Source organism: Phytophthora cinnamomi, assembly GCF_018691715.1.
Source record: "Phytophthora cinnamomi strain GKB4 chromosome Unknown Contig0, whole genome shotgun sequence".
In the NCBI taxonomy this organism is placed as follows: domain Eukaryota; phylum Oomycota; class Peronosporomycetes; order Peronosporales; family Peronosporaceae; genus Phytophthora; species Phytophthora cinnamomi.
Window position 1 is genome coordinate 2,910,032 of NW_027150933.1, and position 60,948 is coordinate 2,970,979.

The 60,948-nt window shown below is 53.3% G+C and overlaps 8 protein-coding genes across 8 annotated transcripts; 5 read left to right on the forward strand and 3 right to left on the reverse strand.

Moving 5' to 3' along the window:
• Positions 1-19,032: 19,032 nt before the first annotated feature.
• Positions 19,033-19,239, forward strand: IUM83_02072 (uncharacterized protein; the record flags this gene model as incomplete). The annotated part of the gene is made up of 1 exon (XM_067925968.1): positions 19,033-19,239. The coding sequence occupies one exon, from the start codon at positions 19,033-19,035 to the stop codon at positions 19,237-19,239; it is 207 nt and encodes a 68-aa protein (XP_067800675.1).
• A 3,625-nt stretch (positions 19,240-22,864) lies between these two features.
• Positions 22,865-23,329, forward strand: IUM83_02073 (putative secreted RxLR effector protein; the record flags this gene model as incomplete). The annotated part of the gene is made up of 1 exon (XM_067925969.1): positions 22,865-23,329. The coding sequence occupies one exon, from the start codon at positions 22,865-22,867 to the stop codon at positions 23,327-23,329; it is 465 nt and encodes a 154-aa protein (XP_067800674.1).
• A 3,870-nt stretch (positions 23,330-27,199) lies between these two features.
• IUM83_02074 (reverse transcriptase) lies at positions 27,200-27,997 on the reverse strand (the record flags this gene model as incomplete). The annotated part of the gene is made up of 1 exon (XM_067925970.1): positions 27,200-27,997. One exon carries the CDS (start codon positions 27,995-27,997, stop codon positions 27,200-27,202), a length of 798 nt encoding a protein of 265 aa, XP_067800677.1.
• Positions 27,998-28,299: 302 nt separating this feature from the next.
• On the reverse strand, positions 28,300-30,651 carry IUM83_02075 (reverse transcriptase; the record flags this gene model as incomplete). The annotated part of the gene is made up of 2 exons (XM_067925971.1): positions 28,300-29,978; positions 30,033-30,651. The coding sequence occupies 2 exons, from the start codon at positions 30,649-30,651 to the stop codon at positions 28,300-28,302; spliced, it is 2,298 nt and encodes a 765-aa protein (XP_067800676.1).
• Positions 30,652-32,285: 1,634 nt separating this feature from the next.
• IUM83_02076 (Eukaryotic/viral aspartic protease) lies at positions 32,286-32,777 on the forward strand (the record flags this gene model as incomplete). Its single annotated transcript, XM_067925972.1, has 1 exon — positions 32,286-32,777. The coding sequence occupies one exon, from the start codon at positions 32,286-32,288 to the stop codon at positions 32,775-32,777; it is 492 nt and encodes a 163-aa protein (XP_067800733.1).
• Positions 32,778-33,152: 375 nt separating this feature from the next.
• On the forward strand, positions 33,153-34,478 carry IUM83_02077 (uncharacterized protein; the record flags this gene model as incomplete). The annotated part of the gene is made up of 2 exons (XM_067925973.1): positions 33,153-33,356; positions 33,426-34,478. 2 exons carry the CDS (start codon positions 33,153-33,155, stop codon positions 34,476-34,478), a joined length of 1,257 nt encoding a protein of 418 aa, XP_067801029.1.
• Positions 34,479-35,178: 700 nt separating this feature from the next.
• Positions 35,179-36,382, forward strand: IUM83_02078 (uncharacterized protein; the record flags this gene model as incomplete). Its single annotated transcript, XM_067925974.1, has 2 exons — positions 35,179-35,409; positions 35,486-36,382. 2 exons carry the CDS (start codon positions 35,179-35,181, stop codon positions 36,380-36,382), a joined length of 1,128 nt encoding a protein of 375 aa, XP_067800728.1.
• Positions 36,383-54,922: 18,540 nt separating this feature from the next.
• IUM83_02079 (uncharacterized protein) lies at positions 54,923-56,240 on the reverse strand (the record flags this gene model as incomplete). The annotated part of the gene is made up of 2 exons (XM_067925975.1): positions 54,923-55,152; positions 55,229-56,240. The coding sequence occupies 2 exons, from the start codon at positions 56,238-56,240 to the stop codon at positions 54,923-54,925; spliced, it is 1,242 nt and encodes a 413-aa protein (XP_067800977.1).
• Positions 56,241-60,948: the final 4,708 nt, after the last annotated feature.

Sequence of the window (60,948 nt, forward strand, 5' to 3'; positions counted from 1 at the left end):
GCACGGAGCTCTTTGAGACTCTCGGGCACACGGAACGACGTGTACCCGTTCAGGTCGCGGTCGCTCAAGCGGACCGCGCCCGGAAAGCACTTCGTGCACTGAAAGCCCTCGGGCACAGCGCACGGCACATTTGCCTCCTCAGCAGCAACATGAAGTTGCTCCAGCTTTCCACGCTTCGAGTACGTCTCGAAGCGATCACGCGCTTGCTTAATCCGATCACGGTAAGCACTCGGCCGCTTGTTGAAGTTTTCAACAAAGGCGTTCCAACTTTGACAAAGTGCCTGCCACTCGGGCACTTTGCTGCGAGAAGAGGTCTTCTTGCTTTGAAACCATCGGAGCTCATGAAAGAGTCCGATGTAGTAATCGCGCCTTTGATGCGTTTCCGCATCAAAGTGCAGCTCGGCAGCCACAGCGTCATCTTTGATGGCGCTGCATACGTACAGCGGCACCTCATTCGGAGGTACCGAGTTCCCAAACCGGTCCGCAATCTCGGATGCGGACGGCATCCACGGATCGCGCGCTGCAGGCGCAGCGCGCGGAGAACCTTGAGCATTGACATCACGCGCTGCAGCAGCAGCGCGCGGAGTACTGAGAGCCCCAGCGGAAGCGAGTGGGGTATCGCTCTCAGTACGCGAACGCTTCGAACTCGAAGCGTCCGATTCGTCCCCTTCACGCGGACGAACGTTCTTGGCGTGAGGGTCGAGCGATTCGCTCGACACTGAGTCTTTACGCTTTGAGGGCGAGTCCTCCTCGCCCTCCATGTCTTCATCGTCGTCGTCGAAGTCGACGACGTCACCATACTTCGCCTTCTGGCGTTCGAAGTAGTCGTCGATGGAGAGATGACTCCCCATCGACTTTGCGGACTTCTTCTGAGGCGCGCTCATCGTTGAATGAGCGCGGATTTTCTTCTCCTTACGCGGAGAATTGACGAATGGTCAATTCCAAAAGATTGACGTGCGGGGACCCCGCGCGTCTAACCTTAAGGGGGGGATGGTGTAACGGGGTTACACGCACAAGTGGCTGCAAGCCACTTGTGAATTTAACAGATAGGTTATCTGTTAAAAGTTTTGGATACTTCCTCACCTTGGTGTAAGACACACCAATGGATACATTGAAGTGGACCACCACAGTGAGTGGTCCACACATACCCAAAAGATCCTATTGGTAGAAAGCAGCATCTTTCTACCAATCAGAGACATGCATATTAGCGGGGCTCTGACAGCCAGCCGCTGCCAACCCTTTCATAGATGATAAACAGTTTTAGCAGATTTTAGAGGAAGATCAATTTACAAACAATACAGTTCTCATTTTACCTTAAACTAGCTACTTGGAGTCTTGTCTAAGTTAACTTATATTTGTGTATTCAAATATAATTAACCTAAGTAATTACTAAGTACTTACGCTTCCTCATACACGTTGCGCAGCGTGTAAGCTAAAGTAGTGAGTCAAGTTAGACCCACTACAGAGGTGCTTGAAGGTCCGGGTCGCCCCTGTCCAGCGCACGTCTTGTATTTCGCGCGCTGTATCGCGAAATGTGTGTGGCACCCCGAATAGCAATATATTCTAACAGAGAGGGTTTCGGCCAATCACAGTGCAGTAATAATATATTATGTATTTATCCAGTCAACGCTTAGGCCCAGAAATTCGTCCACTTTTGTCTTTGGGACGCATACACAGGTAGCTATGCCCTTTACGCAGCGCAACGTCGTCGCTGTTCGGCGCTCGCGTCCTGTGGGGCTCGCTGCAGCGCCCGACGTCCGAGCACTTCCTCGCTCCGCCGCGCGCGAAATTAAAAAAAGGAATTGTGAGAGCTGAGGCAAAATCGGCCAATCACAGAGCATTATAATTATCACGCATGGCTATGTTGTAATATCGGGCAAAGACAAGCCAGTCGAGATGATGGTGAGATGCCATAGGGCAGGTTACTAATGTGCTAATGCAGGCGGTAGGACGATGCTCTATGGCAGGCTGATGCCCCAAGGGCGGGATACGACGGACAGGGGACAGACAGACTGGAGACTCGCTTACTTGGGGGTTAAGACTAGCCGATCGCCCCCGCTTCGCGGCGGTGGGTGTGTGGTTAGTCGCGGGCGGTAACGCTCGCGGTTCCAGCTCGCTCCACTATTTGCCATAGCCCCCCTCCGCTTCGCTCCGGTGGAAGTACAGTACATCCAAATCCGTTACGCTCGCTGTGCCAGCTCGCTCCACCGCTTGCCATACCGTTTCGTCACAACCCGTTACGCTCGCTGTTCCAGCTCGTTCCAGTACTTGACGTACCTTTCGTTCCTACCCGTCACGCTCGCTGTGCCAGCTCGCTCCACCGCTTGCCATACCGTTTCGTCACAACCCGTTACGCTCGCTGTTCCAGCTCGCTCCACTACTACGCGATCGTGCTCGGTGCTTGAAGGTCCGACGTGCTTGAAAGGCCTATGTGCTTCAAGGTCGAACGTGCTGGTAGGTCGAGCGTGCTGGTAGGTCGAGCGTGCTTGAAGGTACGGCATGCTTGAAGGTTCGGCGTGCTTGAAGGTCCTGCGGGAGGTGCTTGAAGGTCCGGGTTCACCCCTGTAGAAGAAGTTCACCCCTGTCCAGCGCACGTCTTGTATTTCGCGCGTTGTATCGCAAAATGTGTGTGGCACCCCGAATAGCAATATATTCTAACGTAGATGGTTTTGGCCAATGACAGTGCAGTAATAATATATTATGTATTTATCCAGTCAACGCTTAGGCCCAGAAATTCGTCCACTTTTGTCTTTGGGACGCATACACAGGTAGCTATGCCCTTTACGCAGCGCAACGTCGTCGCTGTTCGGCGCTCGCGTCCTGTGGGGCTCGCTGCAGCGCCCGACGTCCGAGCGCTGCGTCGCTTCGCCGCGCCCGAAGTCGAATTCAAATGGCAATATGAGCGGGGAGGTAATATCAGCCAATCACAGGGCATTATAAATATAACGCAAAAATAAGCCAGTCCGGAAGATGGTGAAATGCCATAGGGTAGGTTACTAATGCATTAATGCAGGGCGGTAGGGCGATGATCTACGACAGGCTAAGGCCCCAAGACATAGAACGGACGGACTGACGGACAAACACACAGGATACTCTGTGAGTTGTAGTAGATAACCCCCAACTAGCCGAGCGCCGCCGGTTCGCGGCGCTGGTTGTGGGTTTGGTCACAGTAGTGTGGGCCGCCCGCCTCCGCTTCGCTCCGGCGGGCTGATTGGTTCGCTTAAGCACCGCTTTGTCGTTGGGGGATGGGTATGCCCGCCTCCTCTTCGCTCCGGCGGGCGATGGTTTCGGCAAAGGAATACATTGCTAAACTGAATCGCACTTCCAAAACAGACATGACATTATGTACTTATGAAGTGTGTACTGCTGAATACCTACTCCGCCTAAGCATCTTCGAATATCTGCCTGTACACAATGTTGTCAGTGTATGCACCGTCGCCTTCTTCCAGCTCTGGATACTCGATCAAAGCCTTGAACTTGGACCTGGATGTAACCCGCGACAGCGCCACATAGAGCTGTCCGTGGGAGAAACAGGGTGTCGCCAGATACAAACCCAGGTTCTTGGACAGTTAGGCCTTGGGCTTTGTTGATGATCATGGCGAACGCTGGTACAACTGGAAACTGCTTACGTCGCAAGCGGAAGGGGAACTCGCGCGCGTCCCCATCGCTGACGAAGACGATCCTTGGAATTAGAACATTTTGGCCTAGGCGCTCGCCAGTCATGATGGTAGCATGAATAACGTGAGGCTTGAGCTGGACAACCCGTAGTCGCGTTCCGTTGCAGAGGCCCAAGTCGGGGTTCACGTTTCTCATCATCATAATTGGGGCGCCTTCCTTCAATGTAAGCTTGTGTGGAGGAATACCGTTGATAGTCACCGAATGCAAATTTTCGGCTGGAAGAAGTTTCCTTCGTTGTCGTCATCCACTGAATCCACCGATAGATACTCGTGGGCCTCCCCGGAGAGTCGTTCAGAGACGGCTTGGTTGATGCGGTGCACCACGGCGTTGGTAGTCGTCAAGGTGGTCCTGTTGGCGAAGTACTCGTCCATCGCAACCTCGGGATCGTTGATGTTGGCGTACATCTTATCAATAATGTTCTTCAAACCCCGTGGAACAGCTCCAGGTGTGATTTCTTCGTCTTCAATGTCGTCTCCTTCTTCGTAGATGTTGTCGATCAGCATATCGCGCGGAATCTTCACAAAGTCCCTGCCCAGTGACCTGTTGACCTCGTGTCTACCCTCTCCCACTTGTAGGAGAAATTCCGAGAAAGCCGCGAGCTCTGCGGCGGTGCTTTCGTTACTTGCCGATTGTACACGCATGTTTTCCGTGAGATGCAGCTGCCTGAAGTGTCGCCAGAGCGTAGATGACTTAAGACACGCGTCGATGGTCTCCGCTGGTGTGCCGCGCACTACCACCGGCAAAATCTGGCGAAAGTCACCGGAAAGTACAAATACTTTCCCTCCAAAAGGTTCCTGGTCGTTACCCATGATGTCACGCAAAGACCTGTCTACCGCTTCGAAGGCGTGCCTGTGAGTCATTGGAGCTTCGTCCCAGATAACCAAACTGACCCTCTCGATCAACATCTTGAGGCGCGATTGTTTATAAATCGCACACGTCGAGTTGTTGTTCAGCTTGAGAGGTATCTTGAACGTTGAATGCGCTGTGCGCCCACCCATGAGCAACAGCGAAGCAATCCCACTCGAAGCCACAGCAATCGCGATCTTCCCGGACAGTCGCACCTTCGCCAGGATATGCTGCAGCCGAGTTGACTTTCCTGTACCTCCCGGGCCGTCAATAAAGAATAGCTTTTTGCCTTGAACTGGTACTTCGGCCGCCTGGATGATTTCGTCGTAAATAGCTCGTTGGCCGTCGTTCAGCTGGCTTTCTTGGTCCACAATGGCTTGAAGCGTAGAGTGCTGGTACCCCTCCAGTTCGCGTCGAATGAGGTTGTTCCGCAGCAGCGAATCCAGCACCAGCCGCGGGTATTCATCCAGCTGAGGGAGGTCAAAGTCCGCCACTACGTAGCCACTGATCTGGACCAGGTCGTTAAGGTCCTTGTGTGTGTGGAACCTGATCGTGTCTTCCTTCTCCTGTCCTTCCAAGCCCCGGTATGTGTACGCGAAGTCTTCAGAAAGAACATCGTAGAATCGATTCCACCGTACGCGAACCTCCGAAACTTGAGAATAAACAATGATAGTCGCGAAGAGCTGGCGGAGTTGGTACGTCATCTTGAAGGCAGCGGCTTCTTCCATACACGCAATCCATTCTGCGTCGTCTACAAGGTAGCCCAGTTTGAGTGCGGCCTGGCGGTACGACGCATACGTAACACCATCCACTGTCCGAAGCTTGGCAAAAGACTGTGGTCCCTTGCGGTGACATAGCAGTACACGCATGTAGAACCTCTCCATGTCCCGAGGGGTCACATGTACCATCCGCCCAAGCGCCGCTTGGTATTGTTTGCGACGAACCCATCTCTTTGCCTTGTCATCCCATCGGAATAGCTTCGGAATGTCTTGGTACACCACGGTCTTTGCCACTTGGTTTTCCGGGGCCTCACTCGCGCACAGTTCGAAGAAGCGGGTCAACATCGTGTGGCGACCGCGAGTGAGAACTCGATCCGGGTTGTCGCTCGAACGGAAGGTCACGAATTGCTCGTTCTCCAGGTGGATAGTCAGCTGTACGATGGAGTGCGTCTTGCCTTGAATGGAGTAGTCGAGAAGCCGCATACATGCCTCTATCGGAGATATATACCTTGCGTTCAGAAACCGAAGAATTTCGTTGGTCTCCATCATTGCCCCATTCGACTCCCCACCCACCGTTTACACAGTGATTACAGCCTTGTCGGACCCCTTGTAGACGTACTTGTACAGGTATTTGACTGCCGTGAGGGCTGTACAGACCTCCACATTGATATGGCAGTTGTACTTCTGCGAAAGGTAGGGGTTGTACGGACCACCCACTGGTTAATGGTTAATGGTGGCGTTGTCGTACTCCCTTCCCTTGAACTTGAGTACTCCTGGAGGCCGGCGGCGACGTCTGCAGACAGGAAAACCGTTCACGTTTCCTTGGGTACCTCTACCAACGGCTTCGGGTATCCCTTCGTACACTTTCCGTCCTTCATGCAGGGGCTGCAGGGGTTCGCCGCGCCACACGGTCCATGCATCATGCAAATGAGGATGGTCTCGTACAGCTGGGGGTTGATCTCGGCGTCCGGGAGCTCCGAAGAGCACAACTTGTCGATAATTTGCCTTGTACGCGGTTAGTCTTCGTCGGCAAGAATGATAAGAATGTGTCCGAGTGGGAAGCCCCGCTTCTGGAACTCCACTACGTAGATCCTCGCCAGAACACGTCCCAGTACGCCTTCATCCAAGTCTTTCAGCATAGCCGCCAGTTTCTACTGCCAAACGCGGGCTACAATGTCCGGGCGGTCTTGTGCGCTTTGGTTTGGCTCCGGTATATTTTCCTCGATCTCCTCCCACGTAGGGTTGCACGTCATAGTAACGAAGACGTCCAGTTTCCGGTACTCCCGCACGATAGCCGTGGAATCCTGGTAAGACTTGTACATGGCCCGCGGACTCCCCGAATGCGTAGCTGGTAGAACGATGCGCTTGCCAATTTGGTCCAGGAAGTGTCCCGAGCGACGCTGTGGTTTATCTGGGTGCTGTAACGCCCCTGTTTCGCGGTTGTACTCCGTCAATAGAGCTTCCCCCTCGCGTATAACCGCCGTGTTTTCACTTAGAAGCGCGTCTTGAACCCCGCCGTACTGATCGGCCCGTAGTTCGGCTTGATGGGATGCTACCCAACGCAGTTGCTCTTGTTCGCACTTGGCTCGTTGATCTACGCAGTACTGCTGGAATAATCGTCCACCTTGGTGCAGTACCGACTCGTCACCGACTTTCTGGAATAACCGGTAGGCTACATGCTCGCGGAGGGACATTTCACGCTTCTTTCTGCGCACCACGTTGTTCGCATACACATCTGTGTAGGTCCAACCCAGTTCTCCATGCGGAAGAAGTAGTGGGTACTGCAACGGGTCATACACAGAGTGTGTTTCGAAGAGGCGCAGCAGCGAGTGATCTTTAGTACGCAGAAGGATGTCCCGCGGACTGTCCAAGTTGCCGTCCTCGATAAGAGTCGCTCCAACTTCCGAGACCGTGGGGAGGTTGTGAGTTCGCGGGTTCGACCTCTTTTCGTGTAGCCGGAACACCATATCAACCACCTCCTTTCCCACCGCCTGGTTGGCGCGCAGCTTCTCCGCCAAGTTGAGATATTGTTGCGCGAACGGATTGCACTCCTCCATCATTTGCTCGATCTCCAGCAGCGTCCCGGCGTGGAGGTCAGCGAAAATACCTCGGCGTCGCTCCGCACGTTGTTGCATGTCTGGATCGACGATGTAGATCTGGGGAAACTTGGGAGGCATGGGCTCGTTTGTGAACGTATCGATACGCGGAAGTATAGAGCCCAGGTATAGTCCCATGGCTCCTTGAATGCGATACGTGTATACGCCTCGTTGTCCCGCAATGCTCTCGTCTTGGTTCACGTCCCTGAAGTTGTACCGGCTGCTACAGGAAGCCCCAATCGACGTGAAGGCAAACACTTGGTTGTAGGCATGAATGCGGCGCCGAAACTCGGCGTCCGTGTACAACTGGTGCAATCGCGGAGGCGCAGCTGGTAGTGAAGGTAGCTGCACCGCTCCCTCTAAACAACAGCCTTTCTTGAACTCTGCAGGCCATTTCCACGCGTTGCAATGAGGGCAGACCGTAGTCGGAAGCAGTCTGTGGCGCCCATTGACGATATTGTCGCAGCTGAGCATAGAGACTCTGAAATCCTCCTGGTTCGCCAGGGCGTGACCTCTGCGAAGCGTGCTACGCCGTATACGCTCTTGCCGCCCCTGTTCCTCCCTCGCCTCCTCCTCTTGAGCATCACGAACCGTGGCTTGATACTCCCGAAGAGCTACTCGCCCTGCTTCCGCTTCTTCTTGCGTCAGATTAGCCCGACGTTCTTCCTGGCGAACGCGTTCGCGTTCCTGGCGTTCTTCACGTTCATCAGGCGTTTCCTGCTGTCGTTATTGTGCATGTTGTAGACGATCGGTCTCCTGCATGATCTCCCGTTGTTGCTCCGTTTGGTTAGATCTTCTATTGGCCCGTCCTAAACGGTTTTTTTTCGCGCACTGAGCTCCGTTCGGCCTCGGGGACTGACGCTCGACGTGCACGTTGGAGTTCTGCAGCTCTACGTCTCTGACGCTCGCGCTGGGATCCCGTCATGTTAGCCCTTCTAACTCGGGATTTCTCTCTGTCGCGGGCTCGCGTGCATTCTTTTTGAGAAGCCGACATTGCTGCGCGCCGCCTACGCGCTGCCTCCGCCGAGGTAAGGGTGGGTACTTGCTCCCTTGTGGTGGCAACCGCTGCTGCAACTGTAGGAACAACAGGCGCCACTGCCGGGACCACAGGCCGTTCTTGGAGGACTAGTGGAGGCGCAGCAGGCCTGTTTCCGACTGCGACGTGACTTTCGACTGCCGTGACGGTAGCGTTTGTACCTGTCACGTTAAGCGCTTGAAATTCCTTGGTTAAGTTGTTGCGCGATGCCCTCCGACGCGCTTGGCGGCACTTCTTAGCGGCAGGCTCCTCTGGGGCAGCGGGAGTTGCGTTGATGCGTTCGTTGTCTCGCAAGGCCTGTTCGATCTCCTCGCGCGTCATTTTCCTTTTGACTCGACCCATTTTGACCTACGCACACGCAACAGAGTCACATGGCGAGTTAGACATAAAGTCTAAGAACACCGTCGCCATTTCCAGGGTCCTATACACGCGCCCCGCCGCGGACACAGAAGCGCAAATAGGTGCGTTCACATAAAGCGCCGGTCCTATACACGACCACTTGCCCGGAGATGAGGCAGGTCACCCGGCTTCGCCGAGATCTGCCCCATTTACCCCGGATTGGTATGAGATTTCCCACGCCGCTGGCGGGCGGACGTGAGCACCTCAGGGTCGCGGCTCCCAAGAGCGGTCGCTGCTGCAAGGGCACGCGCAATCCTACGTCGGCGGCGGGTGCCAGCTGCAGTCTTTCTTATCATCTTAAAATGGGTATTGCTACCCACTTTAGAGAAGGTAACGGTCAGTATAGTGGAGAGCTGCAGTACCCAAATGCCATTCTCCAAGGTAATTAAACCCGGGGTGCAGGTAAGTGAGCAATGTTGCAGATTCGGGACGGCCTGCCTGGCATCTGTGCACCAACGGGGGAGTCTCGACTACATGGCCGTGTCGTGGAACCCACTGCAACTCCCCCGTGGCCCCACCGAAGTAGGCACCAGGCCGCCCTTAATCCCACACTATAATACCTTGACTGCCCTGAACGTACCGGTTATCCCAACAAACGGAACTCCCGAAACCGACAGTTAGGAAACTATGTAGCTAAGCGTACCTTAGTCCCTGTGCGGCGCTCGCGTCCTGTGGGCCTCGCAGCGGCGCCCGACGTTCGAGCGCTCCCTCGCTCCGCCGCGCGCGGAATTCAAAAAAGGTAATGTGAAAGCTGAGGCAAAATCGGCCAATCACAGCACGAATAGAAATCGCGCAGAGAATAAGCCAGTCCGGAAGATAGTGAGATGCCATAGGGCAGGTTACTAATGCGTTAATGCAGGGCGGTAGGACGATGCGCTTCGACAGCCTAAGGCCCGAAGACAGAGAACGGACTTACGGACAGACAAACAGCCTGGAGACTCTGTTAGTTGTAGGGGACTAGAAGGCCTTTCAGCATTATCCACGGCGCAAATAAAAGCTTCACGCAATCCATGCAAACAAGCTTAAACGTTTGTAATAACATCAGCTAAATAAAATAAGTTGTCTGTAACCTGGCACATTGGTGGTGTTTTTTCTCAATTTGTGTATAATATCGCTTATAGCGATGCTCTCGCGTTTGGGGTATGAATTTTTACTTTTATGACATAACCTTGAGTTTTGCATTGTTTTTCATTGTTGTCACATAGCTAATACGATCGCTAACGTCATCTAAAGACCGGGGCCCGCCTAGCTCAAAAAACGTCACTCGGGAACTGGTTCTCTTTAGCTTGGCGCAAGATGGCGTCGGCTGCCGACGTGTTCGAGGGTAACATGGTACTTCTGCGTAACGGTGAGCCACTTGCCCTTGTTGCTACACGCAGCAGTGGTCATGGTGTGAAGACAGAGGTGTTACTGAGGTGGCTTAAATTCGGAAGTGGCTTGTTACGACATACATTCCGGAATTCAGCGATGCCCCAAGGATGGCAAGTTGTCGATGGCTAGATTGTCATTGTCACTCCAGATGACTCCAAAATTTGTGAGTCTGATACTATCGACTAAACCCTTTAGGGTGATACATGATGGCCTACCTGCCGGGCGTGCGTACACTTGTGAGCAGGGATTTACAGTAATTCGTTTAAAACTACTATTTATTGATACTTATATTAAAATGATGCTCAAAATGATGTAATAACTAGTAATCTGGGACGAGGTACCAAATTATACTACGACAGTAGCTAGTAACTCAATTCGACCCCGTGTATTACTATCAACTACTGTCGCGCACATGAAGAAATCCAGAGGCGTGTGGAAATCTCCCGCTTCCACAAAGCAGGAATTCTGGTTCAGCCCCACGGAAGCTCATGTGAATCACTGCTTGATTGGAGACGGATAGGGCGACGTGTGGGGTCTCTGGGTCCGGGCAGCGTTCGCAAGAGCTCATATCGTCACATGAGCAAGCCGGTCGTCGTGCTGGTGACACCAGCCATACAGATCCAGACTTCTCAGCCCTCATTCCGCAGGTTTCCAGCTACACCAGAACCGCCAGCAACGACCAAGAACACTCTCGACCTGCCACCCTTCATCCCCATGAATTGTGCTAATCCCGAGTGTCGTTCGCTGTCGCGTTGGGCCCGAAGAGTGTTTGTCGTTGAAGTGGGTGCGAGTGTTGGTCCTGTCGAGAAGCGCGGTAGTTGTGGTCGATGTGCGGGGTAGACGGTTTATTTAATACTGAATTGCTACTGCTAGCCTAACATGCATGCCTCGCTGCGCTCCTACGCGAGCACAGGGCTCTCTTTGCGTATTTCTGGGTTTTTCCTTGACTATGTGCTACCCTGCGTCTTTTTGTTTTCTTTTCATTTCTTTTTTACTAAATGCATGTTCCATGTTTCTTTTTCATGTTTTTCCTACAAAATGCATGTTCACTGTGACGGCTGACCCTCTCGGGTAGCTGCCACAGGAACTTCAAGCCTCTGGCCGCGAGCAAGCAAGCCAGAGCCTTTGCGCCGCATCGCTCTGGCTTGCTTGCTCAGCAGGCCAGAGGTGGGCCTGACATCTCCCCCTGGTTGACTTCGCGTTGGCGGAGTCGATACTCATCCAGGAGTTGACGCCAATGCGAAACGTGCTTGATCTGCGCTTCGCTTTCCCAGGTTGCCTCATGCTCCGGCAACCCATGCCACTTCAAGAGCCATTGACGTTTGCGACGTCTAGTTCGTCTCTTGAGCAGTTTCTCCACAATGTAGAGTTCTTCTCCAGTGTCTTCGTCCAAGATTAGAGGTACAGCCTTCGGAATCGGTCGATTCGGAAAATCCTCACGATTAGTTTGGTAATGGGTCAGTAACTCCACGTTGAATGTCGGATTAAGACGTTTCATCGTGCGCGGAAGTATCAACTTCGCCACGTTGTCGTTCACCATACGTTCAATCACGAACGGTCCAACCTTCTTAGCCGCTAATTTCGCTTTCTTCAATTCCGTGTTCTTGTTTACGGTTTTCAGCGGTAAGTTCTTCGTGTCGAGCAGCACTAAGTCACCTCTTTTAAAGACAACTTGTCTGCGCTTGCGATCGTAGTACTCCTTTTGTCTTGCTTGAGCTTCTTCCAAATTCTTCTGAGCACGTTCTGCGATCTCCTGTCGCTCCTTCGCAAAGTTCTTCGCGAACTCCGCGAGCGTCACATCATTCTCCGATTGCAGCAGGTCTTTCATCTCCTCTGCCACAATGTTTGACACCTTACGTCCTGTGTCAAGTTGGAATGGCGCGAACTTCGTAGACGCGTTGACGAGGGTCGAATGGGCATATTCGGTAGTCCCTAGGTGCTTAACCCAATCGTCACCGTGATACGAGATCATGCATCTCAATGCATCTTCCAGCACGAGGTTCTGGCGCTCTGTCTGGCCATCTGCCTGACCTCGGTGCGCAGTTGTCATGCTGAGTTTGATACCCATCAACTTCATCAATGACTTCCAAAAGTCCGAGATGAACTTCGAGTCGTGATCACTGATGATGACCTTCGGCAATCCGTGATGCCGAACAACTGCATCAAAGAACACTGTAGCCGTATCCTTCGCGTCAGCTGTCGAATACGTTGGTGCATACTTCGCTCGCTTGGACAACTTGTCCACTGCAACTAGTATTGCATCAAACCCTTCCGACACTGGCAAACCCGTGATGAAATCCATTGACACCACCTCCCAGCATTCCTTTGGCACTGGTATCGGCATCAGTAGTCCTTTTTTCTTTTGGCTACTGGACTTCCATCGTGCACAAGTCTCACATGTGCGAACGTATTCCCTTACGCCGCGGTCCATAGTCGGCCAGTAGTACCATTGCGCTGCTTTCAGGTACGTACGTCGACTTCCAGGATGCGCGGACGTCTTTCCATCATGAAATTCGATCATGACATTTGTGCGAAGCTCTTTTACCTTCGGCACACAAAGTCGGTAGACAGTTTCGCCTTTCGTCTGTTTGAAAAACAGAAGCCCATTGTGCTTGACGAACTTCTCCTTTCCTGCTCCATTAGACCACTGTTGCTTGAAAGCAGGGTTTGATTCGTATCCTTCCTGAAACGCTCTTTTCGTCTCAGGTGCCAAGTGCGGACTTACAAAATGATAGTCGACGCTGTTGACTTGCTGCTGTGCTACGCCAATCGGGCGACCCTCCCCCCGTAAGTCGACATCGTCGAGTAACAGGTGAGTATCATCCGATGACAAGTTGCGCTACACTGCAGACTTAATACGGTGGTCATGAACTGGTGCGGCATTCTTCGCGCATTCGTCGTCGCAGTCATGAACCGTATACGTCACATCCGGAAGAGGTGCTTCTTTCTCCTCTTCGTCTTCCAGTCCATCCGGTGGAGGCCGTGACAGCGCATCCACTACAACGTTCATCTTACCTCGCACATGATGCAAAGTAAACGTGTATTGCGAAAAGTGCGTCAATAAAGCGAGCCATCTTTGGTGACACTCGTGGGTGATGCAACATCCACGAACACGCTGCGTTATCCGTGTAGACGTCGAATGGGCGTCCATGCAGATAGTGTCTCCACTTCTCCGTAGCCACTTTTATAGCTAGTAGCTCCATCTCATGCGTAGGCCATCCACGCTCATGTTTATCCAACTTCTTCGAATAGAAGGCAATCGGATGATCTGCTCTGTCATACTTCTGTGACAGAACTCCACCAATACAATGTCCTGACGCGTCCGTCGTCACGATAACCGGTCGCTCAAAGTCCGGCGACTTCAGCGTAGGCGCTTGCTGAAGTGCGAGCTTGAGATGCAAATACGCGTCCTCCACAGGCTTCGTCCAATTCCATGGGACATCTCCCTTCGTCAAATCCCTCAACGGACGAGCAATCTCGGCAAAATCACAGATAAATCTGCGATAATATCCTGCCAAACCCAAGAAACGCAGCTACTCCTTTCGATTCGTCGGAGTCAGATACTTGGCTATCGCTTCCATTTTACGCGGATCAACGCTTACTCCTGCCTGCGAGACAACATGTCCTAGGAAAGCCACTTCGGACTGACCAAATGAACACTTTGCCATGTGCGCAAAAAGCTTCTCGTGACGCAGTACCATACAAACTGCACGCAGATGCTCCACATGCTCCTCCATACCCTTCGAGAAGACGCAGATGTCATCGAGATACACGACGACAAATTCGAACTTGTCGAACAGCTTGTTCATGAGCCTGGACCATGTTCGTGGCATTCCAGCAACTCCCATGGGCGCTACACACCACTGATACGTTTCCTTGTGTGTTCGAAACGCAGTGTACGGACGACTTGACTTCACCACCAGCATTTGATGATATCCCTGCGCAAGGTCGATCAACGTATAGATGACACAACCTACCATCTTATCGAACAACTTCTCAATTAATGGCAACGGGATCTTGGCAATGACAGTCACGCTTTTGAGATAGCAGTAGTCGAACAACCAACGCAACGGAATCTTCAAATTACCGCTACGCAACCATTCAGCCCTTTTCGGCATTTGATCTGTGACTGGGTCCTTCTTCGGGATAGCGAAGATGTTCGAAACCCACGGCGAGTTCGACACTTCTATCCATCGTTTCTTCAACTTGTCTTTGACAAATTCTTCGAAAGCATCCTGTTCCATCTTCGATATGCGGAACGGTGCACGAGAGCCTGGTTGAGCCCCCTTCTTCAACGTCACTTCAAAGTTGACTTCACGCATCGGAGGCAATCCGTCTGGTAATTGCTCCGGAAACACATCCTTGAACTCCTTACCGACTACGTTGAAGATCGGTACTGGAATTCCTTCCACTTCGGCCACAAGTTGTATCTTCACCCGAAACACCTACTCATACTCGCCTTCCTTCAAATTGTGCGAGAACGACGGTGCATCGACGTCGATGAATTGCATCCGGTCAGGTATGACAACCTCCTCCTTTTGCCAATCCACTTGAGCGTTGTAGTCCTTAAACCACTGTTTCCCCAAAATGACGTCGTGCGACTCCGGCAACTTCCATTCCACGAACTCGATCGCTGGAAAGAAGTACCCATCCATGCTCACTGGCGCTTCCACGTGTTTGACATCCGTCGCCGGTGTTAACGTGCCATCAAAGCGCTGAGCTTGAAGTCGTCTTGACAGAAGCATATTACTAGCCAAATCTGGCATAATCATGTTCGTGCTTGCACCCGTGTCCAACAGAATTCGGACATCTCTGCCATTGATGCGACCCTTCCTGATGAAAAGGTTACTCGTACGTTCGGACTTCACTGCGTTCACCTTCAAGGTCTCCGTTGTACTTGTTGGTTGCGATCCTTGCTGAACCAACTTCACTGGCTGCTTCTCATGCAACTCAGCTTCCTGCTCTGGCGGCGATCCGCACACACCACACTTCAATTCCGGTTGCATCGCATGCAAACACCGTTCTTCAACTGGCTGTAGTCCACACGAGCCAGCATCGTCCGTCATTTCTGACGCTGCAGTGACAGTCTCTTCCATTTGTACACGTGCCTTGTCCATGAATGCCTGTAACTCATCCGATTGTTCCTGGAGGTCAGCCACACTCATAGTCACGCGATCCATGACGACAGTATCCACCTGTTCGTCATCCTCGAGGACCATGTTCATCCTCGGCTTACGCCCTTGATTACTGCCCGAGTTGTTGTACTTCGGCGCACTCCGCTTAGCCATTTGCGTCTGCTGCGGCTGTATCGGACATTGGCGAGCCCGATGGGCGCTACTCCCGCACCGGAAACACAGGTTTCGGCGCATACATTCCTCCTTCGACGGTACCCTTACGTTGTCGATCTCCATCGGCACTGGTCCACCGTTGTTGCTCTTCGATCGTCTGTTGTCGTACGATCGGTACCCGGTCTGTCGTGCTCCTTCCGAGCGTCCACGATGCGCGTGAGACCGGTCATAGTCGAGCGCTACGGTAATAGCGTCGGTCAACGTTGCACTCCTGCGATACTGGACTTCCTCCCAAATACTTGACGGCAGGCCACGCAAGAAATACATGATCTTGTCCAGTTCGCTCATTTCCTTGACTTGAGTAATCAAGTGCCTGGACTTGCTGATATAATCGGGCAAGTCTCGCCACTGACGCTCCTTTAAGTTATTCACCTGGTCCCGAAGACGTTCTTGCAGATCCGGAGGCACGAACTCTTCCTCCAGCTTCAAAAAGAAGTCTTCCACACTCTTCACATCGTCCTTCTTGACGATGTACCACTGCGCGGCTCCATACTTCAGCGATCCCGCTAACACAGCCAAAATGCGTCCACTCAACTTACTATCCTTCCAGTCTATGCCCTTAGCTAAAAAGTACTGCTCCACCTGCTCCCGGTATAGTTGGAACGATTCCTTGAGCGTCCCCCCGTAGCTGGGCATTTTTATCCCATCTAGCTTTAGTTGCGACAGCTGCCTTGATTTGTGCAGCTCGTCGATCAATTCTGTCTGCTTCTCCATGGCCGCCAACATACTATGCATTAGTTGGGCCGGATCCGCCATCTTGAACACGCGAAAACTGCGTACTTTGTGTGTTCACCCTTGAAACTTGATACCGGTGGGAGCAATCTACTTTTAGGGGCACTGACTAAAAGAAAGTAAAAGAGAAAACCTGTTAAAGAAAATAGCCTACGCTACTTCCTAAAATTGGCCGAGTTATGCGCTGTGGGAGGTCTTGGACTTCTTCGATGCCTTTGAAGAGGTCGATGACACGTGAGAGGTCGATGACGCGTGAGAGGTTGAGCGGTGACGGTTGTCGTCCTGGTCTTCGCTTCGCCAAAATTTTGCTGTACCGGGCTACCAAGAACAAAAACTGACTAACCGGCTTCGAGACTTATAGTGCTCGACTTAGGTGCGGTGCAGTCTTTTGAGAACAGTAGCTACTTGGGCAAATGGGCTGTCACCGGGGCCAGATGCAAAAGAAATTTGCACCACGGCTGCCCTCCAGTTATTTCCCACGGTCAGCGTACAATAATAGGTTGCCCTATTAATGTACCAAAGTCTCCCCAACAGCTGGGTTGGTCACGCTGACGTGGCACTTACACCTCAAGCTGAAAAAGCCTCCCCTTGTGTGCCGTGCAGCAGCGAGCCTTCCCCCCGCAAGTGCTACCAGATGTCGCGTTGGGCCCGAAGAGTGTTTGTCGTTGAAGTGGGTGCGAGTGTTGGTCCTGTCGAGAAGCGCGGTAGTTGTGGTCGATGTGCGGGGTAGACGGTTTATTTAATACTGAATTGCTACTGCTAGCCTAACATGCATGCCTCGCTGCGCTCCTACGCGAGCACAGGGCTCTCTTTGCGTATTTCTGGGTTTTTCCTTGACTATGTGCTACCCTGCGTCTTTTTGTTTTCTTTTCATTTCTTTTCTACTAAATGCATGTTCCATGTTTCTTTTTCATGTTTTTCCTACAAAATGCATGTTCACTGTGACGGCTGACCCTCTCGGGTAGCTGCCACAGGAACTTCAAGCCTCTGGCCGCGAGCAAGCAAGCCAGAGCCTTTGCGCCGCATCGCTCTGGCTTGCTTGCTCAGCAGGCCAGAGGTGGGCCTGACATTCGCCGAGTTGACGACGACCGATCCGTGTGTCGTCTGGAAAAGTGGAGTTCTCACCTGTGCAGTGAGCCGACAGTGTTCTGCAAAAGTGGCTTGAGTACTCGATGAGCTGGACCGCCGTGGCACTGCATCAATCAGCGAAGGAAAGGGTGAGCACGAACGACTTTACTCCGTTGCTGAAGGTTCGTCGAAATGGAGTAGTTTGCTGGCTTGTGGAGGCCCTCTGCGAGCACGTGGGCATTCGACATTCTCCGTTGGTTTCGCGATGTCGGTCGCGTGAAGTTTCTATCTGTCGCGGCGTTAGCACGCGTTTGGCTAGAACGCAGCCCTTCCAACGCGTTTCAAGGGCGTGTCTTCTCCTACAGGGGAATTTGTGATGAACAGCCTTCGAACGAGATCCGACAGCGGTGCGCGGAGATGCAGGTCCTTCTCAAGCATAATCGAGCGGAAATCCGTCGTGTGGATCTTGACAGCGATGGATACAAAGGTCTGACGATGCAGGAGGTCGACAACTGAAATTACTGGATAATACTATAGTAGTATTACTACAGTATCGGAGATCCCCTGAAATGATAGTAATGTTACTACATTAAGTCGCTAACCACAGCTACCCTATTAATACAGTAGTTTAGGGAAAATTCGTGTTACTGTCAATCCCTACTTGTGAGCCCAGGCTTGCTCCCGCGCAGTCTTCATCCACTCTCCCGGTCCCATCTAGGCCGCTGCTGAGAGAGCCATCAGCTTGGACAGCAGTGTACTGATGGCACCAACGCCTTAAAAATCTGGGGCGGGGGGGGGATAAGCTCCAAGTTTGATTGTAGCGCAATAAAAAATGAGCAATTTCAAAGTTGGATAGTAGTTAACTAAAATCAAATATTGACCGCCAAAAATCTTGGGGGAGGAGGGGGGGGGGGGGGGGGGGGGGGGGGGGCAGATGCCCCCCCCCCTCTTTGGGCTTGCGTTCGCTCGAGCATGGGCCAGGATAGCGGTGCTGAGTTAGCCGATCAAACGCTCTTTGGTGCCGCGTCGACGAGCACTTTGGCGACAGTGCTTCGAAAGGCGATCTCTTTGCCTGGAGTGACGCTTCGGAAGAAGAGTTCCTGCTACATGTAGGCGTCAAATGATGGCGGTACTGGGATCTGCATCGAGAGAAGTCAACGATAAAATTCCGGCCTTGCCTCCATGGTACCTTGTGATACTGTGAACCCCGCAAAGGTTTACGAGGTTCATATGATACCTTTTGTGATACCTCGTGATCAGGGTTTTGCAGTAATCCGACTGGGCAGTACAAACAGTAAAACAGTAGCAGTGCCATTACTACTGTAACCGCTAGTTTGCGCAGTTTCGTGCCATCTGCTACGGTAGTACTTAGTAGTTCACCCCGCCGAATGTGCAGTACTATTTGTACAGCCGAGAATCACGGGGATTGGAAGTACGGGTGCCATGGATGAATGGACGCCTGCATTGGCCGCTTGGGCCGTGATCTGCGCATGTGAGGCTCACTCGCTCATTCTCCAATCTTCTTCGCAACCGCCAGACAGCCATATTACGTTCTCAACTCCCCTGTCTTCTGTCTGAGGTTGCGCAGTCACGTGCTTACCAGCGTTGATATGGGTACGCTCAGTCGTTCGAGTTGTTTCTGAGTTCACGGCTAATTATTTATTGTATAGTATCTTGCAGCTTGACGTATAGTTGCTTCCGCTGCATCGATATCATTGGCATTTCCGCGCCAGCTACTCATGAGCCAGTGCTGCTGGACAGCGACGATCTCGTTCTTCCCGTGCTCGAGGGCTTCGCGGCAACACGGCGCCATGGAGGCCAGCGGCCGCGTGTCAGTAGACAGCTTGCTGCTGGCCGTGAACGAGCACGACTTCGCGACGCAGGACCTGGGCTTCCAGGAGGTGGGGCAGGTGCTGCGTGACACGCTTTTCAGAGATACAGTATAGGTTCACGACAAGTGGGAGTTTCGTCAGCCGACCAGCAGTAGCTCGGTAGTACTATAGTACTACTACTGTAGTAGTTTTTCCTCCATGATTGAAACTACAAAGTGCTATAGTAGTTGACAAAATAGCCCCTGCGGACTACTTACAGCAATAAGGAAAAGTGCCGTGTATACCAAAATCTATCAAACTACCTGTGTTAAGAACGGCCCTGAGCAAACGGTTTAACTTGATCGTGATCGATGTAGGTCACTGCAGCACAATCTGTCACAAGGGACAAAGCAGAAAGTAGGGTGCAGTACCTCGGTCCAAGTTGTTCGCTTGCGGCTTGTGCTCGATGCTGATGCTGATGCTCGGCATGTTCGGCAAAGCCAGATGCGGCGTAAACAGCAAAAAATAATAGCACGCAGTACTGAGCTCAAGCGTTACGGGAATGGAAGACGAGAGCAAAGGTCGTTTGCAGAGCGACAGAGAGATCAGTCTCGAGCGCTGAACGTCGTGGAGACGACATCGTCCCATCGATGCCGCTCCACGCCGCCATGGATTGGACCGATCAAGTTCATGGATAGGTGTAGGTGTAAGTACTTGGGTTTATCCACACATACGGGCCTGTAGAATGCAGCGACCGGGTGGGTAGGTTTTCCCCACGTTTGTTAGTGAGCGGGTATTAATAGCAGCCATTTTATCTTCGGCGGCGTGGCCAACATACACAAGAACCTACAGGCATACCCCCGACCCCTTCCGGGGCGTGCGAAATCAATGACTTACAGAATGAAACTAGCAAATGATACAAGTACGTTCAGATTATAGGTTACGTTTTGTCTCTTCCGGTACCGGCAAAAATTGTCGGCAAGGCGCGAGGTTTACGTCCTATAATGGTGTTACTTACCTTATTATTATTTTAAATACTAGAAAATATAGACAAACGACCACTAGATAAATTATTTTACAGTACCGAATAACCTGCGTTATCACCTTCTATAATATAGAGGTGATCTCCTTGATATTACTATATTAGTATGTTACTACTCCGTCTCAAAATTGATGTCCCATCCCACTCTTTTCTTAGTAAAAATAGTTTTCATTTCGAAAATGATGTCCTCAAACTGTATTTGATTTAACTATGGTAAGTAGTCTGCTCCCTGTAATGCTGCGACACAATTACGGCTGTTTTGGGGGAGCACTGAAGGCTCAGAGGCAGTCTTCCCTCCCGCTGAAGCTTCGCTTTGGCCATGTGAGGAGGCTTGAACGTGTTGCCTCATGTATCCTGAATGCACAAGTCCATCGACCCCTGCAGGCTTAAGAACGCGGCATTATTGTCGATGGCGGCAGGTCCCAGTACGCTGCTGTAACGGCATCAATGAGCTCGATCAAAGTGAGCTCCTGCCTTCGCGGCGTGCTTGAAACCTTCATTGGACTGGGAAAGTAGGAGAATGGGCGGAGCTGGATGCTTGGTTTGAGGAGGAAGGGCGACATCTGCGATCTGCCGCCCTGTCCCAGCTCTTAAATCATCTCCGTGGCCATTCATTTCGTCACTCTGCTGTCAAAACTAACCGTGCTCAGTAAATAAGCACACGGTTCAAACCGTGAGAACACGCCGCGTCGTATTTGCCAAACCGCGCTGCAAAAGACAAAATATTGACAAAGCGCGCATGTGTTCAACAACAATGGGACATCAATTTTGAGACGGAGTGGTATGGTGACAGCTGTTCGCACTCAATAGCGTTCCAATAGGGAAAATGGACGTATGCCACTTCTACAAATGCAGACAACCTATAGCTGACAATAATACTCGAAAGCTCGCCCGCCAAAAGCGCCTAGAGTGCATTTCACCGTTGGTATCGCTCTTCGTTCATGCCTGGAATCAACAGCTGGTGTGCTGTGATTACTGTAGTGGGTACTCACGCGTCCCCCACCCTAGCCGTGCGGCAACTTCGCAGCATGCGACTCATGAGCGCCTATTTTTGCTCCCAGGCGCGTGCCGCACGAGCCGGTTGGCAATGAACCTAAGGTATATTAATAGCATACTGGCCTCGAACTGTATGTTTCGGAGCTCATTTTGCCATCTGGTGGCTCTCACGCAGCGCCGACGCCCAAAAGGACCGCCTCGTAAGGCGAAGACGCACACTGTTTCATCCTTCCCTGCGTCAAACAAGATAAAGGTCTTCGACCATTTTGCTGCGTACAATGATATCGAGAAGACGATCAACCACTTCTGTCCTGGCCTGCCAGCGGCTAAATTGGGCGAAGTGCTCAGTCCAGATAAGACTGTAGGTGCTTTCAGCCTGGACGATAATTTTGGCGTTATGTTCCGAGATGTAGCAGAGCTTAACATTCAATAGATTCCAGTTGATCCCTCCCTGCATATATCTGCTTTATGTTGGTCCACTAAAGGATGTGATACCACAGGTTCTTCGGTAATACACATCTGAGGCCTCAAATTTGGAGCATTAGCAAATCCCAGTGTTCTTCAGATTTCGGACTTGTAGCCCCGTGCATGTATTGTATGTATTCATGTGGTGTGTCGTGCCATTCTGGGGTTGACAGCAGCATATGTGTGTTGGTGAATTGCGCGTACAGACGAGGGCGTGAATAAGGAACGGGTGTCATCCTATAACTTCCAAAACCTAATGTTATGCAATTCTAGAGGGAAGAGATTGAAGCACTGACATTGGCCTTCGCCATTTGCCAGCTGGGTCTCTGGGTTTTGAATCTGGGCGGGAAATTCGATTTGTCACGAACAAGATGGAGCGGCAAGCACGGAGAATGCGCCTCACCAAGCAGCCCTCTGTGCAATGCGCACCCACGAGCCAACGTGGAGCCTCGCGACGCTAGGAGAATGGGCTCGGGAGAAGTGTGCGCTGGACAAGGCGCCGGGCAAATCGTCCGTCAAGAGGATCCTGGACAACGAGAGCTCGCTCAAGCGCATTGCGGTCGACTTTCGCTACCGCAAGGTGCCGCGGGCGTCTATGGTGGCCCTGGACTCCTGCGATCCAACCCATGGACCAAGGTGTGATCGCGTGGATCAAGCGGCGTGTACTGCAAGACTGCGGCGAAGAGGCAGTCTGGAGACTGTGCTGCGAGCTGGACCCCTTTGTAATCGAGACATCGGACGCAGTCACGTGGTGCAGCAACGCGTGGAATGCGCTGGACGCCGACACCATCAAATCTTGTTGGCGCCTCGCCGGATTATACGTGGACCAGACACAGATTAGTGACATAATTAACTAAATCAAGTATTTTGTCCACATCAATGGCAATTTATGCCCTCTAATTGGCTCATACCACTTGAAAGTTGTTATATATCAGGCGTTCCTTATTCACGCCCTCGTCTGTATTACACTCAGACAATAAACGCCCCAGCCAGTGTGGAAATCTAGCAAACGTATCATCAATTCTGCGTTCGTGCGCGCCATGCGCGCCATGCACGCTCTGTACATCATTCAAAGATAGCATTGATGATTTGCTTGTAGGAAGAAAACGTGCTGTGGCTACTGTACCGGTACTGGAACACGTATGACGTCGGTAGAAATTGCGGCTTGCCCACGAAGGCCATTCAGCAATCTAGTTCGCCACGTCAACAACATCCAACCCAGTTCCTACCCCAGCGAAGTTTCCCAGAATACAAACCATGCGTGTGTGCATCACCCTACTTGTCGCCATGACCATGCTTCTTGCTGACACGGAGACCGTATCGGCAGCGACGAGCTCGGGCCCAACCAAGCTGGCCCAGGTGGGTTCGTTTAAAGCGTTCAGTAACGTTCAGAGTAACGACGCGCGGTTCCTGAGGAAGAGAGATGCTGACAAGACCAACGACCTGGACACCGAAGTGAGGGGATTTACTTTGAATGATGTCTGGAAGAAAGTGGCTCCGTACCTCAGCTCGGAGCAGAAAGCAAAGAAATTGCTCGCGAAAACTGAGGAGCAACTGATCAACCACGGGCATGGCCCCGACGATCTCAAAAACGCTGTGAAGGTGCTGGAAAAAAAAAAGCGCTATACGGCTGAACAGCTTGCGATACTCCGCAGTAAGGCGGATGAGTGGTCGAAGCTCTGGTACAGGAAAGCTGGAAATCTGGATCCCCTCCGTGGGTAGTTAGTCGTTGCTCGAAAGCGTTCGTGTTTTTCGTTTGCTTTCGCATTCAGAGCATTGATGTCGACACAGTCAGAATTGCTGTAAGCATTAAGCGCTTTTGCGTTTTAGAAGGACATGATTTTCTCTCTCTCTCTCTCTTTCGTTCTCTGTTTGTCAGAAATCCCTTTCAGACTGTTTTTTTTCCTGAAATTTACTCGTTTCTCAGGGTTAAGGAGCGTTGGATCCCTGGTCTGATTATTAGGCCTGCACAGGATGGCGGCGCCATGAACATGTTATGGGGGATTTAATTACTATGTCGCCTTAGAAACCGACAAATATTTCAGAATACCCACCCCTCGTAAGTCGATGCTGGATCTCTCCTTGTCTCTATAAAACTGATAAGAAAACGTGGCACGACGACTCTCGATAGCTCTAGTAATATCGGGCCCTCTTCTGAATTTACTTCCTTGACCTCTGGTTAAACTTCCAGAAGATCAAATTGAATCCAAGGAAAAGCTTATCAATGCAATACGTGGCGATAGATCGACGGTTTATGGTCCGGGTACTTGAAAAGGTAAGCTTTTTCACTACCCGTATACCACCCTTATCAGAACGTTTACCCGGACAAATTTTGGCATATTTCGGCGATGTTTTTTTGACCGGAGCAGTACCCGGATGTTATACATATATCAAGTACAACACGGATATCATCTTCATTATCGCAAAACTATTTTTGTAAAGATATTCTTGCCCATGAGACAGTCTCATGGCGTCGCCTGGCCGCAGTACGAACCCGCCATAACTCACACACCAATTTCCTTCATCCTCCCCAAGCACACGATTCCCCCCACCTTCGTTGCTGGCCAGGGCGACCTCAAGCCACCCTTTGCTGCTAAGGATGACTCGGCAGAGAACTCGTATGCAGACAAAGAAGAAGCGCACCGAGCGCCGCAAGGCGGTGGACGACACGCATGAGACTGCTGTCCAACTTGAGTTTCTGGTGCTTCCAGATCGTGCGAGCAACCTCAAAGTTACCAGTGACAGCGCAATGACATCTCATATCGTCCAACCTCCATACCTTGAGTTGCAAAGGCTATGTACTGCTGGTCATAGTCCTCATCAAGAACATTGTCTATCGCAGCAGTACTTCCACGTCTACTAAGTGTAAAGCTACGCTCAAGATAAGCCTAAGTGCTGAATGCGTATATAGACTAAGCCCAGTGCCCGTCGAGGTCTGCTTGTTAATGGCCATTTGACCGACGAGGCCGACGCGATGAAATGAACCTCCGATCGGCTAGCTACAGAGCTCCCTGCTGTACCGGAGAGTGAAATCGAGGAGATAGTGTGTGTGTGTGTGTGTGTGTGTGTGTGTGTGTGTGTGTTGATTTTTATGGCGGAAAGCGATAAGTTGGTGTATGGATTAACATAGGAGTAGTCAGGTGTGTCCGTTGTGTCCGGCGCCAATATTATGGCGCTCGATGATCCAGCCCACAACCAATTCACGCCGGTGTAATTCGTGCTGTAGGCATCTCAGAATGAGGGAATGTATGACGATGTACTGCACACTAGCTGTAGTGGGTCTACCTTGACTCACTACTTTAGCTTACACGTTGCGCAACGTGTATGAGGAAGCGTAAGTACTTAGTAATTACTTAGGTTAATTATATTGGAATACACAAATATAAGTTAAGTAAGAAAATAATTCCAAGTGACTTAGATTAGGTAAAATGAGAACTGTATTGTTTGTAAATTGATATTCCTCCTAAATTTGCTAAAAACTGTTTATCATCTATGAAAGGGTTGGCAGCGGCTGGCTGTCAGAGCCCCGCTAATATGCATGTCTCTGATTGGTAGAAAGATGCTGCTTTCTACCAATAGGATCTTTGGGTATGTGTGGACCACTCACTGTGGTGGTCCACTTCAATGTATCCATTGGTGTGTCTTACACCAATGTGAGGAAGTATCTAAAACCTTTAACAGATATTTATCTGTTAAACCATAAGCGGCAATTGCCATGCACTAGTGACAGTTGTCACTTGTGACCGTTGTCATGCACAAGTGACTGTTGTCACTTGTGTGTGTAACCCCGTTACATCATCCCCCCGTTAAGCTTAGACGTGTCGGTATCGACACGTCAATTAATATTGACTGCTTGTCAATTGTTTGTGCTGGGGATTTCCGTGCTCATCTGCAATGAGCACGATCGAGTTGAAGACCACCATTGCAACAGAGTGTAAACTCTCTGTTGCTGAGTACAATGCGCGGTAGCGCGAGGTGCGCCGCTACCACGGGGACAGACAACACAGTGTCTGTGTATGATTCTTCGATGTCGACTACGTCTATGCGTCGACATCTCTAAGCGAATTTCTGTTGCTTACCGTGATCGGGTAAGCAAGCGCCAAAGCACTTCGAGTCCTTCTCGAAGTGAGGCAAGTATTAACAACTCCACGCTGTTGCGGTGGAGGCTGGTGTCCGTCCAGGCGGCGGTGCGTTTTGGCAACCGCGACCACAACAGGTATACTATATGTATACCTGAGAGCTTCAATGATCTCCGTGCTAATTATCTAGCACGCGAGTCGTTAGGCGTTGTAGATTACTACAGCGCTCGCACTACCTTCTTGCTGGTAGTGCGTGTTGGGTTTCGTACTCCTTCACCATGTCCGGAACATCTTCCATCAGGACGTTCCGTGGTTCCCACGTGTCGTGTTGGGGAGGGAAACCTCTCCAGCGAATGCGAAAACAATCCGGACCTCGGATTGTTTTCCTATGATCAACAATTCGCTGGACGATCCAGCGAATTTCTCCGCGTGCGTCTCGCAGCGGTGGCGGAGGTGGTGGAAACACGCCCCGATGGTCAACGCCGTGTTGACCTTCATCTCGTGTTGCTCCACGACCAAGTGACGGTCGTGGAGTACTTTCAGAGCGCGGCGGTTGCCGCTCTGTTCCTTCGTGTCCCGGCTCTGGCGGTCTCCCAGACCGCCTTGAACGTGCCGGTCGGGCTGTAGGCCCGACTGTATTAACTGCTCCAGCACGTAGTCGCGCTGGAGAGGAGGGTTTCCCCTGCCGAGTCTGTCTCTTCGGGTCAGACGAGCCACTTGGCTCGTGCCGGAGGTATGGCTTTAACCGCCCGACATAAAATGTCGGGTGGAGCCGCATGCTAGACGGTATGTCTAGCGTGTACGCGTTACCGTGGCGTGCCATCACCGTGAATGGCCCGATGAAACGCGGAGCAAGCTTGCTTGCTCCGAAATCCGAAACCGCATGTTTAGGCAGGTTTTGAGTAGATAACAAAACCAATGAATCCACGTTGAATTCATTTGTGTTACCCCTGCCAATATTATCGGCGTTCAGCTTCTGTTTATCCACAGAAGCTGCAATCGTGTCCTGGACAAACCGAATTACGGCTTCCCTTTTATTGATAAAGTCAATCGCATCCGAGCTGAACTCGTTCAGCTCGCTCTCCGCTAGAGGCCCGGCCTCTGCGTGGTTCTTCGCGGTGTCTGCGCCCTGCGCAGACCCGTGGTCCTTGTTCCTTGTGGAGTCTGTGTTCTGCACAGACTCGTTTTCCTTGTTCTGGGGGTCAGCGCACTGCGCTGACCCTTGGTTCTTCCTGCCAAGGTCTGCCCGCGCAGACCCGGTTATCTTGTTCCTTGTTGTCGCGGCTGACACTGTGCAGGTGTCAGCGGCTTTTTGCGACTGCTGTGTTGCAGTCGTAGATCCTCCCCCACTTCAAGTGGGAGCCACCACTCCGAGTAAACTCGGCAGACGGGGATGCCGCATGGCATTCACATAGAACGGTGTATGCCCGGTCGAGGCATGCACCGAGTTGTTGATGGCAAACTCTGCCATCGACAAGCACTCGCTCCAGTATTGGAACGAGTGAGCGTAGCTCTACAACATATCGACGAGCACGCGATTCACGCGCTCGGTTTGACCGTCCGTCTGCGGGTGATCCGCAGTCGACATTGAAAGTTGGCTCCCAAGAAGTGTAAACACTTCTTGCCACAGGTGCGCTGTGAAGCGCGGGTCTCTGTCCGACACGATGTCGGACGGCATGCCATGGTGTTTGAACACCATGTCGACGAACAGACGGGCCGTCTGCTTCGCGGTCACCTCTGCTGGCACCGCAGCAAGATGTACCATCTTGCTGAAGCGGTCTACGAAGACCACAACACCGGTATTCCCTCCGCTGTCCGGGGGAAGACCAAAGATGAAGTCCAATGACATGGACTTCCAACACTCCGACGGAGTCGGTAGTGATTGCAGTGGAGCCTGCGCAAACGGCGCAGGCTTTACGCGTTGGCACACCTCGCAAGCACGGACGTACTTGCGCACCCACTTGTACTGGTGGTGCCAGTAGAAGTCACGCGTGAGAAGGACGTACGTCTTCTCACGTCCGAGATGTCCCGCAGATGGGGCATCATGATACTCGTACATGATCCTGAGTCGCAGGTCATGGTCATTTGGCACGACAACGCGGTCCGCGTTGTCGTCGACTGCATTATAAAGAAGCAGTCCGTCGTGCACCCGATATCGGTGTGCACGCGCACGAAGGTGCTTGGGCAACTTCTGACGAGCCTTGTCAGAAGGTGCTGTGCCATAGGCCAGCAAGAGTTTCGCGTCCGCGTCGTGCGCGTACGCGGCCTTCACGTCGTCCAACAGAGACGACGTGGGTGTGCTCGTTCGCATGGCGTCAATGATATTGACGTCAGCAGCTTCTGCGTAGTCCGGCCGACGTGATAACGCGTCGGCCACTACATTTAATCTTCCGGGTTTGTATTCGACCCGGAAGTTATATTCCGCAAAGAATGAGAGCCATCTCGCCATTCTTTGTGATATGTGTGGCGACTTCACTGCGGTGCGCAGTGAAGCATGGTCGGTGTAGACCACAAATGGTCTACTTCCAAGCAAATACACTCGGAACTTTGCGAGTGCGTACTTCATGGCGAGGAGTTCCTTGTCATGTACCGGATAATTACGCTCAGCTGCTTTCAGCTGACGCGACTGGTAATAGACGACACGATCACGGCCCCGTGATCGTGCTGCATCAACGCGCATCCGATCGCGAAATCGGACGCGTCACATACGACGTGAAATGGACGATCTTGGTCAGCCACTGCCAAGATCGGCGCCTCAGTCAAGCCCCGCTTGACTGCATCTAATGCCTTTTGGCAATCGGCTGTCCAATTCCACACAGCATCCTTCTTAAGAAGCTGTGACAGCGGGCGGATTTTGCCCGCATAGTCCTCCACGTACTTGCACAAGTACGTGGCCAAGCCAAGGAACTGCCTCAGTTCCTTGACACTTGAAGGCGTTGGCCATTCATTGATCACTCTGACCTTTTCCGGGTCAGGGCGAACACCATTCTTCCCTACGAGACACCCGAGAACGGGTATCTCGCTCGCCCCGAAGATACACTTCTTCAGGTTCGCGTAGAGCTTATGCTTTCGCATAAGCTCAAGTAGCTTCCGGAGATGCACCCTGTGCATTTCTACGTCGGTATTCCCGTCCACAGCCCGGCTGTGGATGAATACATCATCGAAGTAGCTCGGCGCGAAGTCGCGCACCGAGCGCAACAAGTGCGTCACGCACCTGTTGAAAGTCGCAGGGGCGTTCTTAAGCCCCTGTGGCATTACTAGCCATTCCCAGAGCATGCCGCTTGGCGTGCTCACTGCCGTGAGAGGGATGTCGCTCTCACGCATTAGGATTTGATAAAATCCATCTCGCAAATCGAGAGCACTGTAAATGGTGCTCCCGGCCATCGAATCGATGATAACATCTTTTCGCGGTATCGGCGTCTGCGCCGGTACCGTCGCATCGTTCAGCTTGTTGTAAGCATGAACGATACGCCATCCGCCCTGTGGCTTTTTGACACAGAACGTAGGAGCACTGTGCGGGGACTTCGATTCCCGCACTTGTCCAGCTTTGCGACGACTTTCAAAGAAGTCGTCGATTGCTTGTACTTGCTCTCGCGGCAGTGGCCACTGCCGCGTGACACAGTACTTCGTGCCCGGCATGAGATCAATCTCGTGCTGAATGCCCTTATCCTGCGGAAGCTCCGCAGGAATCTCTTCCGGGAGTACGTCTTTGTACTCCCTCAGTAATTCGTAATAGGGACTCGACTTCAGCGAGTCCCAACCTTGTTCCTCGAAGCGCTCTCGCTTCGTCTTCGCACTGAGAGTGGCTTCACTCTCAGTGGTACTTCCCATGAAGAGCTGCCTCAGCTCTTCGTTCTCGCTCTCCGTTCTTTCGCTGTCCGAAAGAACGCAGACTTGCTCGATGCGTCCATCGTGCAAGTCGCGCGTGAAGCGCTTCCAGCTCATGGCTGGAAGCGAAGTCAACTCCGACGCCGTCGTCGAAGGACTAGCGAGTTCCATGTCACGATACTGGAATCCAGTATCGGTGCGCGTCAAGACGCTTAGCGTCTTGACATTCGGCGTCACCGCCGCAGTCTGCCCAGCAGACTGCTCTTGTTGCGTCTCGGTCCCGGACCGAGACTTGCGCAGCGTTTTCCGCTTGCACTGTCTTCTTGTTGTGCGGAGCCCGGCCCCGCACAGTTGTTCTTCTGGTCCAGGCCCGGCCGTGGACAGTTGTTCGCCGGCGGACCCTGTCCGCGGGCGCGCGGTATCAAGCCCGGCTTGATCGCATGGCGCTTCGTCGTGCAGCCCGGCTGCACGACAGCATGCAAATTGCGTCAGTGCGATACGTTTGCAACTGTCCGCACCGTTTGCAGCGTCAACTCCCGGAGTTGACACGCCTTCGTCACTTCGACGCCATTCATTGGCGGAGCCCCTCATGACCGAGGGTGCGTCGGCTCCCGGAGCCGACGCGTCGTTGTCGACCTGACCTCTTCGGGTCAGGGACTGTCCCTTACACGCTTGAACGTGGGTGTTGGTTCCCGGAACCAGCACATCCTTTTCTTCCGACGTCGGCAGCATTGCCGACGTGGGTCTCACTTGTGCGCGCCCTCGCGCACTTCTTGGGCACTCCGGGACAGCAGCATTAAGCGCTGTCTCGACTGGTGAGTCGCGCGCACCTGCTGGTGCGCGCGCTGCGGTAACAGGGCCATCGCTCTCTGTTCCGCTGTCGCGTCCGAAGCGCACGAGCGTGCGCTTCTTCCAGTCTATCACCGGATCATGCCGTGCAAGCCACGGCATGCCCATTACCACGTCGAACTTATCGTCCAGGTCCAGGACGATAAAGTGTTCGACAAACACTCGTTGTTTGTACGAGAAGCGCACGTTCACGACGCACTTCTCGGTCTTCACGATGGCACCTGTTGCCAGTCGTACCTCCAGAAGACTTCGAGGTGTATCTGCCTCCTCGAAGTCAAGTCTCGACAGGCTTCGTAGTCGAACAAAGTTGTTCGACGCGCCTGCATCCACCAAAGCTCGAAGAGAGTCACTCGCTCTCTTCGAGTAAACCTTCAAGATGACTAGGTTTGGCCTGTCATCTTGTTTCTTGCAGTGAGAGCTGGTCTCACTGGGGGCTGCAGTCCTCAGTGTCGCGTGCCCGATATCGGCACGCGCGACTGCATTACCAGTAGGGCGCCCCGCGCCTACTGGATGTTCACGTTTTTTGTTTGTTCGCGGCGATGCCCAGCATCGCCACGACGGCCACTATTGTAGTGCACGGGAGCCGTGCACTCTATGGCAAAGTGACCGATCCTTCCGCAACGGAAGCATCGCACATTATTTCCGTGCTGCTGGTAACCAGCAGTTGTTGCGTTCGAGAGGTCCATTGGCTCCGGACCTCCCGGGCTCACTACCGGGCGCGGTTGCGACCTCGGCACGCTCGCATGCAGTTTAGCCTGCCGCAGGCTAAACTCTTCTTGCATTGCGAGAGTAATCGCAGCTTCGAGAGTACTCGGGTACTCTCGGAAGAGATAGGTCTTCACAGGCCCATCTCTCAGTCCCTTCATGAACGTGACGACTTTAGTCGCCTCGTCTATCGGGTTGGTCACGATGTTCGAGACCAAGTACCGTGCACGCTGCGCGTAAGCATGGACGTCATGCTTACCCTGCTGCAGATCGAGGAATTCCGCCCTCGACCGGAACTCGTTTTGCGGGGGCTCAAACGCTTCTTTGAGCTCCTCTTTGAATATCTCGTACGTGCTAAAGCACGTAGGATCTGAGAGTCGGCGTCCGTACGCCCAACTCCTCGCTCGTCCGCCAAGACATGACATGGCGAACGCAACCTTTGACAACGGGTCGACGATACGTCGAGCCGCAATGGCTGTGTCGAGTTCGACAAGCCATCGGAGGAGAGGCTCGCCCTCTCTTCCTACATAATTGCTCACGCTCAATTTTAATGGTTGAGCACGCGGTGTCGTCCCTGACGACGCCGTCACTGAGGAAGCAGCATCACGCTGCTCCTTCATGATGAACCCCAGAGCAACACCATGTTGTTCCGTCGGCGATAGCGTACGCAGCATCGTAGCTATCACCGCTTCTCCAATGACTGTTGACAGTCGTTGGAGGGCTTCCCACTCTGGGTCAGACAGGTGGGGGCAGTCAGCGCGTGCAACATGCGTTGCAGGCGTGTTGGAGTTCTCCATGGACACCTCCGTGCTCATGGGGTTCTCGGCTCCGCGTTCGTACACCGCGTACGAACGTCAAGCGGTCGGTCGTTGGACGGACTACAAAGTGCTACCAGGTGTAGTGGGTCTAACTTGACTCACTACTTTAGCTTACACGTTGCGCAACGTGTATGAGGAAGCGTAAGTACTTAGTAATTACTTAGGTTAATTATATTTGAATACACAAATATAAGTTAAGTAAGAAAATAATTCCAAGTGACTTAGATTAGGTAAAATGAGAACGGTATTTGTTTGTAAATTGATCTTCCTCCTAAATCTGCTAAAAACTGTTTATCATCTGTGAAAGGTGTTGGCAGCGGCTGGCTGTCAGAGCGCCGCTAATATGCATGCCTCTGATTGGTAGAAAGATGCTGCTTTCTACCAATAGGATCTTTGGGTATGTGTGGACCACTCACTGTGGTGGCCCACTTCAATGTATCCATTGGTGTGTCTTACACCAAGGTGAGGAAGTATCTAAAACTTTTAACAGATATGGATGAAGACTACAACGATTACCTGGAGGAGAAGGCGCCTGCGCCAGCGGTGGTGACACCCGAGACTCCGGAAGATGCAGTGCTGTCTGCGGGACGCAGCGCGGGCACGCGTTCGTTGTCGCGAAACCTCGCGGTTGAGCTTGACGATGACGCGCGCTCCGTGACCCGCAACCTCGCGGACGAACTGGACGACTTTGAGGACGCTGCCGACGACGCAAGGTCACCGGTCCTGACGACACAAGTGACCGAGCAAACCTCCGGCAACCGGCCGCCACTCAACGGTGACACGCCGGCGGCCAACAAGACGCTCGGTCGCCTCTACGAAGAAATGAAGAAGAGCGACTGGGGTGAGCTATTCGAGCCAACGATGACTCGCCAAGCGGTTTGGGCCGATTAGTGTCACGAGTTGGCTCGCCCAGTGAGTTCCGTAACAATCGAAAAAGTGGTGAAGGAAACCGAACGATTTGTGAAAGCATTGGGGCTTCGACCTCAGGAGCACCCTTCGCCGTCGACTCTGGAGTGCTGGGTGCCGGCCGAAGCGGGCGCGGAGCTCTGGAAATGGAAGAAGCGACTCTGCACAACCTTTAGTATGAACTCGTTCACTCTGGACGACTCGCGGAAGACTCGTGCGGCTCGCAAAGTGGTCGACCCGGCTAGCGTACCGCTGCCGACGATTCCGAAGAGGGCAATTCGCGAAACCCACAGCCGGAAACTCACCGAAGGGTTGTTTAGCGCGTCAGGGGAGTGATCCCCGTACTTTCAAGACTCCTACATGGTGACTCCACCACCTACGTGCAACTCAGACCGCGCTGGACGCACCACCGATGACTCAAAATCGGCCAGGAGCACGAAAAGCGGTTCAGGACGGAGCAAGAGCCGCCGCTACCAGTCCACCGACGACTTGTCGGACGAAGAAGCGGACTTTACCGGTGATGAAGGGGCGCAGATGGGTGAATACCTGCGTCAAATCCGTGAGGTGACCGAATCATAGCTGCTTAACGCGACTCCGGGGATCGAGGTGGCAACTCATCACCCACTGAGACAGATCAGCGCGTTCTCGGGCTCCATGAACAAGAGCGAGAACTCGATGCAATGGCTTCGCGCCTTTGTCTACGAGATGAAAGGGACGCGAGCATCGCCCAACGAATGGTGCATGCTTTTCGAGCTGAGCCTTCGGGACGGCGCTCTACATTGGTACCGACAACTGCCCAAGAAGACCAAGCGAACGTGGTGCCTCCTAAGCGAAGCCTTCATCAAATACTATTGCTCCCAGTTCAGCCAGTCAGAGGAGACTCGCTACTACTCAGCCGAGCGCGAAGACAAGGAACATGTTTGCGACTACCTATACCGGCTCAATGGCTATGCCAGGAACGCCGGAATTCGTTTTGAGAGCAACGGCCGCAAAGCACACGACCACGTCAAGCGGTTCCTCGAGACTTGCGGGGACCGAGGACTCGAACAGCGCCTGTGCCACCTGCGCATCTCAGATATACATGAGTTGAAAGAGGTGATCCGAGCGACATTGAAGATTGACGAACGCAATTCGTCCCGCGAGTCGCCGCTGCATCACGCTCGAGCTCGGGATGCCTCCCGACGACGTGATGACAAGCATCGCGATGACTCGCGCCGCCACGAGCGCTCGGAAGACACTCCCCGACGTGAGGACCTCCGCCGCGACCGACGCGAACGAGATTCTGAGCGTCGTCGCGAAGACTATCGCAACATGCCTCGCGTGAGCCTAGCCGAAGCATCTGTTGCCGACATCGTCACCGAACTTCATGGACGGGACACGCGGGGCACTCGGAGCGAGCTGCAGCAACAACGTCACAGATATAATGGCGACAGCAACAGCGAAGATGGAAGTGAACACGGCAGCGACGACTCACAGCGTTACGACGAAGACTGGGGTGATAGCTATTCGTCAGATGAAAGCGACCACTACCTTGCGGCAGCCAACGACAACGAACGCCGAGTCGCCGCTGAAGGCACATACGCCCGGTCTGACAACCGACAACCCAGGGGTGACTCAGCGGGCCGCAGCCAAGGCCGGGACAATCGGTTCCAGAACCGCGGCTACCACGAAAGAAAACCTCGCTAGTATAGGCCGTGCGCAGCCTGCAGAGGCCTTTACCACTCGGCGCACTACTGCCGGCGCCGGTGCAAGCCGTGCAAATAAGAGCACGACGCCAAAAAATGTGAAGTATTCCAAGAAATCGCCAAGATCGTCAAGTCCAAGGTGGACAAGAAAGACCTCACACCCGAGCCCAATCACTACTGTTTTCGGACCATTTAAACTAGGCGGCCCGCCAACTACGTCTGGGTTGGTCCCAATCGGGCTGCCACAGTTAGCCGAGCCCGCAATTGAAGCAGAGTGCATCTTTGCATTCGTGGGTGAGTGCGAATGGACGAAGACTGAGCAAGATAACGACATGAAAACGACGGAATTGGAAAAGGAGAGAGGCGACTGCCTCGGTGGAGGTGTATGGTGTGAAGAAGACGATAACGAAGAGATTGGAGATACTGCCGAAGACTGGCTGACAAGCGCAGTGCAAGGCGACTCGGAAGTACGACTCTTAGCCGGAGAACGGATGGGATGGTGGTCGGCGCAGAAATTTGACAAACGCGTAAGGATGCGAACACTGGTGAACGGAGCCTTGGACAACTCGCGCACGAGGATATTGCTGGACACTGGGGCAAACGTCAGTGTCATCTCGGAGAAACTTGCCAAGCGACTGAAACTCCGCGAAGTAGTGGGGCATGGACGTTGCATGGATGTTCAAAGGATCACCAAGGGCAAGATGATGACGACTCGCCGAGCGAAGGTGAAAGTCACCCTTGGATGGAAGCGCGTTTATGTCTTCGAAGTCTGGATAATGGATCGCTGCGCCGGGGTAGAAGTGGTGCTTGGCACCGACTTTATGATCCCGGCCGGTATCCGACTGGACTTCCTCAACGCGACGGCCAAGCTTCCCGACGAGGTAATGATCCCACTGATCAAGACTCAAAACATGATGGACGAGGCCCGTCGCGTACGGTCCGACGGAACCAATGCAAATACCGGGCCACGAATGGAACGAGTTCAAGCTACAGCGGTGACAACCCGAGCCGACGACTCACGTGCCGTGGATTCGCCGAACGGAGACGTTTATCCCGACTGTCACCAAGTTCTACAGGGGACGTCCGGTCAGGATTCGACTTACCAACGCCACGGATCGGCTAGCGAGCTGCCCTGTGCACTTCCCGGTGATAGTCTGGGTTCCGATTGGGTCGCTACCGAAAACTGAAGGCTACGTGCAGCTAGATTCCGCAAAGTACAAGGAGTGGCAGGTGCTCGCATACGCTGCCGCACGGGACAAGACACTACTCAAGTGGGAGGCTGAACTCTACCAACAATGGTTGGCCAAGCAGCCGCCAGCGGTGGAACGACCGAGTTACCCGACGCCTAAAGGCATCCTGGAGCGACCTGACGAAGACTCGGGAGAGGAACCACCCGCCAACAGTGAACGTGACAGTGCCGACGACTCGTCGGTGACGGATGACTCAGAATGGATAACGGAGGAACATCACCGACGACTCGACGCTACGGCCGGCGACTCGACGGGGGTGACGACGACTGACGATGAAGCCATGGCTCCAGAGGCAGCTGGACCAGGACTGGAGACCGCTGAGTCGACGGTACGCCGCGACGAAGACCAAGGACTGGAGTACAAGTTGCAGGGGCATCCACCGATGACTCAGACTGCACCCAGCCGAGAAGCCGAAGACATTTCAACGACTCTCGACCAGACGTTCATAGCAGTAATGCGCGTACTGGCCACGGAAGGTACCGTCGACAGAGACGACGAGACGACTGAACACCCGGCGGCAGACATCGAACTGGAGGACTGCGCGCATGAATTAACATTCCTCCCCGATTTATCGGAAACAGTGCCGACAACACTCGACTACTCGGCTGTGAACGTCAAGATCCCGAGTTGTCGGCAGACCAGCAAGAGCGTCTAATTGAGGTACTCCGACGCCATGAAAGTATCATGATTGCAAGCGGGAATGCACTCCCGCCACCAGCATATGGCGTTGTCTGCGACATAGATGTGCAGGGGCACGCGCCGATCAAACAACGGGCCCGACGAATCCCATTCAAGCATCTCAAGAAATTGTACGAACTACTCAAGGGACTGCTCAAGGCAGGGCTCATCGCGTTTTCGGACAGCCCGTGGGCCTCGCCGATCGTCATTGTCCTCAGGAAGAATGGCAAAGACATCCGCCTCTGCATCGACTACAAGATGGTCAACGCGGTAACGGCAATCCTGGAGTACGCCATGCCGCTAGTCGACGACTTGCTCACGGACCTGGAGACTTACCTTTGGTTCTGCTCGCTCGACGCGGCCAGTGGATTCTGGGGCATCCTGATGACTCTACGTGCGCGCAAGATTTCGGCATTTGTTTGTCCTCTGGGGCACTTCGAGTGGCTACGAATGCCTTTCGGCCTCCAGAATACGCCGGTGATCTACCAACGGATGATAGACAACGCGCTATGGGGATTTGTGCAACCGAAGGGCGGCTGGGACTCCTTAGCAGCAAAGATGAAGGCCGCTGAAGACTCGGCATGTAACGGGGTTACACGTACAAGTGGCTGCAAGCCACTTGTGAATTTAACAGATAGGTTATCTGTTAAACGTTTTAGATACTTCCTCACATTGGTGTAAGACACACCGATGGATACATTGCAGTGGACCACCACAGTGAGTGGTCCACACATACCCAAAAGATCTTATTGGTAGAAAGCAGCATCTTTCTACCAATCAGAGACATGCATATTAGCGGGGCTCTGACAGCCAGTCGCTGTCAACCCTTTCATAGATGATAAATAGTTTTAGCGGATTTTAGAGGAAGATCAATTTACAAGCAATACAGTTCTCATTTTACCTAATCTAAGTCACTTGGAATTATTTTCTTACTTAACTTATATTTGTGTATTCCAATATAATTAACCTAAGTAATTACTAAGTACTTACGCTTCCTCATACACGTTGCGCAACGTGTAAGCTAAGGTAGTGAGTCAAGTTAGACCCACTACACCTGGTAGCACTTTGTAGTCCGTCCAACGACCGACTGCTTGACGTTCGTACGCGGTGTACGAACGCGGAGCCGAGAACCCCATGAGCACGGAGGTGTCCATGGAGAGCTCCAACACGCCTGCAACGCATGTTGCACGCGCTGACTGCCCCCACCTGTCTGATCCAGAGTGGGAGGCCCTCCAACGACTGTCAACAGTCATTGGAGAAGCGGCGATAGCTACAATGCTGCGTACGCTATCGCCGACGGAGCAACATGGTGTTGCTCTGGGGTTCATCATGAAGGAGCAGCGTGACGCTGCTTCCTCAGTGACGGCGTCGTCAGGGACGACACCGCGTGCTCAACCATTAAAGTTGAGCGTGAGCAATTATGTAGGAAGAGAGGGCGAGCCTCTCCTCCGATGGCTTGTCGAACTCGACACAGCCATAGCGGCTCGACGCATCGTCGACCCGCTGTCGAAGGTCGCGTTCGCCATGTCCTGCCTTGGCGGACGCGCAAGGAGTTGGGCGTATGGACGCCGACTCTCCGATCCTACGTGCTTCAGCACGTACGAAGTATTCAAGGAGGAGCTCAAACAAGCGTTTGAGCCCCCGCAAAACGAGTTCCGGTCGAGGGCGGGGTTCCTCGACCTTCAGCAGGGTAAGCATGATGTCCATGCTTACGCGCAGCGCGCACGATATTTGGTATCAAATATCGTGACTAACCCGATTGACGAGGCGACCAAGGTCGTCACGTTCATGAAAGGACTTAGAGATGGGCCTGTGAAGACCTATCTCTTCCGAGAGTACCCGAGTACTCTCGAAGCTGCGATCACTCTTGCCATGCAAGAAGAGTTTAGCCTGCGGCAGGCTAAACTGCATGTGAACGTGCCGAGGCCGCAACCACGCCCGGTAGCGAGGACGGGAGGTCCGGAACCAATGGACCTCTCGAGCGCAACAACTGCTGGTTACCAGCAGCAGGGAGGTAACGTGCGATGCTTCCGTTGCGGAAGGATCGGTCACTTTGCACGGGAGTGCACAGCTCCCATGCCCCCTGGAGGTGGCCGTCGTGGCGATGCTAGGCATCGCCGCGGACCAACAAAAAACGCGAACATCCAGTAGGCGCGGGGCGCCCTACTGGTAATGCAGTCGCGCGTGCCGACATCGGGCACGCGACACTGAGGACTGCAGCCCCCAGTGAGACCAGCTCTCACTGCAAGAAACAAGATGACAGGCCGATCCTAGTCATTTTGAAGGTTTACTCGAAGCGAGCGAGTGACTCTCTTCGAGCATTGGTAGACTCAGGCGCGTCGAACAACTTTGTTCGACTACGAAGCCTGTCGAGACTTGACTTCGAGGAGGTAGATACACCTCGAAGTCTTCTGGAGGTACGACTGGCAACAGGTGCCATCGTAAAGACCGAGAAGCGCGTCGTGAACGTGCGCTTCTCGTACGAACAACGAGTGTTTGTCGAACACTTTATCGTCCTGGACCTGGACGATAAGTTCGACGTGGTAATGGGCATGCCGTGGCTTGCACGGCATGATCCGGTGATAGACTGGAAGAAGCGCACGCTCGTGCGCTTCGGACGCGACAGCGGAACAGAGAGCGATGGCCCTGTTACCGCAGCGCGCGCACCAGCAGGTGCGCGCGGCTCACCAGTCGAGACAGCGCTTTATGCTGCTGTCCCGGAGTGCCCAAGAAGTGCGCGAGGGCGCGCACAAGTGAGACCCACGTCGGCAATACTGCCGACGTCGGAAGAAAAAGATGTGTTGGTTCCGGGAACCAACACCCACGTTCAAGCGTGTAAGGGACAGTCCCTGACCCGAAGAGGTCAGGTCGACAACGACGCGTCGGCTCCGGGAGCCGACGCACCCTCGGTCATGAGGGGCTCCGCCAATGATTGGCGTCGAGGTGACGAAGGCGTGTCAACTCCGGGAGTTGACGCTGCAAACAGTGCGGACGGTTGCAAACGTACCGCACTGACGCAATTTGCATGCTGTCGTGCAGCCGGGCTGCACGACGAAGCGCCATGCGATCAAGCCGGGCTTGATACCGCGCGCCCGCGGACAGGGTCCGCCGGCGAACGACAGTCCACGGCCGGGCCTGGACCAGAAGAACAACTGTGCGGGGCCGGGCTCCGCACAACAAGAAGACAGTGCAAGCGGAAAACGCTGCGCAAGTCTCGGTCCGGGACCGAGACGCAACAAGAGCAGTCTGCTGGGCAGACTGCGGCGGTGACGCCGAATGTCAAGACGCTAAGCGTCTTGACGCGCACCGATACTGGATTCCAGTATCGTGACATGGAACTCGCTAGTCCTCCGACGACGGCGTCGGAGTTGACTTCGCTTCCAGCCATGAGCTGGAAGCGCTTCGCGCGCGACTTGCACGATGGACGCATCGAACAAGTCTGCGTTCTTTCGGACAGCGAAAGAACGGCGAGCGAGAGCGAAGAGCTGAGGCAGCTCTTCATGGGAAGTACCACTGAGAGTGAAGACACTCTCAGTGCGAAGACGAAGCGAGAGCGCTTCGAGGAACAAGGTTGGGACTCGCTGAAGTCGAGTCCCTATTACAAATTGTTGAGGGAGTACAAAGACGTACTCCCGGAAGAGATTCCTGCGGAGCTTCCGCAGGATAAGGGCATTCAGCACGAGATTGATCTCGTGCCGGGCACGAAGTACTGTGTCACGCGGCAGTGGCCACTGCCGCGAGAGCAAGTGAAAGCGATCGACGACTTCTTTGAAAGTCGTCGTAAAGCAGGACAAGTGCGGGAATCAAAGTCCCCGCACAGTGCTCCGACGTTCTGTGTCAAGAAGCCACAGGGCGGATGGCGCATCGTTCATGCCTACAACAAGCTGAACGATGCGACGGTACCGGCGCAGACGCCGATACCACGAAAAGATGTTATCATCGATTCGATGGCCGGGAGCACCGTTTACAGTGCTCTCGACTTGCGAGATGGATTTTATCAAATCCTAATGCGTGAGAGCGATATCCCTCTCACGGCAGTGAGCACGCCAAGCGGCATGCTCTGGGAATGGCTAGTAATGCCACAGGGGCTTAAGAATGCCCCTGCGACTTTCAACAGGTGCGTGACGCACTTGTTGCGCTCGGTGCGCGACTTCGCACCGAGCTACTTCGATGATGTATTCATCCACAGCCAAGCTGTGGACGGAAAGACCGACGTAGAGATGCACAGGGTGCATCTCCGGAAACTACTTGAGCTTATGAGAACACATAAGCTCTACGCGAACCTGAAGAATTGTATCTTCGGGGCGAGCGAGATACCCGTCCTCGGGTGTCTCGTAGGGAAGAATGGTGTTCGCCCTGACCCGGAAAAGGTCAGAGTGATCAACGAATGGCCAACGCCTTCAAGTGTCAAGGAACTGAGGCAGTTCCTTGGCCACGTACTTGTGCAAGTACGTGGAGGACTATGCGGGCAAGATCCGCCCGCTGTCACAGCTTCTTAAGAAAGAAGCTGTGTGGAATTGGACACCCGATTGCCAAAAGGCATTCGATACAGTCAAGCGGGGCTTGACTGAGGCGCCGATCTTGGCAGTAGCTGGCCAAGATCGCCCATTTCACGTAGTGTGTGACGCATCCGATTTCGCGATCGGATGCGCGTTAATGCAGCACGATCACGAGGGCCGTGATCGTGTCGTCTACTACCAATCGCGTCAGCTGAAGCCAGCTGAGCGCAACTATCCGGTGCATGACAAGGAACTCCTTGCCATGAAGTATGCACTCGCAAAGTTCCGAGTGTACTTGCTTGGGAGTAGACCATTTGTGGTCTACACCGACCATGCTTCACTGCGCACCGCAGTGAAGTCGCCACACATTTCACAAAGAATGGCGAGATGGCTCTCATTCTTTGCGGAGTATAACTTCCGGGTCGAATACAAACCCGGAAGATTGAACGTGGTGGCCGACGCGTTATCACGTCGGCCGGACTATGCAGAAGCTGTTGACGTCAATGCCATTGACGCCATGCGATCGAGCAAACCCACATCATCTCTGTTGGATGATGTGAAGGCCGCGTACGCGCACGACGCGGACGCGAAGCTCTTGCTGGCCTATGGCACAGCGCCTTCTGACAAGTCCCGTCAGAAGCTGCCCAAGCACCTTCGAGCGCGTGCACACCGCTTTCGTGTGCACGAAGGACTGCTACTTTACAACGCAGTCGACGACAACGCGGATCGCGTTGTCGTGCCAAATGACCATGACCTGCGACTCAGGATCATGTACGAGTATCACGATGCCCCGACTGCGGGACATCTCGGACGTGAGAAGACATACGTCCTTCTCACGCGCGACTTCTACTGGCACCACCAGTATAAGTGGGTGCGCAAGTACATCCGTGCTTGCGAGGTATGCCAACGCGTAAAGCCTGCGCAATTCGCGCAGGCTCCACTGCAATCACTACCGACTCCGTCGGAGTGTTGGAAGTCCATGTCTTTGGACTTCATCTTTGGTCTTCCCCCGGACAGCGGAGGGAATACCGGTGTTGTGGTCTTCGTAGACCGCTTCAGCAAGATGGTACATCTTGCTGCGGTGCCAGCAGAGGTGACCGCGAAGCAGACGGCCCGTCTGCTCGTCGACATGGTGTTCAAACACCATGGCATGCCGTCCGAAATCGTGTCGGACAGAGACCCGCGCTTCACAGCGCACCTGTGGCAAGAAGTGTTTACACTTCTTGGGAGCCAGCTTTCCATGTCGACTGCGGATCATCCGCAGACGGACGGTCAAACCGAGCGCGTGAATCGCGTGCTCGTCGATATGTTGAAGAGCTACGCTCACTCGTTCCAATACTGGAGCGAGTGCTTATCGATGGCAGAGTTTGCCATCAATAACTCGGTGCATGCCTCGACCGGGCATACACCGTTCTACGTGAATGCCATGCGGCATCCACGTCTACCGAGTGTACTCGGAGTGATGGCTCCCACTTTAAGTGGGGGAGGATCTACGACTGCAATACAACAGCCGCAGAAAACCGCTGACACTTGCACAATGTCAGCTGCAACAATGAACAAACCACATGAGTCTGCGCAGGGTGCAGACTCCCCCAACAACAAGGCCAACGACCACGGGTCTGCGCAGGGCGCAGACACCGCAAAGAACCACGCAGAGGCCGGGCCTCTAGCGGAGAGCGAGCTGAATGACTTCAGCTCGGATGCAATCAGTTTCATCACCAAAAGACAAGCCGTGATTCGGTTTGTCCAAGACACAATAGCAGCTTCTGTTGATCAACAGAAGCTGAACGCAGACAATGCGGGCAGAGGCAACAAAAATGAATTTAAAGTTGGTTCATTAGTTTTGTTAGCTACACAAAACCTGCCTAGACATGCAGTTTCGGATTTCGGAGCAAGCAAGCTTGCTCCGCGCTTCATCGGGCCGTTCACTGTGTTGGCACGGCACGGCAACGCATACACGCTAGACATACCGTCTAGCATGCGCCTCCATCCGACCTTTTACGTCGGACGGCTGAAGCCATACCGGCAGCACGAGCCATCTAGCTCGGCTGACCCGAAGCCTCGGCAGGAGCCGAGGCAGAAGCGGAGGACTTGGCCTCGGCGACGAGCAACCTCTCCTCCAGCGCGCGGACGCGCTGGAGCAACTTTCTATCTGGGTCCCCAGCTCGACCTGGATATTCGAGGCGGTCTGCGAGACCGCCGCGACTTGGGCCTTCTGGTTCGCCAGCTCCTGTTTTAGGGCGGCGAACTCAGCGCCCTGCAGACGCTCCACGGCGGTCACCCGGTCGTGGAGAGGCGCATACTGATCAGCCCGGGGCTGATCATACCCGGGGCGTGTTCCCACCCCCGCCACCGCCGATCCGTGACGCCCACGGCTCAACCCGCTGGATTGTTGAGCGGATTGTTGACCATAGTATCCCGAAAACGAACCCTCAAGGGGCTCGTTTTCGTATTCGTTGGAGAGGATTTCCTCCCCATCGAGATACATTGGAGCCGCGGAACGTCTTGCTGGAGGACGTTCCGGAAATGGTGAGGGCGTACGAGGAGCAGTACGCACTGGCACAGCGGAAGTAGAGCGAGCGCTGCGATCATCGCCAGCGCCCGAACCCTCACGTGCTAAGAACTTAGCACGGAGCTCTTTGAGACTTTCGGGCACACGGAACGACGTGTACCCGTTCAGGTCGCGGTCGCTCAAGCGGACCGCACCTGGGAAGCACTTCGTGCACTGAAAGCCCTCGGGCACAGCGCACGGCACATTTGCCTCCTCAGCAGCAACATGAAGTTGCTCCAGCTTTCCACGCTTCGAGTACGTCTCGAAGCGATCACGCGCTTGCTTAATCCGATCACGGTAAGCACTCGGCCTCTTGTTGAAGTTATCAACAAAGGCGTTCCAGCTTTGACAAAGTGCCTGCCATTCGGGCACTTTGCTGCGAGAAGAGGTCTTCTTGCTTTGAAACCATCGGAGCTCATGAAAGAGTCCGATGTAGTATCGCGCCTTTGATGCGTTTCCGCATCAAAGTGCAGCTCGGCAGCCACAGCGTCATCTTTGATGGCGCTGCATACGTACAGCGGCACCTCATTCGGAGGTACCGAGTTCCCAAACCGGTCCGCGATCTCGGACGCGGACGGCATCCATGGATCGCGCGCTGCAGGCGCAGCGCGCGGAGAGCCTTGAGCTTTAACATCACGCGCTGCAGCAGCAGCGCGCGGAGTACTGAGAGCCCCAGCTGAAGCGAGTGGGGTATCACTCTCAGTACGCGAACGCTTCGAACTCGAAGCGTCCGATTCGTCCCCTTCACGCGGGCGAACGTTCTTGGCGTGAGGGTCGAGCGATTCGCTCGACACTGAGTCTTTACGCTTTGAGGGCGAGTCCTCCTCGCCCTCCATGTCTTCATCGTCGTCGTCGAAGTCGACGACGTCACCGTACTTCGCCTTCTGGCGTTCGAAGTAGTCGTCGATGGAGAGATGACTCCCCATCGACTTTGCGGACTTCTTCTGAGGCGCGCTCATCGTTGAATGAGCGCGGATTTCTTCTCCAAACGCGGAGAATTGACGAATGGTCAATTCCAAAGATTGACGTGCGGAGACCCCGCGCGTCTAACCTTAAGGGGGGGATAGTGTAACGGGGTTACACGTACAAGTGGCTGCAAGCCACTTGTGAATTTAACAGATAGGTTATCTGTTAAACGTTTTAGATACTTCCTCACATTGGTGTAAGACACACCGATGGATACATTGAAGTGGACCACCACAGTGAGTGGTCCACACATACCCAAAAGATCTTATTGGTAGAAAGCAGCATCTTTCTACCAATCAGAGTCATGCATATTAGCGGGGCTCTGACAGCCAGCCGCTGTGAACCCTTTCATAGATGATGAACGGTTTTTAGCAGATTTTAGAGGAAGATCAATTTACAAGCAATACAGTTCTCATTTTACCTTAAACTAGTTACTTGGAGTCTTGTCTAAGTAAACTTATATTTGTGTATTCAAATGTAATTAACCTAAGTAATTACTAAGTACTTACGCTTCCTCATACACGTTGGGCAACGTGTAAGCTAAAGTAGTGAGTCAAGTTAGACCCACTACACGGCAGAGCACTGCCGACGACTCGAGTCGTCACCTCGCCTACCAGGCACTACAGCGACGACTCGAACCAAGTTTGCAGCCGCCCGAGATGACGCCGAGACGGCTGAACCCATTACTCGGCTCATTCACAACCCAGGAGCCGATATGTTTACGACCAACGAAGCGGACGAGTCGTCGCTGGTGCCTGTGTTCGACCGGCGATCCTTCGTGGACGACATCTGCTTCGGTGGCAAAGACTTCGACAGTTGTTTGGCGACGGCGGATCGACTCCTCAGCCGTGTTGAAGAGTGCCGGATCAGCTTCAGCTTTACCAAGAGTGTTTTTGTGCAAGGACGCGTTGGCTTCCTGTCCCATGAAGTATCAAAAGACGGCATTCGGCCCGATCCGAAGAAGCTGGACGTGATCACTAAGCTGCCTTTCCCACGAACGAAGAAGGGAATGCAGTCTTTCCTAGGTGCGCTGAATTATTACAACCGCTTCATCCAAGACTTCGCTGTCTACGGCGCGGCGCTGTACCAGCTCAAAGAAGACGATTTCGCACCGGATGGTGACCTCACAGTTGCCCGCCGGAGTTTCCAAGCTCTCCAAGACAAGGTTGCGGCATCACCGATACTCCGCCACTTCGACCGCACCAAGGAAGTGCACGTCATGCTGTTCGCAAATGAGTGGGCATTGAGCTCCACGGTGCTACAGCTGCATGAGAACAAGTTGCACCCTGTTCGCTTCTGCGGGTGTGTATTAAAGGATGCCGAGATGAACTATCATGCGGCGGAGAAAGAGGTGCTAGCGCTGTTGCTACTACTGAAGACTTGCTACACCCAGTTGGCGGGACGGACAATACGAATCTACACTCGCTTCTCCACATTGGAGTGGATTACCAAGTCGAAGTCACTCTTTGGGAGAGCTGTGCAATTCGCGGTATTGCTCTCCTCGGGGCACCTGATCGTCCAACGAGTCAAGGAGAAGGACTGTGCCTTCACCCAGTTGCTCCAGTCGACGGTGACCAACTTCGTGGATCTCGATGACTCACTGGAACTGGTTACTCCGCCGACTAAAGGCTCACCGACGACTCGCATGGACCCAAACTTGCTTTATGCACGCCTACCGACAGCTCATACAGACTTCGGGTCTCTTTCGATGGGTCAGCGAAGACTGAGAAGTGCGGTGGTTACGGCAGTTGTTCATGGATTGTGTGTGGAGCCTTCCGGAGTGGAGAATAGTTATTGCAGCGAACGCTTACCTCGAGAAAACCACGGTCAACATCGCCGAGTACACCGGCATGAACAACGGCGTTCTCGTCGCGATCGAACACGGCGCTGAAGGCTTAGTGGTCGTGGGAGACTCGAGACTCGCGATCCAGCAATCCCTAGGGGTGATATCTTGCCGGAAGGAATCACTGATGGCACAGCTGAATCATCACATGAAGTCACGGCACGGTTGCGGTCAGTAAAATACGTGCGCGTGGTACGCGTATACAATGCTGCCGCGGACTCGTTGGCAACAGAAGCCTTGGAGTCAAAGGTTTCCAAGGTCATTCTGAGTGAAAACCGGAAAGCAGAGTTGGCCGGACTTAATCGGATACAAGAAGTGATCTACGAGTCGCCGCCGCAAGGATCAGAGTCACAAAACCTGGTTCCAGGAGGCTCTATTCAAATTCTGAACGGCGTCTCAACCGTGAAACGCAAAACATTTGCTGATTTCGTACGTCCAGAGCCTGGTATGCTACTGGCGATGACTCGGGCGCAGACCAAGAACAAGAAAAAACATGTCCGATTCACACACGACAAGCCGAAGCCACCGCCGAAGACTCGCCCTGGCCGGAAACCTCCCGAGATTTGACCTCCACAACCAACTCAAGCTCCACCAGCAGCTCCTAACGCACAAGACATTGATCCTGTGGAAGTCCAAGAGGAGAGACGACGGCGCATAGCTGCTGCACAAGACGACGAATTACGATGGGCTAACCTGAATACCTTGTTACTTAGAGATGTCGAGAAACTTGGATACCGAGCCGCCAGAGATGCATGGAAAATCGCAGAAAGGTTCGTGTTGTCGGAGGACAATTTGCTACACTACATGGGAACAAGTCGTCGGCGTGACGCTGAGTCGCAAGAGGAGATCTTGCTACGTCTGGTGGTACCCACCACGATGATTCACGAAGTACTCCAGAACTGTCATGACTCACCGGAAGGTGGCCATCAGGGTGTGGTGAGAACCTATCAGCGAGTCAAGCGAGATTACTACTGGTTGGGACTTTACACCGACGTGGAGAAGCACGTGAGATCGTGCCCCGATTGCAACACCAGCAAGAGCCGCCCCCAACTGAAAGGATACTCTCCTGGCAACGTGCTGGCGTAACGGCCTTTCCAGATAGTGTCTGTGGACTTCGTGATACCACTGCCGAAGCCTCGGAGGGGCAACACAGCCCCTGCTGCTCTTCCAATGTTCTTTTACGGGTTTGATCGTTGCGAAAGCCATGGCGGATACGAGCGCACTCAAGGTGGCACAAGCATTCGAGGAATGCATATACCGACGATTCGGTGCGCCATCACTCATCCGCCATGACCGCGACCCACGGTTCATGAGCGAAGTGTTCCAAGCGGTTGCAGAAATGATGCAGTCAAGGTCCCGAGCAACGCTGAGTTACCGACCGCAAGCCAACGGACAGCAAGAACGGTCAGTCGAAACTGTAATGCAATCCGTCAAGGTATACGCCGAAGACCCGCTCCAACAAGACTGGGACGAGATCGCGGAGCGCTTAGTCTTCGCCATCAACAACTCACAACACACGACTCGGAAAGAAACACCATTCTACTAGGTGCACGGGTGGGATGCCAAGTCAACGCTGAAAGCCATGTCATCCTCGCTCCGACACGGCACGCCGAAGCAGTCAGACGCACAGGCGTGGCGCCGCGAAGTCAACAGACAACAGCAGATTGCTATGGAAATGGCCAAGGAATACCAAGCCACCGAGAAGACGAGAACACAACGTCAAACTAAGCAGGAAAGAGAAGACGATACTGGCGAAGACTCGGGATCCCGAGTCGTCGGCGACAGCACAAAACCAACCGTCAACGGAACAAGACACCCCCGTCCCGAGTGACTTGTCGCTCAAACCAAGTACGCATGAGCCAGTGACGACTCGCGAGTCGTCGGCGAGTGCCCCAAACCAACCGTTTGCGGCAGAGGGAGCGCATGTCTCTCGGGACAGGGTGGATCTACCGAAGACTGGCGGAATTGAGCCGATTGAAGGTCGAAAAACAATGATGCAGGCTCCGTTTGATGTCGGCAGCAGGGTCCGGTTGTACATGGAGAGAGTCGAGCCCGGCTTTACGAAGAAACTAGCACACCGGTGGCATGGACCCTTCCGGATCAAAAAGAGGATCGAAGACTATGCCTTCGAACTCGAGTTACCGGACCGCAGTGGATACCGATTTTACCCAGTTGTCCATATATCCCGACTAAAGCTGGTTGATGAGTTTGGAGATCGACCGAAGACTCGCCTCGCGCCCGGACTCGTCGACGACACGCGACTAGACTTTGACGAAGAACCGCTCCCTGAAGATAGTTGGGAGCCAGATCGCGTGGCAGGAGAGTATGAAGTTGAAGCCATCCTCGACGACCGTGTGCCGTTGTCCACGGGAACTGAAAGAGCAGTGCGCGAGTTTAGAGTCAAATGGGTCGGCTACGATGAACCAACGTGGGAGCCAGCCGCTAACATTTCTTGTGGAGGGCTCCTCTATGAATACCTGCGGCGAAAAAGAAGTGAACAGCGCCTGCAGATGGTTCAAGTCGCCGATGAAGAGTAGGTGGCTATGAGTCACCGCCATGATGACCTGTACTTGGGGCAACGCAGCCCAAGACCACAGACGAAAACAGCTACTGCGGCATTATCTTTTGCATTAAAAAATTAAAACGCTGCCAATACGGACAGCTAACTCAACGACAACTCAGAAGCGAGATTGGAAATGAAAGCCAAATGGATAGAATACGCTGCCGACGACTCGCTTGAACCCGACTTCAACTCAATCAGGATCGGAGGCAACAGCTGCCCGAGCCAAGACACCAAGCAGACTCGAGTCGTCGGAGCCACCACCAGCATCCTGAGCTTGTCCTTCCGGAACAGACGCAGCATTCGGCGAAGGCTCGGACGCAGCAGGAACACGAGCATCACAAAACTCGGCCACCCATTCTGAGCTCAATTCACCCGTTGCAGCGAGGAACTTGGGAGGACTCGACGACCAGCATCGGCGCGCAAAGAACCAGCCGGGACAAAGAGCGGAGCCGACGGGTTGCACGGGACGAACGTGGTGTTGTAGGGGTGCTGTTCCGGTACATCGATCCAGCCGTTCCGCCAAGGCTCCGCAGCGTCCAGGGCCGCGGCCTCGCTCAACCAGTCGACAGTCTTGAGCTCACAAGGCAAGTACTCCAGAGAATACCAGGGTATGATCGGCTCGAGCATGAACTCGGGCCTCACCTCCGAGAAGCCAGGGTCCTGGCTGCTGCCCCACTTCCAGATGTACGGGACCACCTTGGCGCGGAGACGGTCGCTACGTTTGTTGTGCTCGACTACGTACCTCGACCAGGCAGCCTTCAAGTATCCAAGTCCTTCCTCGTCCAAGGCTTCTGCGCGGCAGCCCAGTCCATCATATCCATGTCAGCAGCAACTGCGGAGAACGTAGTCTCCACGGCCTTCGGAAGGATCCAGTGATCGCGCTCCCAAAGCGAGAAACCAAGGTCGGCGTTGTCCGAGTCGCCACTCCCACGGAAATTTCTCCAATATCCCATCACCCGAGTCATCGGCGAACCCCACTGGGACACCTTGGAGTCGGGATCAAACTCTGGAGTGTCAAAACGACACGCTTGAGACAGGAGTCGCCGGCGAAGCCTCTGCCACGGATGATCGGGGGTTTTGTAATCCGCGACTGCCGCGATGCCTTCAGGACTAGAAAGAATTCGGAGATACCGAGGCACCGGCGCAGGCAACCGAGCATTCAGCATCTGGGTCCAGCACTTGGGAGCCCCAGGACGCGTAAAAGGCGGCTCGATGTAAGGCACAGTCCACTTGGCTACTTGCTTGGAAAATCGGACGAGATGCTGCTGACCCCGCACGGGCGACAGCACCGCAAGAGGACGCTGGGAGCTCGGATCCGACCCAGGAGTGGACGCCAAAGTGGCGACGACGCGATTGCTTCCGGAAGACGCAGGCTGGCGTGGAACGGAAGGACGACGACGTTGTCGACGGTGACTCATTTGAGTTTTTGGTGGAGCAGGAGGCGCCTTCTTAGGCTCTACACCAACACCCTGGACAACTCCCGACGACTCGGAACCTGGAAGCTCCAAGAGAGAAGAGGATTCGGGAACGCCCTCCGGCAACTCAATCACTGGTCCAACAACCAAATTCTCCGCCTCCGAACCAGTGTCTGGAAACCACTCGAGAGAAGCGCCAGAGTCGACGTGAACCTGCTCGGAAGGAGGAGAAAGAGTGCTTGACGAGACAGCATCTCCATCCGATGACTCCACCACACGAGAAGGCTTGCGCGAAGGAACGACAGGTGAGCTGTCCGACGAAGACTTGCCAGCGGCCCCGGAGAAGACTGCGCGAGCTGGCGGACCGGTAGGCGGCTGAGAACGAGCCCATAGCCCCTTGGGTTTCCGCTTCGACTTGCCCTTGGACGACGAAGGACCAGAAGCACTCGAAGCTTGCACCGCCGACGCGGACGGTGATCCTGCAGCCGCAGGAACACTTCCGGAAGACTCGGCAACCTCCACCTCCGCTTCCAAGTGCTCACCATCTTGAGCAGAACTCCAAGAATCACCAGGAGCCGTCACCGACGTCTCACGGCTACCACCTCGGCGAGAAGAAGACATACGAAATCCACGAGCAGCAGAAGCTGAGTCTTCGGCGGGGCGGCGAGGTCTCTTGACCGGACGACTTGCGGACGGACTGCGACGGAGTGACGAAGAACTAACACGCTTTTGCGACACCGAACGGGAACCAGATCTTGACCGACCACACACATGACGGGAACCGGCCTCCTCTTGCGAGGAGCGCTTGCGTGAACAACCAACCTGCGCGGCGCGTGAAGCCCGGTCCGCTTCGACATCGGCAGCACGAGTTCCAGGCGTTGTCTTATTCGCCTCAGCCGACCGCTTTTCCGACGACAACTCAACGTGAGAATCCGATTCCAGGAAGGCAGCGTGGGCAACGTCAACGGTGTTAAAGTGAAAGAACGCTTTTGTTTTGTTTGCCAATTGTCTTTATTAGCCACTTTACCGCTATCCTAATGATCCGCTGTTTCCGTTCCTCATCGCACAAATCCTGCCTCTGTATCAAAAGAGAGGAGGCAGTCTCCCTAACCCTAATGGCTCCATACCAGCCATTAGCGTAGTACCGTAGATTACATCGACACTTGCCTTCGTATACTTAAACTTAATATACCTAATCTTATTATGTCTGGCCCGGTGCTTGCGTACCCATCCCGGGAAGCCCAGTTGGTTTCCGAACCGCACCTAGCATTCCGCGGGGCTGGCACAGCACCGGCGCCAGGCCGTCGAGCCCCAGGCTCAACACTCCCACTAAGTGTCGTGAGTAGTCTTGAGATTTTCACCCCTATCAGCTACCTGAGCTTAGCAAACTGTGTTGCCGGTAATGCCATTGGCAGAATACCTGCTGCCATGTCATCCGTACGGCAGTAATCGATATTCAACCTTCCCTCTTCTACTAGTTCTCTAGTGATCAAATAGCGAATTTGAACATGCTTTGTCGCCTTATGGTTTCCTGCGTTGTTGACCATGCTAATAGCAGATTTACTATCACACCACACCTGTACTGGTTGCTCTTGCGGAAATCCCATTTCCCTCAGTAGGTACCATAGCCATTCGCTTTCTTTTGCTCCTTCGCTTAGTGCACTGAGTTCTGCCTCTGCAGTTGAGAGAGAAACTGATGCCTGTTTGCTGCTACACCATGAGATACTGGTTCCAGCCATAGTGATCACATACCCAGTTACGGAGTTACGTTCTTTGGGTTGACACGCGAAGCTTGCGTCTGTGTACACTTCACACGTCACCGTTCTCGAATTTCCATCAAGAAGGAGACCGTACGTCGACGTCCCTTTCAAGTATTTGAGCACTCTCCTCGCTGCCTCCCAGTGGGTCTGATTGTAACACGAAAGGAATTTACTCAATTCTCTCACTGCATTTGCAATGTCTGGTCTTGTTCTTCTTACCCGATATTGCAGTGATCCGACTAGCCCTCTAAAGTCAAACTTTTGGGCCGCTATTTCCTGAGCTGACATCTCCGTTTCAGCTACGAGCTCTACTCCTCTGAGCTGCGGTGTAGTCACTGCTGTACATTGCCCCATATTGAACTTTTTCAATAGTTAATCAATGTACTTGTGCTGTGAGATTGTCAAGGTTCTGTTCTTTCTGTTCCTTCTAACCTCCATCTTCAATATATAGTGGATGTCTCCTAGGTCTTTCATCTTAAATCTCCCAGAAAGATCCTGTTTGAGTTTCTTGATCAGTTCCATATCCTTCGACATGATCGTAAGATCGTCTACATATACCACTACAATGATCCAACTATCTCCCACTTTTTGGACATAGATGCAGTATTGTTTATTGCATCGGACAAAACCAAGGTTGGTGAAGAACTTGTGGAGTACCTTGTACCAAATCTTAGGTGCTTGTTTCAACCCGTATATGCTTTTCTTGAGCTCACAGACCAAATCCGCATGTCCTGCTAACATGTACCTCGGTGGTTGGTGCATATACACCTGCTGTTCACCCTCCATTGACCCATTGAGAAAGGCTGTACTCACATCCATCTGGTAAATATGGCAATCCAGGATTGTTCCAATTGCCAGTACAAGACGAAGCGATTCGAATCGTGCCACTGGCGCATAGACATCGTCACAGTTGACACTATACTCCTGATGGTTCCCTTGTGTCACTAATCTAGCCTTAAACCGCTCAATGGTGCCGTCAGCATTATACTTAAGTGCTAATACCCAATGACACGGTAACGGCTTCTTGCCAGGAGGCAGCCGAGCTAACTTCCATGTTCCATTATCGAGTAGTGACTGGTACTCCAAATCCAGTGCCTTTCTCCATTGTGTCCTGTGTTCTCCGGTTAGTGCCTCCCGGAGACTTTTGGGAACTGAGATCCTATTCGCAATTGTATCTACTGCAATTGCCTTATCGATGTGGGTTTGAAAGCACTTGTAGTCCGAGTACAACAGAGGAATGATCCGTGTGCCGTCCTGTTGGGTTGGGCGTTGCGCATTTATGGATTTGATCCGGCTGGGTCTGCGCTTAGCTCCCACTGGTACAGACGATTGTCTCTTCTTTCGTTTGGCTCCCACTGCTCCTGATGACCCCCTCGGTTGTTCAATCACAGGAACTTCCACATTGGTCACATCGTTGTTGGATAATGTATCTAGTACATCGATCTCCTTTAGCTCCTCCTTGCTGAGCTGATCCGGTTTTATCCCAAATGACCGAGTAATTATGCTCAAGCAGTTCTCTGTATCGAATGTTACCGACCTGGACACTAGGAACTTGCTGTTGCAAACATCAAACAGTCGGTATCCTTTAGTATCCGCAGATATTCCTAGGAATCTGCACTTGATTGCACGTGCGGATGGCTTTTTATCCTTTCGTACAACCTCTGGTACATATGCGAAACACACGCATCCCCATACCTGGAGTGTCTTTGGGTCTGAACCCACTCCTTTAACCAATTCATAGGGACTTTTGTTCTTTAGACGGCTCGTTGGCGTGCAGTTCTGCACATACGTCATGTATTTCAGTGCTTCCGGCCACCATTTAGCCGGCATTTCTGCGTCACGTAGCGCACACCTTACTTTACTCATCTTAGTCTGATGGTCTCGGTCAGTCGCTCCATTTTCCTCTCGGCTGTACACATTCGAGGTCTGAAACGTTATTCCTTTATCAGTGCAGAATGTTTTCAGAGCTGTGTTCACGAACTCCTTCCCTCCGTCGGATCTTATACGACGAATCGTGAATTTTCCCTCTCTTTCCAACTGCAGTAGCAGCTCTTTGACCTTTATCTGAATCTCTGTTTTCTTGCGGTGGACAAACGTCCATCGCCACGACGTCTGGTCGTCAATGATACTGAGAAAATATCTTATCGATCCTAGGACTCCGTATACTCTTAACGTCCTCACGGGCCATTTGTATCCATGTGTATGGTGCTGATAGGTTTATCGTCCCTAGATCCCACCATATTTCTGTAATTCATTCTGAGCATTTTCATTTCGGTGCATGTATGACAGAAGAACGGCACTTTCGTCAGTGCTGATTTACTAAAGCTCGGTAGTCCTGGTATCAGATTTCCACTCATTACCTCTATTAGTTTGTATCTATTGAGGTGTCCCAATTTTACATGCCACTCTCTAAAAGCAGCCTTTATTTGTCTGTATACTGGTTCTTTTAATGGTGCAATCGGTTTTGCCTTTACTGCAGAGCAGTTTAATTGCCTGTCTCTCAGTGTGCGCGCCTGCACATAGTAGGTCCCGTTTACTGCAATGGCTACAAATGCCAACTTATGGTTCCAAAGTACAAACTTGTACTTCCCGTCTATACTTTCCACTATTTGGTAGCCTGTTTGTTTTAGCCAATATTCACTAAGTATATTTGCATTTGCTTTAGGCACCAAAGCCATATTATTGAACTTAAAAGGACGAATTCCGTCCGGACTACTCGAATAGAGCTGTATGGAGCCAACATGGGTATCGCTAAGTTTAGTCCCTTCTCCAAATGTAAACCTAAACTCTTGGTGCGGCCGTTTGCTCAAAAACAGCGTTGCATCGGCGGTTAGTCCATAACCGTAGCCTGAGTCTAACACCCAATCATAACCGGTGATGTTAATTACATTTCGTTCTAACAAGTCAGGGTACAAATCTCTTACCGCCTCTTCAATGGCTTTGCCGCCACTTCGATGTTGCCGAAAGCCTCCGAGACCTTTCCAGCAAGTACCGGAACGATCGTTGGCTCAAAGTCCGCCACGTCGTCGTCGTCACTCATCGGCGTATCCGAAACGACCGGTGACCCAGGTGTCAGCGGTGGCGAAGCCATCAGCGCATCAACATCCGCCTTGGCTTGCTCCGGCGTCAGCGTATCGCTGTGTCGTCGCTCTTGCACATCGCTTGTCACTTGAGCGACCGCAACCATCTTGGCCCTCTTGATGTGCCGAATCATCACAGCATCGACCGGAATTTCGACGCGCGTCGCCTTGGCCTTTTCCTGGCGGCCGCTTTGACCCCTTCACGTGAGCGACCGGCACTGGCTTCTGCAGCGTGGGGCTCTTGAAGATGTTGGTGCGATACACGCCCAAGCTTCTGTCCTTTTTCATCGCGGGGCAGTCACGTTTCATGTGCGCGAGATCGTCCCGGTTGTAGTGCCCTTCACAATAGAAGCACTCATCTTCGCGTTTCCGCTCAACAGCACGCGCCTTGCACTTGCCCAGATGCTGCGACGCCCTCGCATGATTTGCGGGCACAACCACCGCTTGCATAGCCTCAATTTCGCGGCGGCTCTTGTTCATGGAGACATTGCGCAGCAATGCTTCAACCTTGTCCAGGTGGAACCCGCCGTTGGTGTAATCCACCTGGTTTCCCCAGTACAGGCTTGGGAACAAAGCCAGAACCTTCATCGCCGCGTACTGGTTCGGAATCATCGTCACGCCGTTCAGTGCCTCGCGCGATTGACGATTGATCCGATTACGCGCCTCCTTGACACGCAAGATGAGCTCGCCCACTGACGCAAAATCCATTGCCAGAGCCTCGTCAAACCGCGCAATCATTGCGGCCATCCCTTGTTCATTGGACTGACCCAACACAGTCTCGAGTCGCTTCCATGCAACAGGCAGACTTTCGTCATTGAACGAGACGCGCAGCGACTCCATGTACGACCTGGGCAGCGTCTGGTTGAGCAGCGACCTAATGTAGGTGTCTTGCTCACTGAGATTTGCCAGCTGCCAATTGTATGTCCTCTGCGCTTCCGCATCGTCCGTGTCCATCGGACGGGGAATCTCGCAGCTTGTCCGTAGCAAATTCTCGTAGGCGAACGCTGGCTCTACCAGGCCCTTTACTAGCGCTTCACGTCGCATAGCCGCATTCTTCTGGCGAAGGTGCCCAACGATCAGGTCCTTCCACATCCCGATCTGTTTGGTGTCGCTCGGAAAGACGAGACGGTCGAACGGGTTGCTCGCGTTGTTGCTCATGATCACTTGTACTCTTAACTTGAAATGTTAAAGTGAAAGAACGCTTTTGTTTTGTTTGCCAATTGTCTTTATTAGCCACTTTACCGCTATCCTAATGCTATCTAACAGACGTGCTCAGTCCGAAGCAAAAGCGGAAGTGAGGACACCGTCCTCGCTTCCGATCCGCTGTTTCCGTTCCTCATCGCACAAATCCTGCCTCTGTATCAAAAGAGAGGAGGCAGTCTCCCTAACCCTAATGGCTCCATACCAGCCATTAGCGTAGTACCGTAGATTACATCGACACTTGCCTTCGTATACTTAAACTTAATATACCTAATCTTATTATGTCTGGCCCGGTGCTTGCGTACCCATCCCGGGAAGCCCAGTTGGTTTCCGAACCGCACCTAGCATTCCGCGGGGCTGGCACAGCACCGGCGCCAGGCCGTCGAGCCCCAGGCTCAACAAACGGCAATGGCATCCTCGGTGCGAGACGGGTCCGCATTAGCCAGCATGTCCTTAAGGACCCGCCGAGTCTCGTGGCTAATGTCCAGTAGGTTCCAGTTCAACTCGCCGGTCGACAAACCTGTAAGACACGAGTCATCACCCAGAATCAGAACATAAGCCAGCACATGCAGCAACTCAACAACCAGTACGAACCTTCGGAGATCAGCACAAGGACGTATGGGTCCATGTCTTCAAACTTGACGTGCGCCCGAAGAGTCCGGTTGGCGCTCATTAGCCGCTTCACCTGCTCTTGAAGGTCTTCATTTCAGCGCCGGAGGCGAGTCGACGACGAGCCATCGCCGGCATCCAAGCGAGCCAGAAGATCATGAAGATGCTTACTTTGTGCAGTCAACGACGCCACGGCAGCCTTGAACGCCGTCTGCTCGCGAGTGAGCTGGAGAGCCAGACGCTTGCACTCGTCGTCAGCAGCTCTAACGCGGTTCTCCAAGTGGGTGGCCGTCTCGGTGTGCGCATCCACGGCTCCACGAAGACCCTCCATCTCCTGGAGGTAGTGATCCTCCAAGACCCTCAAACGCTTGACCTCGTTCTTGGAGTGCTCGAGCTCCGCGCGCGCGCGCTTGAGGAACACCATGGTGTTCTCGTGCTTGAATGATTCCCTCATCGCCGAGTTTTCGGCGGCAGCACGCGCAGCTTCGGCGAAATGCAACTGGCCTCGCATCACAGCCAAGTCCAAGTTGATGTCATCGTGGACTCCCATGTTGGGCTGAGCCGCCGGCACCACGTCTTCCAGCGATCGAGCAGCAGCCAAGCGAGAGCCCACGTGGTGGTCCCCACGAATGTTGGGACCCTGGTGCAGAGTGACATTAAGACGGGCGATGAGGTCCAGCCGAGGACCCAACACCGCGATCACGCGCTCTGACGCCTCAGCACTGGATTCCATGGCAATCTGTTCGAGAGCTTCACGCGACATCGTGATCAGCGAGTCGTCGGTGGTGGAACGGCCAGCTTCAGCGGTCTAAGTAGAACGCCGAGCAACTAGGTGCGACGACTGGATCGCAACCGAGTCGTCGGCAGCTTTACCAACGGGCACATCAACCAGAGAAGTGTCCTGAAAGACAAGAGACGAAAATAATAACCTCGAAGGTAAGCGAGAGCAGCTCAAGATCAAGGTGTAAGTCAACGGGACGTACCGAAGGAGCAGCAGGAGAGGTGACCAGTGACGCGGACAACTTAGCGGAAGCTTCCAGTGAAGCTTGGCTCGTCGTATCGCCGCCAGCGAGTGAACTCAACCCCGGAGATGACAGGACAACGTGGGAAGCAGACGCACAAAGCCGCCAAGCATCATCACCTCGCGTGAAGCTGACAGGCGAGAAGACGGCAAGAAACTCACCGTGGCCGAACTGGCTGTCGACTCAGCAACGCTCTCATCCTCGGACACCGCCGACTGTGAGGTAGCAGAAGCAGCAGGTGGACTGCCAGCACCAACCGCGCTTCCTCGGCCAGGCGAAAACTGACTAAGATACCAAGATCCTGGTTAGCAGTGAAGACGGCGAGCGAACAAGAGAAGACGACTTACCTGAAGCGAAGCCGAGACACACCGAGAGCCCTGAGCGCAGAGTTCACGGCGGATTGGGCAGCGCGCGAAGAACCGACCATGGCGCAGGAGCACCCCGACCCTCACCAGCACGCGGCTCGAGTCGCGGTGGGGGCAGTTGTGGTATCGGGAAATGAAGCCGAAGCCAAAACCCAAAGGCGAGACAAGGGGCGAAGAAGACTCGAGGCACCGGCGCCAACTGGCAAGTCACAACCCATCGCCAGTCATTGGACCAAACGCCCCAGTCGTTGATTGGCCTAAATTGGTCGGTGACGATGACTCGTCGACGGTCCCAAGTCAAGCGTGGGCGGTTGCAGCTCGCTAAGTACGGTGCAAACCTACTGGCAACATCCGAACTTATGAGTCATCGGCGCCTGTCCCCAGTCGTCGGTGGCGTTTCAGTGGCCGTTTGAGTCGTCGGTAACGCCGCCACGTCGCAGAGAAAGCGCCGAAGAGTCGTGAGTTACAAATGGCGGTCCAAAAACGGACGCGTCTATACTTGGTATTTGTATTGATCGATAGGAAACTTAAGAGAAGACAAGATAAGCCTTCGGGCAACAATAACAGAACAGCTTTTCCTCCCAACCACGCAAGGGCGACACCAGTGCCTGCAGTGAACGACCTCCAGCTCAAGGTAAATCTGGTAGGTAGGATTATGACTGTCGGTGGGCACATCTACTAGTGTAGCGTGTGTTCATCCCTGGCAGGGCCAAGAGTTAGTGGCCGGTGTATTGGTAGCGACGAGTCGTCGCCAGGAACTGGAGGAGCGAGAGCGCACTCCATTTATTTCTTTCCGCCGGAGTATAGCTCCGGCACCCTCGTATCACGCCGTAACAGGCCGGGACCCTTCCTTCTGAGGGCCTGCGAGGTATATTTTGTGTGTGTGAGAGCGTGCTAGCCTTTGCTCGTGGCTAGTGACGCTGAGTCTTCCGTCGGTCGACTAGCGGAATCTCGGTACACAGGGGAAACACCAACCCGGTGCAAGGGAAAGGTCTTGGGCCTTCAGGTTCTAACCCTAAGGAGCCCATTGAGTCTTCGGTGACTTGGTGGGTGTTGGTGGTGGGGAAAGTGTGCCATATATAATTTAGCGCGTGTTTCTAAACGACAGGAACGTGTTTGGCCTAACAAACACTCTAGTGGCACGCACAATCCCATATAGAAGTCCAACAGAGAGATGAACACAGTATTCAAGAAGCCTCACCCCCAACTACGACAATTTGTTTCAACATTTGTGTAACGGGGTTACACGCACAAGTGGCTACAAGCCACTTGTGAATTTAACTGATAGGTTATCTGTTAAAAGTTTTAGATACTTCCTCACCTTGGTGTAAGACACACCAATGGATACATTGAAGTGGGCCACCACAGTGAGTGGTCCACACATACCCAAAGATCCTATTGGTAGAAAGCAGCATCTTTCTACCAATCAGAGGCATGCATATTAGCGGCGCTCTGACAGCCAGCCGCTGCCAACCCCTTTCACAGATGATAAACAGTTTTTAGCAGATTTAGGAGGAAGATCAATTTACAAACAAATACCGTTCTCATTTTACCTAATCTAAGTCACTTGGAATTATTTTCTTACTTAACTTATATTTGTGTATTCAAATATAATTAACCTAAGTAATTACTAAGTACTTACGCTTCCTCATACACGTTGCGCAACGTGTAAGCTAAAGTAGTGAGTCAAGTTAGACCCACTACACCTGGTAGCACTTTGTAGTCCGTCCAACGACCGACCGCTTGACGTTCGTACGCGGTGTACGAACGCGGAGCCGAGAACCACATGAGCACGGAGGTGTCCATGGAGAACTCCAACACGCCTGCAACGCATGTTGCACGCGCTGACTGCCCCCACCTGTCTGACCCAGAGTGGGAAGCCCTCCAACGACTGTCAACAGTCATTGGAGAAGCGGTGATAGCTACGATGCTGCGTACGCTATCGCCGACGGAACAACATGGTGTTGCTCTGGGGTTCATCATGAAGGAGCAGCGTGATGCTGCTTCCTCAGTGACGGCGTCGTCAGGGACGACACCGCGTGCTCAACCGTTAAAGTTGAGCGTAAGCAATTACGTGGGAAGAGAGGGCGAGCCTCTCTTCCGATGGCTTGTCGAGCTCGACACAGCCATAGCGGCTCGACGCATCGTCGACCCGCTGTCGAAGGTCGCGTTCGCCATGTCCTGCCTTGGCGGACGCGCAAGGGGTTGGGCGTATGGACGCCGACTCTCCGATCCTACGTGCTTCAGCACGTACGAAGTGTTCAAAGAGGAGCTCAAATAAGCGTTTGAGCCCCCGCAAAACGAGTTCCGGTCGAGGGCGGAGTTCCTCGACCTTCAGCAGGGTAAGCATGACGTCCATGCTGACGCGCAGCGCGCACGATATTTGGTATCAAATATCGTGACTAACCCGATTGACGAGGCGACCAAGGTCGTCACGTTCATGAAGGGGCTTAGAGATGGGCCTGTGAAGACCTATCTCTTCCGGGAGTACCCGAGTACTCTCGAAGCTGCAATCACCCTTGCCATGCAAGAAGAGTTTAGCCTGCGGCAGGCTAAACTACATGTGAACGTACCGAGGCCGCAACCACGCCCGGTAGCGAGGACGGGAGGTTCGGAACCAATGGACCTCTCGAATGCAACGGCTGCTGGTTACCAGCAGCAGGGAGGCAA